This window comes from Impatiens glandulifera, chromosome 1 (genome assembly GCF_907164915.1).
Source record: "Impatiens glandulifera chromosome 1, dImpGla2.1, whole genome shotgun sequence".
NCBI classification, from domain to species: Eukaryota; Viridiplantae; Streptophyta; class Magnoliopsida; order Ericales; family Balsaminaceae; genus Impatiens; species Impatiens glandulifera.
This window is the reverse complement of record NC_061862.1, coordinates 56,888,343-56,951,134: the sequence shown is the minus strand read 5'-3', so window position 1 is coordinate 56,951,134 and position 62,792 is coordinate 56,888,343. Positions and strand designations below refer to the sequence as shown.

The 62,792-nt window shown below is 32.2% G+C and overlaps 3 protein-coding genes and 1 pseudogene across 3 annotated transcripts; 1 reads left to right on the top strand and 3 right to left on the bottom strand.

Moving 5' to 3' along the window:
* Positions 1-2,145: 2,145 nt before the first annotated feature.
* LOC124921299 lies at positions 2,146-3,096 on the bottom strand. Its single transcript, XM_047461934.1, has one exon. It carries the CDS (start codon positions 3,033-3,035, stop codon positions 2,205-2,207), a length of 831 nt encoding a protein of 276 aa, XP_047317890.1. The 5' UTR covers positions 3,036-3,096; the 3' UTR covers positions 2,146-2,204.
* Positions 3,097-23,941: 20,845 nt separating this feature from the next.
* Positions 23,942-25,208, top strand: LOC124928774 (annotated as a pseudogene).
* A 5,205-nt stretch (positions 25,209-30,413) lies between these two features.
* On the bottom strand, positions 30,414-33,155 carry LOC124945391 (iron-sulfur cluster assembly protein 1-like). The gene is made up of 3 exons (XM_047485821.1): positions 32,741-33,155; positions 31,302-31,356; positions 30,414-30,831 (listed from the first exon to the last, which is right to left on the bottom strand). Exons 1-3 carry the CDS (start codon positions 33,045-33,047, stop codon positions 30,672-30,674), a joined length of 522 nt encoding a protein of 173 aa, XP_047341777.1. The 5' UTR covers positions 33,048-33,155; the 3' UTR covers positions 30,414-30,671.
* Positions 33,156-34,502: 1,347 nt separating this feature from the next.
* Positions 34,503-38,657, bottom strand: LOC124945381 (phosphoenolpyruvate/phosphate translocator 1, chloroplastic-like). The gene is made up of 9 exons (XM_047485812.1): positions 38,127-38,657; positions 37,671-37,793; positions 37,452-37,604; positions 37,049-37,134; positions 36,805-36,889; positions 36,008-36,127; positions 35,837-35,905; positions 34,864-34,993; positions 34,503-34,780 (listed from the first exon to the last, which is right to left on the bottom strand). Exons 1-9 carry the CDS (start codon positions 38,517-38,519, stop codon positions 34,710-34,712), a joined length of 1,230 nt encoding a protein of 409 aa, XP_047341768.1. The 5' UTR covers positions 38,520-38,657; the 3' UTR covers positions 34,503-34,709.
* Between the last annotated feature and the right edge of the window lie 24,135 nt (positions 38,658-62,792).

Sequence of the window (62,792 nt, the reverse complement as noted above, 5' to 3'; positions counted from 1 at the left end):
TTTATTGATAGTGGATAGATATAACAATGAAACATGATTCAAATTAAGATGACAATGTTGGGACAACGAGGACAATGCATTATAAAATGGGCACTATTAGATTGTTTTTAAGCGACTATTTTCTAGAAATGTAATTTTTTTTAAACAAATTAAAAAATTAAATAAAGTTATATATGCTTAATAAAAATTAAAAATAAAACACAAAGTTATCAAAATAAAAAATAAAAAATAAAAAATTTACTTAAAATCATTGTAAGTTATAAACTCTTCAAATCCACGTTCACATCAACTCCTTAAAGTTTATTTAAAATAATATTATTATTATTTTATATATATATATATATAATTAAATATTTTTATACACCATTATTTTCAAATATATATATATATATATATATAATTAAGTATATATTTAATTAAAAAATAATAATAAGTAAATAATACTATAAAAAAAAATATTTCTAAAAGTAATTGTATTAATACATTTGTTTGATAAATAATAATTTTTTGAATTTATGAATATATATTTATTTAAATTTATATGATGGTATAAAATCGTAAAATCAAAATATTTTATAAATTCATAAAATCTTACAATTTTAAAATCGCAAATTTAAAATCATAAAAATTTACTTAGTTTAAGAATTTACCTAAATTAGACCAATAATCTTTCTAAAATTATGGAATTTTTGTATTTTAAAAATAATTCAAGATCTTAACAATATGAATTTAATTTCAAAACTAACCCCCCACCTCACTTCAGTTTTAAGCTATGCACCCACCTCATTGATACTCATTAGGAAACTAAATCTGTTATGGATTGATAGTTAAACAATTTTGGATTTTCATTTCTTCCCAATACAATTACAAATTACTTTTCCAAATTAATTCTAAATTAATGTTTTTAAAACTTATTTATTATTTTTATCGTGACTTCTCTATTTCCATGCATAGGGCTGGTTTGATTTTGGGTTCTTTAAAAAATAATTGTTATATAATTAGTATGAAAAAAGAATAAAGTTTTTAAGTTAAATTATTAAAATATATTTTTATATTAAATTTGTATACTATAAAATATATATTTTTTGTTTTATAATTTAAGTGCTTTAACATTTAAAAAGAAATATATGTGACTTATTGAGGAGTTCTTAAATTAATGAGTAAGAACTTATTTAATCTTGAGTTATTTTTAGAATTGTTTATAAGAAAATTAATTGATCTATTATAATACTATTATTTAATCATTTAATCGTTTAATTTATTAATGAAAATATTTTATTTTATTTTTATTAAATTTAAATATAAAAAATATTTTATCTTAAACAAATTTCTAATAATCCATCTCTCCATGCAAAGATTTTCTAGATAAAAAACAATTTGTTTGATCTTGATTTTTTTTTATGATTTTAATTTAAATTTTGTTCAAAACCCTTATTTCATAAAAAAAAAGTTATTTTAATTTTTAACTGGTTTAATTACTAAAATATTTTCTAGTATATAAAATTAAATTTAATAAAAATAAAATAAAAATATTTTAATATTTTAGTGAATAAATAAGTTATTTGATAGTTACAGTATAACAAATGTTACAATATATTTTTTTTAAAATAAGGATAAAAACAACTTATAAAATCACATCAAACAGCCTCTAAGTGATTAAAATGATTTAATGAATTTGATTAAATAAATTAAAATGAACATACAAAATTAAATATAAAATATAAAATTAAAACAATTAAGGTTATATTCTTTTAGGAGTATGCTTTGGTTCATACGAAAATTGGAATCAAATCTGAAATGTTTCTTTTGATAATTTAAACTGAAATGGAAGGTTAAATTATGATTTTTCTAAATATAATAATTAAATTATAATAATACTATATAATTCGTATAAAGTTTAATTTTTAGTTTTTAAGTATAGTAATAAAATTAATTGAAATTATAAAGCATATGAATGAAATTAAAAATTAAATAAAATTTATTTGAAATTAAATAAAATTATAATTGAAACTATGTATGTCCTAGAAAACAAAAAATACAAAAAGTTGAAAATAAAATTCAAGTAAGGAAAAACAAAAGAGAGTTTAAATGTATTCTAAAATTAAATTTCATTAAACTATATATAATATATAGAAAAATAAAATAATTAACAGAAAAAAAAGACAATCCAAATTAAAAAGAAAAAAAAAAAGAAAAAAAGAAACTCAGAAGGGATGGAGATTAGCAAACAGTCCTACTAGATCCTTCCTGTACGGAAGATATGACGCCCTCTTTTCTCCATCTTTCATCGCTTTTCTTCTCAGAATAACCGCTTTCTCCGGCGACAACACCGCCGGCGCCGCATCGCCGGCGTCCCCTTTCTTCCTTGGAGGAACAAACACCAACATATCCTTGCCGTCGCCGTCGCTGCTATTGCTCCGGTGAAGTAAGTTACGAAACTTCCACCGTTTCGACGACGATCCAACCGAGTTACTCTTCTTGCACTTTCCTTCGTCTACCTCTTCCTCTTCCTCCTCTGTCGAATTCTTCGGTTTCCACAAACAGTATATTTCCGCCGGAACTCCATCGAGTTCGTCGGCCTCAGATGAAGAGCATGACGGAGGATCTCGATCCTCTCTCAAAAGCTTCGCCAAAGGAATCCTAACTCGAGGATGAGGAGGAGGAGGAATCGGAATCGGTTTTTCAAAATCAGATCCACCATGAACAAATCCAAAACCATCGAAATACAGATTTCTATTGAAAACAGGATAAATCGGTCTGATTTGGCCGTTGCAGAAGATCTCGTCAGCGGAAATTGGCGAGTCTCTTCCAGCAACGACGAACTCAAAATCATCGTCATCATCATCATTCATCAGTTGATAATCATCATCGGCATGGTTTTGGAGCTCATTTCTCGGATAATTCGATTCACCTTCATAAGTGAATTCGAAAACGCCGTCGTGATCGGAATCGGCTGTAAGTTCTTGAACAACTCTTGCAGCGATCTCGGCTAGATTGTCAGAGGAATGGCTACTACTGAGATTGGTGGAAAGCATCGTCTCCTTCAACAACCGCACAAGAGAGAGAAAATGGTGGAAGAGGACGGGACGGGACGGGAGTGTGGGGGCGTTCGTTTGTTTGGTTTTCTGGGCCTTTTTATATTAATGGAATAAAATATATTACCTTCATTTTATGAGCTGGTCACAATGCAAATAATTATTATCATATTAATTACAATTAATATTAAAACATGCAATACTTTTATTTTATTTCTTTTTCTTCGTATCTAAATTTCTTTAATTCACTTATTCCCTTTTTTACACATTTTTTTCATACATATCTATTATATGTTTTCAATTTCTATATAAAAAAAATAAAAGAAAACTTAGAAATTTATATTTCACTTAAATGAAGATGAATTGAAATACTTATCTGATTTTCATATTACTCACTACATGAGTCAATTGAGATTTGTTCATAAATTGAAGTCTTCGTGTAAGGCGACAATAATGCATATCCGGATGTCACGTTTCAACATTAGTTGACGTTTCATCATTGATGAAACGGTTAGTTGGTAAAAGATGATTTTGTCGGCATCTCAATTCAATATAAAGATAATTGTTAATAATTGTGTTCTATTTTGCGACATTTAAATTTGGTGTAGGAATCAATCATTTTTTGTTTGAAGTAAGAATAATTACAATGTTTCTAACAAAAAAAAAATTATAATAATATAAAAAGATAAATAGTAAAAATGATACTAAACTAACTTAGAAATGCTTAAATAATGGTGTATTTTTTTAAACATGTTGGAATAATTTAATGTGGTTGAAGATATTACTTGTTTTATTTATTTATTTTGCTTATAACTTGGATTTTAATTGATTATAATTTCTATTATGAAAAAAAGAAAGAAAGAAAGAAAGAAGGGAACATAGAAAGGGACGGTTTTCTAAAGAGAAAAAGTAAAGTAGAGATGACAAAATTGGACACTTGGAGGCTTCGCGTATGCTAGTCTATTTTTATATGTTTTTTTTTCTTTCTATTTTGTCAAGTAAATTATTAAAATAGTATTCTACAATTATAAATTATTATTATTATTTTAATTTAGGTCCTACTTTAACTTAACATATTATTAATGAAAATAGAACATGTGATTATATTGTTTTAGGCACAACTAGGTAATTTTAACTAGTTTAAGTAAATTTTTAACAATTTTTTTCTCAATTTAACATTAAGTTTTCTCTAAAAACTATCCCATATGATAATTTCTAAACATTTTTTCACCTTTATCTTTAGTGGAAGAAAAATCATGTGATGTAATATGTCAGTTTTGTTTCATGAGTTTACTTTTTTCATTTTTTTAATCTTTGGGATACCTTTTTCATCTGTATTGATGGTTTTATTCCTAAATAACTTGCTTTGTTTTGGAAAATAATTGACAGTTGTTATCTATATTTTTTTCCAATTCCTATCATTTTTGAAATTAAGGCTTCTCATCTCATTTGTTACCCGGACAAAATGGTTGGTTTTAAGAAGAATGATTGGAGTTGAGAAGATATAGACTAGTTTATTTTAATGTTAAAAATTGAATAATTTTTTTTTATAAACGCAGTAAAAAGAACAAGAGAGTACGGACAAAGCGACAAATAAAAACAATAACAACCACCGCAATCTAACCCAAACAATAGACATAAGTACAAAAGTGGTAAAGAACAAACACAACAATGATATTTGTCGTTATTTCAGGGCTGGTGACAGTTGGAGTTGGAACACGACTTTTGTGTAGACTCTGGACAACGGAAACATTGATGTTTCGTTGATTGGGGTAGGACCGATGCACGGCGACAAAAGATATTTCATCCAATTTAGAGTAAATAACTTAGAAACTAGTAATAAGAGACATTTGCATCTTCTAAGTTAAGATAGAATATGGAAATCATGTGTGTTTGCTTTGTTGTAATAGCCGGTAGATGATTTTAAAGAAGGTGATTGAAATGCACAAATTGTTAGACAATCATTGTGTGGTTTTAGAGGTGGTTGACTATTAGGGGATGCATTGTCTTCTTTCTTCTTCCGTCTTAGTAGACTTGAATATTTGAGTTTTTTTAATGGGCCAACTCAATTATATATTTGTTAGGATTGTATATCGGTTATGAGTCTATATCAGATTCTATATATATTAGGATTCTATATATGTTGAGATTTTATATATGTTCGGATTCTATATCTGTTAGGGTTCCATATTTGTTGAAACTTATTTAAATGTGTAATCGAATATTTTAAAAGTTGAAGTATTGTCTTGAGATATCTCTTTTGGCCTAATTCTGTATTTGTTAAGGTTTCGGAGACCAAGTGTTACATAAACTCATGTCATAATCCTAAACTGTTATTTTATTATCTCTGTTCTGTTTTCCTCAATAATATTATCTTTTATGGGTGGACGTAACCAAGTTTTATCTTGGTGAACCACGTTAAATTTGTGTCATAACCCTAGACTATTATTGTTTACGTCATCATATTTTACAATAAGTTCTAACAACTAGTATAGAGCTTCATTTTGTCGATTGTTTGTTTTTCGATTTAGAGATGACAACAGTCAGCATTAAGATTGACAAGTTCACGGGGTTGCGGGATCTACTTAAACAACATGATTTATGAGGGTAAGTTGTCGAAATGAGCATAAATAACTGCTAAGACGGAAATTTTAGAGAATAAACACATTCAATAATTATGTTGTGTCTTCAGATGATGAATTCATCGAGGTCTCAAAGGAGGAGAAATATGTTTGGTTATGGTTGAAAACAAGTTGTTTCTGAAGGAACGTCTATTCACTCTACGAAGGTAGAAAGTAAGTCTAAAAGACATTAAGTCTGCCCTTTATTCGATGGATCTACACTATAATGCGATTATTACTATTGTAGACAGTCAAGTTTCGGGATTGTATACCAGTGGAGACAATGGGAAAAAGAAAATGAATAAGTACAACAAATAGTCTACTTCAAAGGGTCTTAAGTCGAATGATATTTATAGTTACTGCAAGGAGTTTTGTTCGTTTGAGTTTAATTAGTTCTGTAAAAATGGAGGGATTGCTCGACATCACATAATGATGAATACATCGCAACAGAATATTGTAGCTAAAATGATTAATCAAACATTACTAGAGATAGTGAGGTGAATGTTCTCTACTATAAAACTGGATAAAAGGTCATTGGCAATGGTAGTCACTACAACATGCTATTTGCTAAATAGTGGGTCTCACACCGAGATTAACTGTAAACACACCTTACGAGGTGTGGTTTGGTTATGTTGATTATTTAGGTTTGAAAATTTTGGAGGCATAATTTATTATAATGTTAAAAGATAAACTAGAGCAAAAAACAAAGAAGAGAGTATTTGTGGACTATGGAGATGGTGTCAAGGAATACATAGTATTGTTTTCATCTGAGAGAAGAATTATTCTGAGTAAAAATGCCATTTTTAATGAGAATTCTACACTTGATTCTCTAAGATGGTTCAAGAGATATAGAGTATGGTTTTCATTTGAGAGGAAAAATATTTATAAAAAGAGAAAAGTCACTATATTGAGGCTGAGCTGGAAGAGTATGAACCATTAGATTCTCAACCACTTGAAGTTTTCATCATAGTGTAGTTAAAGGTTAGATAAGAAGATTTTCATCTTGAAATTGAATAATTTATTTAGGTCATCTTGGCATTGACTAATGTATTTGGATCATTTAGGCATTGAATAATTTGTCTAACCATTTAGGCATTGACTAATGTATATGGGTCATCTCGACATTGACTAATGTATTTGGGTAATCTTAACATTGACTAATACATCTGGACCATTTTGGCATTAATTTATGCATCTTGGGAATCTAGAATTTATTAATACATCAAGACTATCTAGGCATTAACTAATGTATCTAGAACATCTAGGAGAAGAGGATAAAAAAATTAGAACTTGTTAACAATCCTACTAATATGTTCACCAAACTAATTCCTCATAGCAAGTTTCAAGCATTGTTTAGACCTGCTTAATGTTAAAAGATGATAGGTTGATCTAGGGCAACTCTTCATCACAAAGAGTAGATAGAATATTTAGGCATTGACTAATGTATCTGGGTCATCTAGATATTAACTAATGCATCCAAGCCATTTAAGCATGGACTAATGCATATGGGCAATCTCGACATTAACTAATTCAATTGGGTCATCTTAGTATTAACTATTGAGTCATCTAGACATTGACTAATGTATCTGGAATATCTCAACATTTACTAATGCATCTAGGTCATCTTGGCATTAACTAATGAATTTAGGTTATATAGGCATTGAATAATGCATCTAGGTCATTTCAGCATTGACTAATTCATTTGGGTCATCTCGGTATTGACTAATGCATATGGGCCATCTATGCATTGACTAATGTATGTGGGCCATCTAGGCATTGATTATTTAATTTAGGTCATCTAGGTATTAACTAATGAATGTGGGTCATCCAGACATTGACTAATGCATCTAGACCATCTAGGTTTTGACTAATGCATCTGGGTCATCTAGGCATTAACTAATGCATCTAGACCACATGGCATTGATTAATGAATACGGGCCATCTCAACATTGATTAATGCATCTCGACTAATGCATATGGGTCATTTCAGCATTACCTAATGCATTTAGGTCATCTCGACATTGACTAATGCATCTAGGTCATCTAGGCATTAACTAATGCATTTGAACCATCTATGCATTGACTAGTGCATCTAGACAATATCGACATTTATTAATGTATATGGATAATTTGAGCATTTACTAATATATTTGGGTTATCTCGACATTGACTAATGCATTTGAGACATTTGAAAGAATTCAAGTCAAAGTTCAAAGTGGAGATTTGTTGAGTAAACTTGAATATTTGAGTTTTCTTAATTGACCGACATAATTCTATCTTTGTTAGGATTCTATATCTGTTATGATTAAGGGTGTTTATCGATTCAATTTTCGGATTATTCGAGTTTCTCGGTTCGAGTTCTTTGAATTATTTTTTAGTCAATTCGAAAATCGAACCAAATTTGATTTTTTAATATATTATATAATAAATTATATATAGTTATTGAATTATTGTAATAAAATATATAATTAAAATAAATAATAATAAATGAATTCGGTTTTCGAGTTGAAACCCCAACTCGAAAATCAAATCAAAAGCCGTATTTGAATTTGAATTGCTGTAAAATTCTATTCAAAAAATTGAAAATGAAATTCGAATTCAGTTTATTCAAATTATGTGAATTCGAATTTAGTCGGATATTCAGTTCAGGCCAAAAATTGAACACCCGTAGTAAGAATTTTGTATGTTGAGGCTTATTTAAATATGCAACCAGGCACTTTAAAAAGTTGAAGTATTTTGTTTTAAGAATATCACTTTCGGTCTAGTTTTGTATTTATTAGGGTTTTAAAGACCGAGTGTTGTATAAACTCGTGTCATAACTAGGGTTGCAAATGAGACGAGCCAAACTCAAACCAGCTTGAGCTTGAGCTCGAGCTCGACTCGATATAGTATTTATTAGCTTGACTCGAGCTCGAATGAGTTTTTAAATTTGAAATCGAGCTTGACTCGACTATTTACCTACAAGCCCGACTTGACTCGAAAAGTTTGAACTAAAACAAAATTTTCAAACTCGAGCTCGAACTCAAGCCAAATTTATTTTTAAAATAAAAATATCAAACTTTCATACTTATTCAACATTTAAAACATATATTTCAAAATAAAAATATGAAACAATCATAACTATTCAAAATTCTAAAAATGATAGTCTAAAATATCGAACCACCATTACTAATCAAAATTCTAAAACATAAAATTTCAAAATCAAAGTATAAAACTATAAATTGTTTGAACATTCAATATATTAATCTTTTTTAACTTATGTTCTTCGATCATAGCAAATGTACAACTACATACATTCAATAATATGAAATGTTTAAGGTTAAAAATAAATAATATAAATAATACATGTTAAAACAAATAACTAAAATTTGATTTACTTATACAGATAAAAAAAAATCTTGGTATGTTTTATCTTTCTGAAAAAGTAAAAAATAAATTAAATAAGTGATAAAATTTAGAATCATAACAAATTAATAATGAAAACTTACTTTAGTCTTCTTTACTTTTATTATATATAATACATTAACATTTTTATCTCTTTCAATATTATATTATTATATATAATATACTAATTATTATATCATAATATCTATTTTTATTATATATAATATATTATCTTTTTTTTTATTACTTTCAATATTATATTTAATATACTTTTATTTTATATAATATATTAACTTTTTTTTTATCTCTTTCAATATTATATATAATATACTAATTATTATATTCTTAATATTATTCGCCTTTTTCATCATCAATCAACCCTGTTTTAATAGAAATTAAAAATATTATATATAATAGTGTTTTTATATATTCATCAACCCTATCTATATAAGTATAAGTTTCTCATAATAAATAAGAAAGCGTGAACAAAACTTACCGATGAGTAACCAACAAAAGAGTTTTTCCTTCTTTGTCGCTAGATTTCGTTAAAATAAAAAGAAATTAAAGTTATTTAAAAGCAAAAACAATAACTATAGTAGAAGTGAAAATATATTTTGATTACTTGTAAGCCTCTTTTGAATGAATGAGAGAAAAAAATTGTGAAGACTAAAGAAGAAGAAGAAGAAGAAGAGAATAAGAGTGAAAGAAATGATAAAGACTGAAAAAGAAGAGATGAAGAATCACGTAGAATATTATGATATATTAGAATTACGGTTTTAGTTTAGGACAATAAAATATAATAATATGGACATTCATATTCATATGGGTTTTGAAGAAAGAGGAAAAAAATATTGTTTTAAAATTTTATGTTAAATAAATAAATAAAAATATATTATATATTATCAGGCCCGAAAAAGCTCAAAAACCATCGAGCAAACATTATATGAGTTCGAGTTCGATTCGAATATAAACGAGTCGGCTTGAGCTCGACTCGAACTCGGTCAAAGTCAAGCTCAAGTCAAGCTTTGACCGAGCAGCTCGCGAGCGGCTCAAGAGTGATTTGGCTTATTTGTCGTCATAGTCATAAACCTAGATTGATACTTTGTTATCTTTGTTCTAATATGCTCAATAATATCATATTTTTTGGGTGGACATAACCAAAATTTATCTTGGTAGACTACATTAAATTCGTGTATTTCTTTATTTTTATGTCATCATTCGGAATCCATTCTCACAGAGAAAATTTCAAAAAAATCAAGTATTTATATATGAAACAATTGGTCACCTCAAGCAAAAATAGATTGGAATCGCGTGTTGCTTGTTACCGAACTAATTGGAGCAAGATCTGGTTGAAGAAAGATGGTGGTGATGACCAATTTTACAAATTTCAGGTCTGGAAGATTTGAAGAAGATTTGTTATCAGAAAAGAATATCCCTAAATGTTCTTTTGAATTTGTTATATGTGATTTTCTTGAATTTTTCAATTTTGAAGATAAGTATTAGGAGTGGACAAACCCATTGATCCGATCCGATCCGGTATTTTGGATTGGATATTCGTCTATATTTTTTTAAAAAAAATTGCGATTCGTTTCTGATCCGGTATCCAACCACTATTCGATCCGAAAACATCAGATTAGATCGGATCGGCCAGCCGGATACCCGTCGATCCAATTTTTTTCATATTTCTAATTTTTGTTTGATAATTAATTATTTAATAATATTTTTGTTTGTGTAAACAGAAAATTATTTTAATTTATGGATGTTGGTTGAAAATTATCAAAATACTATTTTAGACAAATAATAAAAATAAACTAATTATTGTTTAAGCCATTAGTTTTTATATTTTTAATAGATATATTATTTTATTTTTAAAATTTAAAACTCACCGGATCGGCTTCGGATATCTGAATTTTTTTTGTCCTATCCGTATCCCATCTGAAAATCCGGTAAAAATATCGGATCGGATCGATATTCGAATTCGATCCATCGGATTCAGATTTTTTTAGATTTGATCGGTCGGATCAACGGATTGAGTCTTTTGAATCGGATTTTTTGGCCACCCTTAATAAGTACGTTGAATTAGTAAGTGATGTATTTTAGAAAGATTATGATTATAATATTTGTATCATATATTTCCTTATCTCTTTTAACTATGATGAATAAACAATTTAGCTTAGTTGATTCATGAGGTAATTTACTAATAAGAAAGTAATTAAATATATATTTTTTATTACTTAAACTATTTTTTTTTATAAGCAAAAGACATATAAGTAGTAGAATGTCCTAAATAGGTGGATATCTCCAGCCTTAAGGGATCAAAATAAGTACACACAACTAAACTCCTAAATAAGGATAAGATTATAGTCATTTGTAAGAAAGTTTTAATGAGCTTAGAAAATTATGTTACTTTTTAAGAAAATTTTAAGGTTGAATTTTCGACTCATATTTTATTAGAGTTTATATATTGTAATGGACTTTAAATTTTAGTCTTTATGTCTTTTGATGTACTTATATAAATTGAGGTATTGTAACATAGGGTTACTTGACCATTAATTCATGGAAAATTGATAGAATGGACGACTCTCCGAGGATGTAGGCATTTATTGGTCAAACCTCGTTATATCTTGTGTTTTTTATTTCTATATCTTCTTTTATCGTGTTGTTTATATTAAACATTTTCTTGACAAGTGGTATTAGAGCATGTTTTGATATTATTTAACATGAACTATTTTAGAAGATATGACAGAAACCCTAGTCACCATTGAAGAAGTTGTTGCAAATTTATGTTTTTATTAAAGATTGTTGGTTGTTTGAGAAAACGACATTAACTGCGAAATTATTAGCAGTTGTGAAGATTTGACTTGAAATCTTTAGATGATAAGGGGATGTCAACGATCGTTAAAATATTGATTAGTTTGGGGTGATAATGTCTTGAAAATAAGACGATGTGTCTTTTGTTTTCTCGAATGCGCCAATAGGCATAGGTGACGGAAAGTCGTCGTGTGGACAGCGACACCGGAACAAAAAAATAGTGTTTATTCTTTTAACCTACTTAATTTGGGGCTAAGACTTTTTCTTTAAGTCTCATTTGTTTTCACAAAATGGGTTTAAGACCTATTTGATTCCAATTTTCACAAGTAAAGCCTTGTTTAATTTTTATCAAGTTTCTTAATACTTTGTTTGGCTTTGATCTTGTATTTTCTTGATATGTATTGAAGCTTGATTGACTTGAATTTCTCAAAGATGTAGATTTATGATTTATCTCATAAAAGATTCGATATTGGTCAATGTGGAGATTAAAAAATAGAGTTGAAAAAGAAGGTGGAGTGCTTATTCTATATTGTAGATTATGAAAGACAATTTATGCCACATGTAAAGGGTTTTCTAATTAAAGCGGGTGACTTTAAGGTTTGTTTGAAAGAGTGTAGTTTTGATATGTGTGTATAAGGATCGGATTTAGATTTGCATCAAAACTTGTGAGTATGTTTTGTTTAACAATCTTTGGTAAGTGTTAGTGTGAAGTTGTTAAGTGAGTGGTTATACCTTAATGGCTCTACCAAGACCAATAATTTCTAAGGTATGAGTTGAGGGTGCACTAATCATATACATGGTCTGTTAGATTATTTATATTTATGATTTGGCTAGAAGATTGTAGATAATAAACGATACATCTCCATGTTTGTAGAAAATTAGTTGGAGGTTTTTATAATTGACTGTTGTCTTGGCATACATGAGTGACATTATTTGAAGTTATCTTATTGACATACTCTCAGAGATAGTAAAAAGTAGCAAAAGTTTTTACTATGTTGAGGGTTTTGACTTGAAGAAATCCTCGGCTAAAATAAGTTTGGAGAGATTTTCTTTGGAAAAGGGTTATTGAAGAAGTTAATCAAGATGAAGATAGTGGTGAGATTATGTGATTTACACTTGACAAAAAAATGACCGAATATGGAAAGTTGCTATCAAAAAAGTGTTTACCGATGACAACATTGTCGATATGTTGACAAAACAATCCTTTGGGCCAAATTGCAAGATTGCATTGAATTGATTGAGTTGGCAGGTGATTAAAGATTGACTTAGTAAACACATAATATAAATGAAACCCCAATGAGAGTAAGACTAGTGAAAAACTCTTATAAGTTGAGGTGGAAACATTTTGAGAGAAACACTCAAACGAACCAAGAAGAAATCATTGTATTATCTTCTAATGTGAGAAGATAAATAAGACCTTTAATGAATTTTCTAGTCATGAAAAATGGGCTAGATGAGATGCTCAATCAATTAATAGGTGAATGATTTTTGCGTCCTCTTTTGGAGAAACTATAGATGATTATTTGAAGCATGGCTAAAACAATTGAAGATAGTTAATGAAACTTGAAATGATATTATTGAATTGCTAGTCGTTTTGGATTCAAAAACTAGCCGATTGCAAGCTAATTTGTTCAAGGAGAAGTATGAGGTTCAAGTTGGTTGAGTGTGCAAAGATTAAGGCAAGATGAGTGACAAATATTTTGCTAGATCTTGAGCTTGAGAAAAAAAGATGTCGAAATATACATAATTATTTGTTATGAAATAGACGATAAAAGTTTGTCTTGTGTTTTCTCGGCTTTTGATCGATATCTTATTTTGATGAAGTAGACAATGAAAGTTCATCTTGGTATCCTTGGTTTTCGATATATATCTTATTTTAAAAGAATATGATGAAAGTTTGTCTTGGGTCTCATCGTTTTTTGGTTTCAGTCAGTTGTTAGACTTGAAAAATAAAACACTCAAATTGTGGCAAACAATGATAAAAGTTATATTAATATAATAAAGAATTGTTAATTCTAGTTTCCGCATATGTCAACGAGTATGAACAAAGATTGAGAAGAGTTATTGAATATCTCTAGTCGTTGAAATATGTGTTGGAATTAAACTAATTCCATTAATTAAATGGAAATGATATTTGGGCTAATGAAATTCACACCAAATTCAAATGTGAAATTAATCCAAATGAAATTCACATGAAATTCAAATGTGAATTAAAATGAAATTAATCCAAATGAAATTCACATTAAATTCAAATCTGAATTAAAGTGAAATTAATTCAAATGAAATTCACATGAAATTCAAATGTGAATTAAGGTGGAATTTCATCCAAATGAAATTCACATCAAATTCATTGTGAATTAAATTTGTTAATTGTTACAATTAACATAAATGTCTTGAATGAGGCAATTAACAAATGGTGTTAATTGCTATTGTAACTACAAAATATTTATTGTATGATGTAACTTGCAAAGATGATGAAAAGGCAAGCAACAATAACCGTTGGATGAATGGATGAGGGATTAGTGACCGTTGGATTAAAGAATTGATTATGAGTTTAATTTTCAACTATAAATATCCCTTCACATTGTATTCCTATCCACATATGATCTTATCACTTCTCACTCTAGAATTCTAAAAATCTTTCCTTGTTCTTGTGAGTGTTCTTGTGAGTGTTCTTCGAGTTTCTTGACTCGACCATTTCTGTGCGAAACCTAGTGATTGTGATTCAGGTACTTTTGTCTAGTTCGCTGTTGTAGTGGTTTTCCCGTGCTAAATCATTGCAGGTTCCGTTGTACCCTAGGAAGTAGCCACCGACGAAACTCTCCAGCACAAACGGGAGACGGTGAAACTGTTTTAAGGGAACTATGATTTCACAGCCTCGGAGCAAACGAGAAGACATTTATTCATCTCATTACATAATCTATTTTATCTGTTCTATTATCATTTTATTGTACTCATATATTATTTATGTTACCAACAATCTTAAAACAGTCTCAAGTATTACTTATCTCAGATTCTTATGCGTTTCTGGTTTTGTTTCAGAAATGACTACCGAAACACCTACTTCTAACATGAGGATGTCGGTTCCAGCTAACCATCTGGATAAGCCAGAAAATTTTGATGGTTCAAACTTTAAGAGATGACAACATAAGATGTTCTTCTACCTCACGACCCTGAGTCTTGCGCGATTCCTCACGGAGGATCCTCCCACTCCCAAAATCGATGAGCCAAACCGTTGCTTCATCGTCGGATGCAAACGTGCATCCGAAAGTTGATGTGCAAGCGGCTTCGAACATTGATGCTTGGCACCATTCAGATTTCTTATGTAGAAATTATGTGTTGAATGGTTTGTCAGATTCATTGTACAATGTGTACAGTGAAAATAATACGACCAAAGAACTATGGAAATCTCTTGAATGTAAGTACAAAACAGAAGATGCGGGCACAAAAAAGTTTATGATAGGTCGATTTTTGGACTACAAAATGGTAGATTCAAGACCGGTCATTAAACAAGTTCAAGAGATCCAAGTTATTTTGCACGAAATTCATGCTGAGGGCATGAATTTGGGAGAAACTTTCCAAGTGGCTGCTATTATTGAGAACTTGTCACCGTCTTGGAATGATTTCAAGAACTACCTTAAGCACAAGCGAAAGGAGATGAACGTAGAAGAATTGGTGATTCGTCTACGCATTGAAGAAGAAAATAAAAGCGCCTCAAAGAAATACTTTAGTCAACATGTGGCTAAAGCAAATGTGGTTGAGCATGGTAAAGACAAGAAGAAACGCAATTCTTTTGTCAAAAAACCGGAGCCTTAATCCTAAAGGAGGAATCTCTAAGAAGTTCACGGGCAAGTGTTTCAATTGCAATGACATGGGCCATAGATCTTCCGATTGCAAGAAGCCGAGAAGAGTTCGAGAGGCTAACTTGACTCAAGGATTATCGGACATGGATCTATGTGCGATGATATCTGAGGTTAACTTGGTGAGGTCTAATCCACGAGAGTGGTGGGTTGACACAGGAGCTACAAGACATGTTTTCTCTAACAAAGAAGTATTTTCAAGCCTCGAAGAATGGAAGAATGGTGAAAACCTGTTCATGGGGAATTCTGCCACTTCTGACATACAAGGTGAAGGAAAAGTGGTGATAAGGTTGTCTTTAGGGAAAGATTTTAACATTGACTAATGTGTTGTATGTTCCAGAGATTCAGAAAAATTTGATATTCAGATCTCTTCTAAGTAAGCATGGTTTTAGAATTGTAATTGAGTCGGATAAAATTATTTTATCCAAAGGTGGAATGTTTGTAGGTAGAGGTTATGCTACTAATGGGATTTTTAAGCTAAATGTAATGGCAGTTAAGCCAAGTATGAATTAAAAGAATAAGTCTTCTATTTATTTATTGGAGTCTTCCATTTTATGGCATGGTAGACTAGGTCATATTAATTATGATTCGATGCATCGATTAATAAAACTGAATAGTATACCTACATTCGAAATTAATAAGAAACACAAGTGTGAAATTTGTGTTGAAGCGAAATTGACGATATCATCCTTTCGAAACGTTGAAAGAAGTAATAGACCGCTTGATTTAATTCATACAGATGTGTGATTTAAAAGGAACACCAACACGTGGTGGAGGAAAACACTTCATTACTTTTATTGATGATAACACAAAATATTGTTATGTGTATATTCTTAAAAGTAAAGATGAAGTCATAGAGAAATTCACTCTCTATAAAAATGAGGTTGAAACAAACTTGGTAAAAAGATCAAAGTGTTAAGAAGTGATAGAGAAGGTGAATATGAATCACCTTTTGCCGAGCTATGTGCTCAACATGGTATAATCCATGAGAGGACAGCACCTTATTCTCCTCAGCAAAACGGTACGGCTGAGAGAAAAAATAGAACATTAAAAGAAATGATGAATTCACTTCTATTAAGTTCTAGTCTACCACAAAACATGTGGGGAGAAGCTATTTTGATGGCTAATTACCTTTTAAATAAGGTTCCACGTAAGAAGCTAGATAAGAGTCCATTTGAGTTGTGGCATGAAAGAAAACCATCATATGAATACTTACGAATGTGGGGGTGTCTAGTTAAGGTAGCCATACCATTACCTAAAAAGGTAAAAGTTGGACCAAAAACAGTTGATTGTATATTTATTGGATATGCACATAATAGTAGTGCTTATCGTTTTCTTGTGTTTAAATCGGACATTCCGGATATTCATAAGAATACGATAATGGAATCGAGAAATGCATCGTTCTTTGAGCATATATTTCCATATAAGTCTAATGAAGAACAACATTCTCCAAAAAGATTTCTTGAACTAGATGAACAAGAAAAGGAGAATGAAATTGAGGTTGAACTTAGACGAAGTAAACGAGCTAGAACTGAAAAATCATTTGGTCCAGATTTTATTACTTTCATGATGGAAAGTGAACCTCAAACGTATAATGAAGCAATTACCTCATCTGAAGGGCCTCAATGGAAAGAGGTAATTAATAGTGAGATATAATCTATCTTACAAAACCATACATGGGAACTAGTGGATCTGCCTCCGGGAAATAAACCACTAAGTTGCCGATGGATTTTCAAAAGGAAAATGAAAGTTGATGGATCAATTGATAAATATAAGGAAAGACTGGTGGTAAAAGGATATCGCCAACGAGAAGTTTTGATTATTTTGATACATATTCTCCAGTTACGAGAATAACTTCTATTAGATTGATTATTGCGATTGCTTCTTTGCGCAATCTAGAAGTTCATCAAATGGACGTAAAAACAGCCTTCTTAAATGGAGACTTGGAAGAAGAAATTTATATAGATCAACCTCAAGGGTTTTCTTCTCAAGGGCAAGAAAATAAAGTTTGTAAATTGGTTAAGTCATTGTATGGCTTAAAACAAACTTCAAAACAATGGCATGAGAAATTTGATCATGCTATGATCTCAAGTGGATTTAAGATCAATGAATGTGATAAATGTATTTATATTAAAGACACAACAAATGGTTACGTCATTTTATGTATTTATGTAGATGACATACTTATCATTGGAAGTAATGATAAAATGGTTAAATCCACTAAAGATATGTTAAATTCAAAATTTGACCTGAAAGATATGGGATTGGTTGATGTGATTCTTGGAATCAAAGTGATTAGAACATCGGAAGGGATAGTTCTAAGTCAATTATATTATGTGGATAAGATCCTTGAAAAATTTAACAAGGATGATTCTGCATTGGCTAAGACTCCGATAGATACGAGTCAATATTTATCTAAAAATCGCGGAGAGAGTGTTTCTCAATTAGAATATTCTCGAATAATTGGGAGTCTAATGTGCTTAATGAGTTGTACAAGACCAGATATAGCCTATGCAGTAAGCAAACTAAGTAGATTCACGAGTAATCCGGGTAATAATCATTGGAAAGCCATTGTACGATTACTTAGGTATTTAAGAAATACTCGTGATTATGGCCTGCACTACACGAGACATCCTGCTGTTATCGAAGGGTACACTGATGCTAATTGGATTTCAGATATGAAAGACTCTAAGTCAACAAGTGGATATGTATTTACACTTGGAGGTGCAACTATATCTTGGAAATCTTCTAAACAAACTATTATTGCTAGATCCACGATGGAATCTGAATTTATAACTCTTGACAAATGTGGTGAAGAAGCTGAATGGCTACGTCTATTCTTAGAAGATATTCCAATATGGTCTAAGCCCGTAACCGTAATTTCTATTCATTGTGATAGTCAATCTTCGATTGGACGAGCTAAAGAGTCATATGTATAATGGTAAGTCTAGACATATACGTCGTAGACATAATAGCATAAGACAATTACTCTCTACTGGAATTATCTCAATTGATTACGTAAAATCAAAAGATAATATTGCGGATCCGCTAACCAAAGGGTTAAACAGAGAGTTGGTGTTAAAGTCCTCACAAGGAATGTGAGTTAAGCCTATAATAAGTTAGTATGAATGGAAACCTAACCTATGATGACTGGAGATCCCAAGAACTAGGTTCAATAGGACAACCTAATTGTACTAAACTTGGTAGATTGCTATGGGTAAAAAATCCTACGATAAAATAGCAATTCGGGAAAGGATAAGCACACAGGATTTTAATGATTCTTTATGAATAAAGAGATCACATATGGGAGAGAGAAGTGGGGCCGCTTCGAAAGAATTGCACGGCTCAATTCTAGACCCTCTCATTGAACCAGGCGAGTGTTCATGGCCAAAACGAACACAATCATGAGAACTAACATGTATTAGGAAGAATTCTATGTGAAAGTGTGTAATCGTTTACACAAAAGGCAGAATAGTTCAAGGACATCGAGTCTACTAATCGGCTAGTAAAGTTATATACTTTTATAAGAGAAGGTTCAAAGGGTTACACCTAACTATCCTATGTAGAATTTAACTGTTAAACCTTTCACCATGTTAATCTTTCAATTTCCATTAATGTGGGGGTTGTTGGAATTAAACTAATTCCATTAATTAAATGGAAATGATATTTTGGATAATGAAATTCACACCAAATTCTAATGTGAATTAAGTGTGAAATTAATCCAAATGAAATTCACATGAAACTCAAATGTGAATTAAAGTGAAATTAATCCAAATGAAATTCACATGAAATTCAAATGTGAATTAAAGTGAAATTAATCCAAATGAAATTCACATGAAATTCAAATGTGAATTAAGGTGAAATTTCATCCAAATGAAATTCACATCAAATTCATTGTGAATTAAATTTGTTAATTGTTACAATTAACATAAATGTCTTGAATGAGGCAATTAAGAAATGGTGTTAATTGCTATTGTAACTACAAAATATTTATTGTATGATGTAACTTGCAAAGATGATGAAAGGCAAGCAACGATAACCGTTGGATGAATGGATGATGGATTAGTGACCATTGGATTAAAGAATTGATTATGAGTTTAATTTTCAACTATAAATATCCATTCACATTGTATTCCTCTCCACATATGATCTTATCACTTCTCACTCTAGAATTCTAAAAATATTTCCTTGTTCTTGTGAGTACTTTTTGTGAGTGTTCTTGTTAGTGTTCTTCGAGTTTCTTGACTCGACCATTTCTGTGCGAAACCCGGTGATTGTGATTCAGGTACTTTTGTCTAGTTCGCTGTTGTAGTAGTTTTTCTGTGCTAAATCATTGCAGGGTCCGTTGTACCCTGGGAAGAAGCCACCGACGAAACTCTCTAGCATAAACGGGAGACGGTGAAACTATTTTAAGGGAACTGTGATTTCACAAGCCTCGGAGCAAACGAGAAGACATTTCTTCATCTCATTACATAATCTATTGTATCTGTTCTATTATCATTTTATTGTATTCATATATTATTTACGTGTAATTTTTTACGAGATAAGATTACCAACAATATGGTGGTTGCCCAAATTTACTTGGTGTTATAAACTCTAGAATTTTATCTTCAAAGAGTTTTTGAGCGAAAGTGAAGGTATAATGATTTATCTCATAAATGGCTCGAGTAGTGAAGATTGATATATGACTCATCACTTTTTGATGGCACGGTATACATGATGATAGAGCTTATTATTCTTCTAAGGGATCTTAAGTGAAAGTGGAGGTATGGAAGTTATCTCATTAATGACTCGAGCAAATGTGAAGATTGAAGTATCGAACCCACTTATTTCTTGATGGCTTGAGTTTTGTCAAGGTTGAGATTAATGGGTACGACTCATGTATTTCCTAAGGGACGTGAAATAAGGTGGAGATTGTTAAAATTTTAACTTATTATCACATCTCATTATGCGCGGTATTCACCCAAGGTGTAGATTGTTGAGTTTTGAACTCATGTTTTATTAGAGTTTATATATTGTAATGAGTTTTAAATATCTAATTGGTTTAAGAGTAGTAGTTTAATTTTTATGGCTTTTGAAATACTTCTATAAATAGAGATATTGTAACATATGGTTACTTTGACCATTATTTCATAGAAAAATTATAAAATTGACGACTCCATGAGGATGTAGGCATTTGTTGACCAAACATCGTTATATTTTATGTTTTTTATTATTGTTTACCATTATAATTATTCCGTAAAGAGCTTAGCAAATTATGTTACTTATTTAGTTCATTTAATCCATCTTAGACCTCTTTAGCTATATCAAATCTCTCTTGCTTCTACTAGTTATCTTATTTTATTTTATTTTATAGTGGATTTCATAAATAAACAACTCTTATATTTCCGTCTTAATCTTTGTTTGACCCAAAAATGAGAAAGTTAGGAATTCTATTTAAAAGTTAAGAGGCAAATTACAATTTTAAATATAATGGCAGTAAATGTAGAAATTCGGGAGAGTTGGTCTACCTAAATTAGGCAGTAATTGAACATTTTATATATACTTAATGATTTGTTTGGAGTCAAACGGCCCAAACTTCATAACATCTCTTGACCTACACAGAATTAAAACTGGAATGAAATTAAACTAAAATTTCAATTCCTAACATTTTAAGAATTATAATGGAATATATTTAAAATTCCATTTCTCAAAACATACTTAGAATTTGAGATAAAAGAAAATATATAAGTTCGAATTTCAATTTTAATATAGAGTAGTCATCTATAAAAAAAAATTAAGCATAATCTTAAGCAAATTGAATTTGAAACTGTGGTTATAATTTCAAAATTGAACAATAGTCAAGAGTAACTAAATTCGATAGAGCAAATACTCCAGATAAATCAGAAACATAATCATTTTCTCTTTTAACAAAGCTTACTATATTCATTCCAAGAAAATTATTTAATCAAAACGATAAAAAAAAATTAATAGAAGAACAAAATGAGCATAAAAAATGAAAACAAACCAAGCAAGGCAGGGAACAAGAGAAAACAAAAGACAAAAGTGTACAGGTAATTGTAGGGTTTATGTATAAAAATTGAATATTGAGTCTATAATTTTAAAGTGTACAGGTAATTGTAGGGTTTATGTACAAAAGTTAAGGTCGTGTTCTATTTGGGTTTTTTAAAAAACTCAATAAAAATTAATTTTTCAATTAATCACCTCTCAATAATCAAATCACTCATTTCATTAACCAAAATACTACAATACCCTTTATTTTAAATTATTATTATTTATTTTATTCATATATATCAATACCCTTTAAATTTTTTTACTAAAAATAATCATCACCTCCTCAAAATCATCACCAATCATTATTTTTTTTCTTCTAAATTTTAAAAAAAAAATCCAAACAAGATCTACGTGTACATTGTACCTAAGAGCATCCCCATCGGTGGGTGGAAATCTGATGTGGAGACAAATTGTACTTGGGTACATAATGAAAGTATGGGTATAATTGTGGAGAGAGAAATGAGAGGAGATATTTACTACCGGTACAAATGAAGAAAAACAAGCCAAAAAGTGGTCCCCGCCTGACATGTTGTTTACTTTTTGATTAATTATGTAAAATTGTTGTTTTTTAATTTTTGTTAATTGACCGTTTTATTACAGTTTTTTTATACATATGATCATGTATTTTTTTATTTAGATAAAATCTATAAATAGATGCTCACACACTATCTAATTTCATCTCATATTCTCTTCAAAATTGTATCTACTTGAAATCTGAAAAAAAAAATAGAAAATAATTCTTCTCAAGATTCATAAATCCGTTCCCAAATTTTCACTTCCTCTCCTCAAAATTCCAATGTTCGACCCTAAAATCCAAACATTCATGCCCACAATTTATTATTTCATCCGAGCCATCAAATGAGTCCTCATATATTCACCCCTCCTTACATGTATTCTGCCGAAATGTATCAACATCCATATATGCCATCTCCGATCTATGGAATGAGTCCTCCTAGAGCACCTGGGATAACTTCCAAATCGTCCAGAAAAACTAGTATTGGTGGAACTAGCACAAACAAAGAGTGTGAAACATCATCTTCTAGTCAAAATTCTCCATTTCATCCATATCCGTCTCCACCGGGTATTGATGCAATTAATTTAGACGCGAGTGAAGATACTGATGATGGAGAAAATGTGTCGGGCCCAAAGAGTCGTACTTATGATGCAAGGTACACAGGTCTAGAAAATGAGATCCTTGCACAAAGTTGGGTGAATGTCAGCAAAGATGCAGAAATCGGTAATGCTTAGAGATTGGATGCCATGTGGAAGAGGATTGCCAATGATTATAATAAAAATCGACCTGCAAACTGTCTAGTGAGACGTTGGGACCTTTTAAAAACGCATTTTTACACGCTGCAAAGGTTTGTGAGTGCATTTAACGGATTGTACAATCAGATGAAGAGGGATTGGGGAAGTGGGCAAAGTGATGTTGATATACTCATTCATGCAATGAAAGAGTGGGCACAAAGGCACAACAACAATGCGTTTACTCACTTGAGCATGTGGAATATACTTAAGGAAAGTCCTAAATAGATTAACCAGCAAGAACATGATCATTGCGGCAGGAAGAAGACATAAACATCTTCTCAAGGAGGATACATGTCTTCTTCTAATCCGGAAGATGCCAATGAAGAACGCGTACGTCCGATCGGTCAGAAAGCAGCGAAGAGGAAGGGTAAGATGAATCATCCCTCGAAGGATATCATGTACGAGGAGATGAAACAAAGCATCGACAAAAACATGGAGGAATACAAAACGATAGCAAATGAGAAATTGAAGGAACAAATAAAATACAACAAAAAATGGGAGTATGATGTTATCATGAAGGATACCACGGGGATGTCGCCAATGCAATTAGCAGTACATCTCAAACTTTGTGACGAAATTGTAAAGAATTGGAGTGTTTGAAATTCTGTTGTAGTATTTGAAATTTTCTTGTAGGGTTTGAAATTATGTTGTAGTATTTGAAATTTCGTTGTAGTGAAATTTCGTTACAAACTAGCCGTTATAAACTAGCCATTTGAAACTAGCTGTTGTAAACTAGGCGTTGATGTATCATTATATATTAGAGTAGTTATCTCACATTTCTTCACAATACTTAAATCAATCTTCTTATACCATTTTTTCCTCATAGTAAAGACCACCCCAAACACAATGACTTCAAATCCCAACCACAATGCCAACACGAATGTTGATAGTGATGAAGAGTTGTGGAATGAAGACTCAGATGATGATTTTCAAAATTCTTCAACAACAACAAATGCTTCTTCAGCACATAGGGAGCTCTTCCAGTGCAACAACAAGAAGAAAAAGAAGAGTCGTAGAGCGTGATCGTGAAGGAGGCCATAGTCGTCTTGTTGCTGACTATTTCTCCGAAAATCCAACATATCCGAGTGATATTTTCCGTCGTCGTTTTCGAATGAGAAGAGGCCTTTTCACACGCATAGTCGATGCCTTATCTTGTGATGACTATTTTAAATGGAGAGTCGACGCAACTGGAATGCAAAGTTTCTCACCACTTCAAAAATGCACTATTGCCATCCGCCAATTGGCGTACGGAGGACCCGAAGATCAATTCGATGAGTACCTACGTATTGCTGAAACTATCGCCATTGAATCATTGTTTAATTTTTGTCGTTGTGTAATCGTCATTTTCGGCGAAAGATACTTGAGAAAGCCAACTACTGCTGATTGCGAACGTTTGCTCCTTATGCATGAGCATAGGCACGGCTTCCCCGGAATGTTGGGTAGTCTCGATTGTATGCATTGAGAATGGAAGAACTGTATAGTCGCAAGGAAAGGACAGTTTACTAGAGGTGATCATGGAACACCAATAATAATGCTTGAAGCGGTAGCATCTGCCGATTTATGGATATGGCATGCCTTTTTTGAAGTCGTGGGGTCCAACAATGACATCAATGTGCTTAATCAAAGCCCCCTCTTCGGCGATGTTTTAAAAGGAAAGAGCCTAGAGATCGACTTTGAAGTGAATGATAGACAATATACTAGAGGGTACTATCTTACAAATGGAATCTATCCTGAATAAGCTACTTTCGTCAAGAGTTTTCAGTGCCCTCGTGATCCCAAGAAAGCATTGTTTAAGGAAATGCAAGAAAGGATTTCGAGCGGGCATTTGGTGTCTTACAAGCTCGTTGGGCGATGATTAGAGGATCCCGAGGCGTTTTTGGTACCAGAGTAACTTGAAGGATATCATGTATAAATGTATTATTTTGCATAACATGATAATTGAGGATGAAGGGAATACAACATTCAACTGGTCGGAGGAACCCGATGACAACAATACAATTCCAGAGATATTTTAAGGTCCCGTCGAAGCATTTAATGAGTATAGCAAGAGACGGGCTGCACTACATGACAAGTAAATGCGTCAACAACTTCGATCGGACTTGATTGAGCATGTTTGGGTGCGTTACCAGAATTAGTAACAAAATATGATTTAGTAGTGTATTTTTTTCATGTATTATTGTGATTTAGTTTAACATTGTACTCGTTTTTTATTTCTTCATTAAAATTTTTTATTTTTTAAAATTTTGTAAACAAATTATTGACAATTTAATGTCCTAAATTATTTTTTAAAATTGTTGATTTTTTAAATTTTTAACATAATTTATAAATATTAGTTTTATTTATTTAAACAAATTAATATAATTAAAAATGAAATAAGATTTACTTGAATTATTGAATTAAAAAATATTATATGAATTAGATGATGTGGATGGTGGGCTTCTGAAATAATAACAATTGTACCTGATATGATTGGGAGAATAGAGGTATAAATTGATAGGTATAATTTACTTTTGATGTGGTAGCTGATATGACACATATTTATACCTATGTATGGGTATAGGGATGGGGATGCTCTAAATAAGTCTCGAGATACAATTCCTTGTGTACCAGATTTTAAACAATTTTTTTTTATAATACTCACAATTTTATTCACATTCTCTCTAAACTTATTAATAATGTACTAATTACTCTTTTCTATCTAAGCCTATTAATTATCCAATTCTATTTTTAAAATCATTAATTACTTTATTTTATAAATATAAAATATTTATAATTAAAATTAAAATTAATTAAATAATTAAAATAAAATAAATTTAAATATTATATATTAAAATAAAATAAAATATATTAAAATAATACACATAATTTATTTTTACTTAATTTTATAAATATTATATATATAATTAAAACTAATAATATTAAATTAAATCATTCAAATATATATAATAAATTAAAATAAAATATTATACACTAAAATAAAAAAAAAAATACATTACATTCAAATAAAATATATTACTAATATATATAATAAATAATAAATAAAACATATACAAATTAAAACAAAATATATTATATAAAAAATAATTTATTTTATAGAAATTTGTATTCTTAAAAAATTAAAGTACATATAATTTTTCACATTTTACATATTGTGATAGTTTATTTGACATTCTACCTAAATTAAAAACATATATTGAATCATGCTATAAATTTGGAAGAGAAATAATAGGGAGAAAGAATTTGAAAGATGGAATTAGAAGGAATGACTAAGCATTCTAAGTGAGTAGTCGAAAAACAATTTTTTATCTTTTTACTCTTCATTTTTTTTTATCTTTTTTCAGCCAATTATGTGTTATACATAATTCCATACTCATTCTCTCTCCCAATTTTTTTCCTATCATTTCTCAATTTGAAAATACGAGTTTAACTCAATTCTTAATAAACATATTGAGCGTTTCAACTCATAAATAAGGAAATGTATGGTGTTTTTATTGTTGATAAAGACATGAAGAAGAAAAAAAACTCATAAATAATTAGGAAATGTATGGTGTTTTTATCGGTGATAAAGACATGAAGAAAAAAAAACATGGTGAAATGAGTTAAAGTTTGAGTATTTGAATTGAATTGGACAACACTCAAAAAGTAAGAGTTCGTAGACAAGGACATACAACTTATAAGGACATACAACTTATGAGACGGAGTTTGTACATATATAATTATTATATATTTTATTTTTTATATAATGTATTTTTATTTTAATGTTTATGTATTTTTATTTGTGTATATTATTTTATTTTAGTTTATAATATTTATTTGAATAATTTAATTTAGTATGTTTAATTTTAATTATATATATTATGGTAGCGTTTGTTACTACAAATTATATATGGTATAAGCTATATAAAAGTATAAATTGTAACGATGTATAAATAATGTTATAGAAGTATAAATTTTAACTATGTATAAATAATATAGGGTAGTATAAGTTGTATAAGTTATTAATGTTTGGTATGTATTATAAGAAATTGTAGAAGTTATATATAATTTATAATTTTGTGTTTGGTATATAGTATAATATTATTATAAGTTGTATAAATATTAATATTATTATTATTATTTTATATTTTTATTTATACTATAAATAATATTGTTTATTATTATAAGTTATTGCAGTTGTTATTATTTAATAATTAATGTAATTTTAATTAAAATAAAAAATTAATTATAATATAAACGATAAATTATGTTTATTTAATTTAAATATTATTAATAATTGTAATAAAATAAAATAAACTAAAATAAAAATATTATTTATACTATAAATAAATATATAAAATAATAATTAATAAAATAAAAATAAATAAATATTTTTAATTAAAATATTGAACTATTTAAAATATATATATTAAAATTAATTATATATAATATAATAATAAATTATATATAGTATTAATAAAGAGTATAATAAGAAATTAAAAATTAAATGATATAAGAATAGTGTTTTATTTAAGGAGATTAGTTATTATTTTAAACCAAATATGAGGTATATATTATATAAGGGTATAAATTTATATTAATAGTAAAAGTGTAAAAAATATCTTATTAAAACATTATTGGTATAGTTTACTAATAGTGGAATAACCTTTTGTACCACTTACCAAACATATATAAATTAAGTAAGTACGTGTATTATTTTAATATTTATATAATATATTTTATTTTAATATATAATATTTTTATTTTATTTTATTTTAATTATTTAATTAAGTATTATTAATTTTAATTATATATATTTTATATCTATAAAATAAATTAATTAATAAGTTTAAAGAGACATAATTAATAAGTTTATAGAGAAAACGTAATTAGGGAGATTATTAATAAGTTTAAAAAGAAAATATAGGTATTTTAGGAAAATAAATATAAAATTGGATATTATGGGAAAAAATGTTTAAAACATGGTAGATAAGGAATTGCCCCTTGATTTTAGGGTGGAAGAGATTGTTGTATTTTTTACCTTAAAATTTGTACATTATAAAAAGTAAATAGACACGATCTCAAATTTATCCCTCCAGAAAAGAAAGAGGTTTATTCCAAACCCTAACTATGAGTCTAAATCGGTACCTTCAAATAAGATATACAATGATCCACATTTTATCCCCAAGGGGAGACAATGCAAATTTATATTTTGTGGCATATAAAATTAAAATAAATTTAATAATGATACATTTTATAAAAAAAAAATTAAATATATAACAATATTAACTAATATAAAAAAAATATTTTTAAATATATATATCAAAAATATTAATATAATAAGTTGTAAACCATAATAATTTATCAATTAACTAGTATTCCAATTCAACAAAAATACTCTTTCTTACATTTTTTAGGCAAAATTTTTAATTAAATCATTATACTCTAACTGTCTAAACATTCTTTTTCAGTTAATATCATAGCTAATTCATGATATATTGTGTATGATGATCCTATAATGAAATAAAAATATGATAAGATATTTTAAAATGAGAAGAAATTATGAAGATAAACATAAGAATAAGAACAAATAAAAAAAATTAATTAAAGAGCATTAAAATGTAATCTAAAAGACTATTTTCACAATTATGATTGGATTTATGATAAAAAAAAATTAAATTATTAAAGATGGAAAGCTGCTAAAATATAAACAATATAGTTAAAGTTAGTGATATAAAAGGGCTACAATAAGAATAAATAAAATGGCTAATATTAAAGATAAAAAATAATAAAATCGTTTACTAGAAAAAAAAATTAATATATTATTATATTAGATATAAGAGGAGTAACAGGGGACAGAATTTGAAGGAGGAATGAGAGAGGGAATGACTTGGCATCATCTCAGGGAAAAGTTGAAGGAAATAAAGAAAAAAGAGAAATTATTTGATTTTTTCAGCCAATTATTGTGACACGGCATTCTCTCTTATTCACTTACCCAAATTTTCTCTACAATCATTTCTTTAGATATAATATGGAGAGAGAGAAATATTATATTATTATATTATATATATTATTATATAACATGGAGAGATATAAAAGGAATAAATAAATATAAAAGAAATAATATAGAGAGAAAAATTAACGTATTATAAGTATTATAAGAAAATAAATATAAAAGTAATAAATGAATATAAAATAATATGATATTATACAATAAAATATCTAAAAAATGGTGCCTTATACAAATGTATTAGTTGCATTGCCTTTAAAGTCAGGTCCAGGTCAGATTATAGACCGAATATATCATCATCCTAGATTGATCATTATGTTACTAATGGTAACTAAGCAGTAATGGGACCACGTTTATTTTATTTGTATGTTGGTTTGCTATTTTTCTATTTTGTATTCGAGTTTATTTCCCTTTGAACGAGGTTTGTAATCAATTATGGTGGGAATATAAATGTTTAAGGTTAGATTCCCGACATGGAGTGTTATTAAATCAGTTAAACGATTATACTCAACTTAAATCTTATTTCATCCCATTGACTTATTTTTGACAAAAATTGGAAAATATTGACCTATTAGTCTTTGCAATATATCATATTATACCTTTTTTAAACACCTAGTCAACATTATGAAATATGTAATAAGTCGAAGAGAAAAACATGACTATTTGCTTCAAACTAAATATCTCTAAAGCATTTGATCGCTTTGATTGGTTCTTTCTAAAACATTCCATGAGAGCCATGTGTTTCAATGAAGAATTTGTTCACCTAATTCATGTCTTTATCTGATCTCAATCCTTTTGTTTGTTATTAATGGAGCACCTTTGACATGAACTACAAAGAAGTGACTTGTTGTCATCATACATACTCTTCATTGATGTGGAATCCTTAGGTTATAAGACATGTATCTAATGTTGAACAAGAAAGAAACATTATACATAAATATAGAATCTTTAGGTACATATCTCTAATGTTGAACAAGTAAGAAACATTGAGAATATTTCCATTACTAAAAAGTGGAGACTTTTGACAAAATCATTACTAGTCAGACATACATGTTTTTTTAAGTTGGGATGAGATTTGACTTATACTTAACCAAAAAGCTTAAGTTAGAATGTTGGTACACTCATATTTATTGTTGTGGACCAACTGGAAACATTTTATGGAGCAGGAACATCTAAATGAAATACTGTCATAAAATTAAATGCAGGCATTTGCCCTTCAAATCAGATCCAACTAAAGTGTTTAAAAAATAATCACTTTTATAGTTGAAATGAAGTGCAGGTAGATCTATTAACTAAAAGACTCCTTTGAAGAAAGCAAAATATATAACACCAAAAAAGATGATTCCAACAACATGACAAAAGATGAACTACAAATCATCAGGTCCAAGATTATTTTAAGATGTCATAGGCATCCACAACAATTAAAAGTTACATTGATAAAAGAGTAATAGTCTATTTTGCAGCACTAGTGGCACCAACAGCCATGTCCCGACTTTAAAGCAACCATAAAAAATTCAAACATAGAACGAAATCACCAAAAGATCAAAGCCACCATGTTATTATGTATGTACATACAATCATCAATCCCCTCACAGAACTTCATATAATCTTATCAAGCAGTTGTCGCCTTTTCTGGAGCAACTCTTCCATCGCTCAAGCCTGATTTTGCACGCTTAGATTCATAATCTTTAACAGCAGCTTTTATGGCATCCTCTGCAAGCATACTGCAGTGTAGTTTCACTGGCGGTAGGGAAAGATGCTTCGCTATTTCACTGTAATTTAAAACCCACCATATTAACTGTTACAGTTTATTCATGTCTTGTCAACTCAACAATGATACCATATCAATATTCATACTTCTTCATTAAAAATTAAAATTATCCATTAACAAAAACACTAAGTGGTTGTTTGATTTGGAAAATAAATCCAGATTATGAATTAAAAAGCTTGTTTGATGAAAAAGTGGAATGTCCGGGTTCAATTAATAAAATATCATTTTGTATTTAATACTTATTGATAATTTGAATAATTTTATCAATGAAGTGGCTGACGATGGAATAAGGGGTTATTTAGGGAAAAAGCTAAATCACCTCACATCAAACAAGCTCTAAAAGGAAGATAGAAAATTTTCATAATCTTAATAGAAGTAAAAGCTGCACATCCATAAATCTGAAACATATTCTTTAAAGGGAACTAATCAATACATATGTGCTAGAGGCAGAAGACAAGACGAAAGACTTACGTATTCTTGATAGTCAAAACTTCATCCATTTGCTTTCCCTTCACCCATTCAGTAGCTGCAGGAACAGAAGATCAATTGTCATAACAACATTCTTGCTAAAACTTATTTCTTCCAAACAATGTACACAGCTACTGACTTCCTACACTCCTCAATCCTCATTAACAAAAGGAACCCCATTTGGAAACACTTATTGTTCATGAACACGTCGTTTGGAAAGAAATTTAGTCCGAGACAGATTCAAAATTTTATTTTTGTTTCTGTATCTGAAAACGGATCCAGATACAGAAAATGGGATATATTTTGCTAAAATCGTACTCAGAGAACAAATAGGGACAGACATACAAGGAACAAGTAAACCATTGAAGAAATATACAAACTATTTTGCATTCGCCCTGTATCTGGGATCCTCTGGCCCAATTTCAAAGCCCTGTTTGTTTGTGAATCCAGAGAGTCAACCAAATAATACAATTTGTGAAATATATAAATTAATAAACTATTGTATGCATATTATAAAAGTTAATGTAAGAAATATTCAATGAATCTTCTAAATAATTGTCAAACTACATTATGAAGTGTTTCATAATAATTCAACAAGGTAGGTAAATTTGGAAGTGTATTTGTGTACTGTTTCCTTATAGATAGTTCAATTTCACAAGCAGCTCACGTGACAAACAGATTTATAACCTGAAGAAGCTTTTGATAGAGAAGCAGCTTCTAATCAGGCCATTACTGTCTTATGCAGGAAATCGAATGATCTGATAACCAAACTACATGAAGCAGTCAACAATATGATATGCTTAAACATCTGTCATTCAGAACATAATCGAGATGATTGTTGAGAGGACCAGTCAATTAATAGGAAGATCAAGGATAAGCTTCTTCTTTTAAAAGAGAACAAATAATACAGATTAGTTCATATCCCAGCATGTCACCAAGTCTACAAGTTTACTTTTTCAAATAAAACAGGAATATGAGCAACCTATTGGTGCAAATCCAGACATGAAGTATTTCTTTCAATTAACTGTCCCTTGGTTGGGTAAGATTTGAACCATATATCTTGGCCATTTACCCCTGTAAGCACTTGTCATTCAAAACCTTTCATGAAAAGAACACAACAAGCACCCATTGATTCATATATAAGGAGCAGGAATGCAGATTCTCTTGCACCCGATTTAGGGTTTTCAATCATAGACTATATAATCCGGGTATTTCATAAGGAAATAAATCAAACAAACTAATGAGCAAAGGATAACAACACCAACCATTCTCTCAACTCAAAACTAAACCCAAACTGAACATAACAATTGACGGAAAATCCAGACAAGGAAGTTTTTTTCTCAACCTACCCTCCTCCTTACTTAGGCTGTTCATCTAGAAAATTCATGGAATTGACATAAAATTGAACATAGTTGAAGATAGAGGCAGAAGAGGAAACAAACCTACGGAAGAGGAAGCAATAGCTGAGCCGCAACCGAATGTCTTAAAGCACGCATCGACAATCTTTCCAGTCTTTTCATCGACCTTGATCTGTAGCTTCATAACATCGCCACAAGCTGGAGCACCAACGAGCCCCGTTCCGACATCTGGGTCGGTCTTATCAAAAGATCCAACATTGCGGGGGTTATCGTAATGGTCGACGACCCTTTCATGGTAAAGCCGCGCCGGAAGAATCCGAGCGGCAACAGAGGGAGATTGCACTTGCTTGAAACCTAATCCTAGAATCTTCTTCATCGTGTGATTCATCATTCTTACGGACGGCTCTTTCAAATATCAAAAGAACGAACCCTTAACGAGTTGCGAGGATGATATGTATACCGCCGACCTGCTGAGACGGTTTCGAGAGGATAGGGAATGGAACTGCCACGAGACACCCTTATTATTATTATTGGACCAATCTTTTGTAATAAAGATAAGAAAAAATATCTTAACCTAATTTTAATATAAATAAAGATATCATAAACCCATACCATTTCGGATTATATTTTAAAATTTTTAATTATTATCCAAAAATAACATTATATTAAATAAAATATTTTTTTAATTTATTGATTTTTCAATTATGTCATCATTTTTATTCTTCTTCTAAAAATGGTAAAATACAAATTACTTCAAACATAAATATTTGATAAGAGAAATTTGAAAGAGATGTCTTATTTGATTTTTTTTACCGGCGCATAAAATTAAATGCGTTGTCGACACCTTTTATTTTTTGGACAAAAATGTCCCCGTTGCGAGACGCAACTGAGTGCATTGTGAAAAGTCTACAACCCGAGACGCAACCGGCATTCGCGAGACAAAAACAAAAAATATTAAAAAAAATATCGTCTCGCAACCAGGATTGCGTCTCGCGATTGTGGACTTTTCACATGACATCCGGTTGCGTCTCACAACGGGGCGAGACGTTCAAAAAAATAAAAAGTGTCAACAGCGCATTAAAATTTATGTGCGATCTTTAAGGTCATTAAGTCAAATTTCCCTCTTATAAACTAGTATGTTTTTCTTTTATTTAAATCTTTAGTTATAATATTAAATTTATGAAAAAAATAATTATTTTTTTAATTTTAACATTAAAATATTATATATCTATATATTATTTTAAAAAATTATTAAAACTAAGTTAACAAAAATAAAAATGGGATAAGTTACAAAAAAAAAAATATTCCTTAAATTACACCCAAAACATGCAATCAAACAAAGTGTATTTAACCTTTTTTTTTTTTGAACAATAAAAAAAAATTAAAAATCCAAACATAATAAAATTGTTATGACCACCAAACTAATTTGATTACCACCAATAAGAACAATAATCCATAAGAAACTGGTTAGAGGAAAAATCAAATCACCCTTGTCCCCACAAAACCGAAGAAATAAAAACCAATTACTAAAACATCGATAAAAAATGGTTTGTATGTCAAAAATTGTTTGTCATCGTGCCCAATGCCTTAGAGAGAAACTGAATTAAAGCACAATTGCAAATAGCACCAACAAAACCTAATCACTCAACCAATGATGCCAAAAACAAATGCTCATGACCAACGCCTATTAGCTTCCACAAGCCAGAACTCCACACAATTTAGAATCTACTATTAGAAAGAATCTTAATTTTGAAATTTGAAAATACTTTATTTAACAAACAAACTTCAGCATTCAAATATAAACTAAATCCAATTTAAATATCAACTATTCTTCCAAAGCCAGATTAGAGATCTAATAGGATTAAAATGATCAATTATGATCTTAATAGAAATTGTTGTTTAATAAGACCTCAACCAACAAAACAGTCACTTAAATTTTTTTGCAACATACAAGAGAAAAAAGATAAATTTCAAATTCCCAGATCCTTTTTTTTCTTCAAAAAACCGACAAAACCTTTAACTGCCCGGGCCGGGCAGTATTACAGGATCAATCTTAAGCAGTCTTGGGCTTAATACGCTTCACCCTTGAGTAGAGGAAAACTCCAGCCAAAGCTATTCCTGTGCCTGTTGTTGTACAAACAAACATACATACATTTTAAATACCAAACCAAAACAAACTCATCATTATTCTTAAGTCACAAACATACCAAGAGAGTTGATAGGCGAAACGGGTGTTCTGAAGACAAACACAGAGGACACAATCACAACCACCCTCTTCACACAATTGCCCACTGAATGGGTAACAGGGGATACCCTCTGCAGAATCATGTATGAAACCTGCACCAAACAAATAAAAGAAACACAAAATTAATGCTTCTGAAAGTGAACAACGTAGACTTTACATGTGATAATATTAGAAACTTAAATGGGGTAGGAGATGAAGATCAAGGTGAAACATGCTTAGTAATGAGAATTCTCAAGTTGTTTCAGAATTAGAGATGTATAGAACAATGAGATGTGATGATGGTTGATTAGGAAATGCTTTTTGATTCTTTGTAATCTGAGTGCTTATTGACTATAACCTGATGACAAGACTTTCCTAGTCCCAATTCCTCTTTATTTTACTTTTCCTTGTTGTTGTATTGAAAGGCTTCACTACAAGTATTTTAATAGACTTGATTTTTCAGAAGAAGAAAAAAAGAGTCTAGTCCCTTGTTTGATCTGTGGTTATTTGAATAAACAAGTGATTCCAAGTAACCTTGTTTAATGTAGCTTATAATAAAAACCAAGTTATTTTAGGGTTTATTTTAGTAAAAAAACATGAGGGGTATAAATAGATATAATGAATCATTTTTAAAAAGAAATAGAGGTATTTAATATTTTGGTTGATGAATTGAATGATTGATTTATGAATAGATTGTTGATTTGGGCTATTTGAAAATAATCCAAATAACCCACATCAAACCAAACAACCCTCAAGTAAAAATTCAATTCAGGAACAAAAGGAATTAAAGAACTTCACCAGTGATGCCTAATCCATCGAAAAACACGAAGATCCTAGTTCAGACATCATTAGGATATTTTTAATATACAATTTGAACCATCATGCAGCTCATACAAAGAGAATTTGACCAATAAATTATTAATTTAATGAATAGAATTGAAGATACAAATCCAAACCTGCTGATAGGCATGGAAGCAAAGTGCGGCAATGAATGACCTAATGTACAACTGTTTCACATTTAACCCCTGGGAAGAAAGAAGCACAATCATTAGGTATGATCAATGAGACATGACCTTTAACTAGTTAACGATGTAACTAAAATTAGTATTCAATTTAAAATTACTTACAGCGGATTGCATATATGCAGGAGTGACCTTAACACCCTCCGTAAAAAAGGTAACCGGAGCCAACAAGATGAAGGACATGATTGTAATGATAGAGAATAGAGTTATGTTGTCCAATGATTCCTGTTTAAAACAAATATAAGTATAACAATCTTCATCCCTTGAGGTTATGGAGATGTAGAATGACGAAAACATATCAAAGAATGGGATAGGTAGGACTATTTTCCTATTTATGTTAAAAATGGTTTCTCTGATATTCAGCTCACTTGGATTCTGCCAAAATTGAATTGTGCAAAATTGAATCCAGATGAGCAGTCACAAGAAAAATAAATTGTGTTACAGCTTCATGGAGAACCAAACAAGGTGAAATGGCCCCATTTATACACACTTATTTTTTTTGTTTTTGGACAAGTCTTCAAATACAAAAAAAACATTTGGAAACTAACTTTAGTCGGAGACAGACTGATACACAATTTTATTTTTGTTTATATATCTAGAAACGGTTTCAAATACAGAAACAAAAACAACAAGAGTTTGTTTGATGTGGGGTTGTATATAAATAATTTGAATTATATGGAAATAATCTGGGTTGTTTGATAGAAAAGTATATTATTTGGGTAAATGACTAAAATATCATTTGTATTTAACATTTTAAATGTTATAAAAAATAAAGGCGGGTATTTTAGTACTGTAGTCCATGATTTGCTAAAAATGGGATTGATGATGGAAAACCCCATTCATCAAACAAGGCCTAAGTGTTTCCAATGGGAAAATAATTGAGTATGCCCCTTATGCACTACCTCTTTTTTCACCATGAACTTTTTGCTAAGAACATTACGAGATTGATTGGTCACGTTAGAGGCCATCGCACTCCAAAATCCTGCCCTGTAACAAATAAATAGCAGAGAATTCCAAGTGACAACGTAAGATAACATAATGATCATCAATACATGACATGCTTAAATTCCCAATAACTTTTCCCTTCTTAGGTTGGAGTGTTAATAATTAATATAATGATCGAAGCAAATATAGTCTTCCCCTTACCAATTAAAAGAGGCTTCTGTCATTGATGCCAATGCAACTCCTCCAACAATAGGTAAAAGTGAAGCAACAATCCAAGGGGAAGGCATCTGAATGACCAGTTCAAGAAAGAGATGTTACTATTAGCAAAAAGAAGGAAAAGAAAAAAGAAAGAAATTGTTACAGAAACTCTTACACCCAGTATTATCATCCCACATTACATATGGTATATTATCATCAACAATCGAAACAGGAAATTCTTTTTACCAAGGACATAGAGGCTTACAGCAAAAAAAATGACATAGAGACTTACAGAAAAAAAAAAGACTTAGAGACAGAGAGTCATAGATTCAACTGAATACTACATCTAACTCAAAATGTCTGAAGGGATTCAATCAAATGCTGGAATTCAGGTTTCGAAACATACCTCCCCCAGGAACATAGCAGAAAGGATAACTGAGAAAAATGGCTCCATTGCTTTAATGGTATGAGTGAAAGAAACAGCTACTTTTCCAAGGCTCATATTTGTAAAAAGGTTGCCCAAGGTGTGAACAATTGCCAGTGGCAAAATAGCTACAAGCTGTCAATTATAAGTTCAGAACATCAGACCTTACGAAACATGAATTATAGAAAATTAACACAGTACCTGTGCCCCGCTAATCTTTGGCCTTTTGTAGAGGTTCAAGGTCCACATTAAGATAACAAGTACAGATCCAACAGCAAACTGAACCGTGGTGACAGTTATTGGAAATGGAAACACTTTGAGAACCTGTAAACAAGTAAGAAATGCTCAAGTGAAAATTAATTAATAAAGTTTTGCTATTACAATCTAGTATGACAGCAGAACCTTTGACACAGTAAATATAGGAAAGATCTAAATCTGATACATTGGTATTCAAGCATTGAAGTTGTCTTGTATGATACAATAGGCATGCAAGGCTAGAAACACGGAACAAGAAAAAGTAAATGCATTATATGAAACAGAAACAAGCATTCTTACATGAACCCAGTAACATGCGTGCTCAAAACATTGAAACACACATATCAGGACAAATTATCATTCTTAATGGTGGATAATAGCAGAGAAGAACCGAACCGTTACCTGCTTGTTATATATGTTGAAGTATATATTGAACAGGTACCACATTCCAAACAGAGCTCCAAGCTGCAAAGTGCTGGCTATACTGTCCGACTTCTCAGTCTCACCCACGCTTTCAGACGCCGACGCCGCAGTAACCTGGAGAGTGTCATGTTCCCGCTCCGGAAGAGGCGGAGGAGTCGATATCCAGGCATTCAGTCGCGAGGAGGAGGAGCAACGGATCGACGGTATACGTCGAGGCAAGGAGGTAAGGGAGGCATAGCTTGAGGTGAAAGATAGAGATCTGGGAGACGGAGATACCGAGATAGGATCAAATGTGTGGTGAGTAGTGGTATGTGAAGAAATTCTTCTCGATTTTGGAACTGATATGGAGGGAGAGAAGGCACAGCTCTGCATTTTGGTTTAGATCCGGATCAGAGAAGAGAGAGAGAGAGAGGGTTTGCTTTGCTTTGCTTTGCTTAGGAGAGTCCGCCAAGAAGGAAGCAGCAGAAGAAGAAGAAGGAGGTAGGTGAAGGTGGCTACAGCAAGAAATTGAAAGACAAATGAAACGTGATTTGGGGAAAATGCCGTCAAAGGATATTCTTGGAATTTCTCCTCTTTTGTGTCAATTTCTCCGCGCAACTTTTGTCATATAACCTTGAATATTCCTAATTTTTCTTTTTCAAAACAAATATTTATATGGGAGCTACTTTGCGACTCTCGCACGTGGCCGCCACCGTGGAAAATAAATAAATAAGGTTTTTGAAAATCGAAGCGCCCCGTTAAGCTTCTTCGTATTCTTTCTATTATCCCAAAACCTACAAAACAATTGCGTGCTTATCGTTCGGAGATTCAAACCCTAGTCATCGCGCGTCTATCGTCCAGAGATTCAAACCCTAGCCCCCTTCTCGACGCCTGTGATTTCCGTTTTCAATCTCTGTTTGATGTTCTACGTTCTGTTCTACATCAAGTTTCGTTCTTCAATCTCGAAATGGTAAAAAATATCAATTGTTCTAAACTACTTTAGTATAGTTGTGTGTTTAACTTGTGATCTTCTGTAATGTTTATGATTCAGATAAACAAATTGTGATATTGGATGCATCGAAGAATAACGAAGCAAAGAAGAGTAAGAACAAATCAAGGAAGACTTAGAACGAAGCAACGGAGAATTATAACGAAGCAAGGAAAAAGTCGGAACGAAACGAACGAAGTTAAAAAGAGGATGTTCTCTGACATTGTTGAAATGTATGTGAGTCTAAGCATTGATTGTCAGGAAATTAAAAGTTTGTTGATCTTTATTGTCTTTTATTCAATTAGGGCTTATTTAATTATTAATGAGATTTGGTCTATGTATAAGTAATTTAAGGTTTCTAGTATGATTACTCATGTATAAGGATTGTTTGTAAAGATTAATACATAACACTTAAGACTTTTAAGACTTTTTCTCTTTAACAAACATTATTGTCCTTCTCTATTTTCCAGAATTTTATTTCTTCATAATTGTTGTCAAAATGTTTGATAGTGAGAGCCAACATTTCGTATTAAAGCCTATCTGAAGAAGATGTCATCGACAAAATCAACCAAAGATGTGGCGACAATAAGGATCGGAAGTGAAAAGAACGTGAGACTCTCCTATCCGTTACTCAAGAAGAGTAACTACTCGGTGTGGGCGTTGAAGAAGCAGGTAAATTTACCAGCACAAAGAGTGTGGGAAGTCGTGATGTTCGACGAACGGGAGGATAAAATGGCTCTTGTCGCCATCTATTAAGCGCTCCCCGAAAATATCCTTCTCATGGTGGCCAAGAAGGATTCTGCCAAGCTAGCGTGAGAGACGTTAAAGACAATGCATGTTGGAGTGGAGAGAGTCAATGATGCAAAAATGCAAACATTGAAGACACAATTCAAGGCGATTCGCATGAAGAATGGGGAATCGGTGGATGATTTCTCCATGAAATTGACATCCATCGTGACTAATATATGCTCATTGGGAGAGGAGGTGGAGGAAATCTCCGTCGTCAAGAAGTTCCTTAGAGTCGTACCATGAATATACATTCAGATCGTTACAGCGATCGAGCAATTTGGTGACCTCAATAATATGACCGTCGAGGAGATCGTCGGTCACCTCAAAGTCCATAAGGAGAGACTTTACGGCTACGGAGACCAAGAGGAAGAGAACCTAATGCTCAATCATGATGAATGGATGTCACAAATGAAGAAAAACGAAGAAGCCGATTTTTCTTTTGGATCGTCGAGTCACAATGGCAACGGTGGAGATAACCAAGGTCGTGGAAAAAAACTCACCTCGACAAGAAGACACCAAGCCCTGAAAAGACAAGACCATAGCGAAATGTTACGCTTGTCAAAAGTACGGGCACTACGCGTCTTAGTGTCTTAACAAAAGGTCTGACGATGAGGCAAACTTCACTAGCTTTTATGACGAGGAGCCAACATTAATGTTTGCTGAGGTAGTGACGAATACTTTGCCCGAAGACGATGAGGAAAACCTCACTACCTTCTATGACGATGAGCTAGTATGAATGTTTACTGAGGGAGTGACAAATGTTTTTCCCGGAGACAAGGAGAAAAACCTTCAAGAGTTCGTTCAAGGACCGTCCAAGGAGGAACCAGAGGTGGTGTTACTCAATGAAGAGAAAGTCATAAAGAAACTCCTCACAAGTGGTGATGAGTGTAATCACACCGATGTATGGTACCTTAACAATGGAGCAAGCAACCATATGATGGGTCATCGAGAGAAGTTTAATGAGCTCGACGAAAAAATTACCGGAAATGTGAAGTTCGAAGATGGAAGCAAGGCACACGAGTTTCTTGATCCAACTTGTGGGAAAATCTGTGTGAGTAGAGATATTGTGTTCGAGCAGGAGAAGAAGTGAGAGTGGTGCAACGATGACAATAAGCTCGTACAAAATTCCGTGGAGTTTGAAATCCTACGAGATGTCTATACAGAGGCACCACTAGTAGAGATGGATCGTGATGAATTGTTGTTGCTCACCACCGACGAGCCAACAACATATCTCGAGGGGCAGTCAAAAAGTAGTGGTATAAGGCCATAAAGAAAGAGCTCGAGAGTCCATCAGGAAGAACACGACATGGGATCTCACCGACTTACCATCCAATCACAAGATCATCGAGTTAAAGTGGGTTTTCAAGTTGAAAAGAGACAGCGAATACAAGATTTTCAAGCACAAAGCAGATTGTTAGAAAAAGGCTATGTGTAGAATCAAGACTTTGACTTTGAAGAGACCTTTACACCGGTGGCGAAACTTGACACAGTCAAGCTAATTCTTTCCATCGCAGCTCACCATGGATGGGAGATTCACCACTTGGATGTCAAATCAGCATTTCTCAATGGTGACATCAAAGAAGAAGTCTATGTCGCTCAACCTGAAGCCTTCATCATCAAGAATAATGAGCACAAAATGTACAAGTTATATAAGGCTCTCTACGGACTATGTCAAGCACCAAAGGCATGGAACACCCGCCTCAACAAGAGAATGTTGAGTCTCAACTTCGTGAAATGTTCTCAATAGTAGGTTGTGTAATAAGAAACCATGGAGAAGAAGTACTCATTGTTGGCGTATACGTCGACGACTTGATCGTGACTAGATCAAGCATTAAGAGTGTTGAGGAGTTCAAAAAACAGATGATGAAGGAGTTCGAGATGAGTGATCTCGGGCTACTCTTGTACTATCTCGGTATCGAGGTGGACTAGAAGAAAGATATAATCGAGGTGAAGCAGACAACTTATGCGAAGAATGTTGAATTAGTTTGCAATGGAGGATTGCAACTCGAGCAAGTATCTGATGGAAAAAAAGTTGCAGCTTGGAAAGGAAGTGGAAAGGAAGCTTAATGGATCCGAATGATTATAGGCGTATCATCGGGTGTCTTAGGTACTTAATGCACATCTGACCAAATATCTCTTATGCAGTTGGCATAGTGACTCGATACATGGAGGAGCTTACCACTCTACGCCAACAAATAGTAAAACACATTCTTCGTTACGTTAATGGAACGACGAACTATGGAATTCAGTTAAGAAGAGTACGAGAAGCTAAAGAACTCTTTAGTTTTACTGACAGCGACCTAACTAGTGACATAGGCGTAAAAAAAGTACAAAAAAGATGGTGTTTTATCTCAACAGGAATCTGATCACCTGGCAATCACAAAAGTAGCGAACTATTGCTTTATCTTCATGTGAGACAAAGTTTATGATAACTATTGTAGCATTTTGTCAAGGACTTTGGCTGAGAAACTTATTGAGCTATGTGCTCGGATGCGAGTCGATGTAGGTAACCATCTATATCGACAACAAGTCCACAATAACATTAATGAAGAGCCCGATGTTTCATGGACGCAACAAACACATTACAGTTTAGTTTAAAATGCATTACAATTCAGTTTTAAAAATATTACAATTCAGTTTAAAACACATTAGATTTTAGTTTTAAATACATTGCATTTGATTAAATCTTTTTTTTACAATTTGAAGGTATATAAGAGGAAGCTTTCTTCAACCCCTCGCTTTTCCATTCCCGCCTCTTCCAAAATTGAAAGGTAACCATCGTCATCTTCTCAAAATTTAATTGTCATCCTCTTAAAACTAGATTGTCATCTTCTCAAAACTAGATTGTCATCATCTTTCTTTTACCAAGTCAATGTATCTAAGAGGAAACTTTCTTCACCCCCCCCCCCACTTCTTCCATTCACGCAAGGTAACTATTGTCATCTTCTCAAAACTTGATTGTAATGTTCTCAAAACTAGACTATCATTTCTTTCTTTTATAAAGTCAATGTATCTAAGAGGAAACTTTCTTCACCCCCGCTTCTTTCATTCCCGCCTCTTCCATTTGTGAAAGGTAACAATTTTCATCTTCTTAAAACTTGATTGCAATGTTCTCAAAACTAGATTGACATCTTCTTTCTTTTACAAAGTCAAGGTATCTAAGAAGAACTTTTATTCACCCCATCCCACCGCTTCTTCCATTCCCTCTTCTTCCATTCGTGCAAGGAAACCACATATTTTAAACACCCAAACTTCTCCAAATGGCCTTTACAAACTCGTTCGACAACTCTTGAACATTCAGAAAGAGGATGTCAATGTCATTGGTTTTGGCTCCCTCATGTCCTTGGGTATCTCAAAATGCCCTTACGAACTATGACGTCACCTCTTGAGCAAGTTAGATTCTAGAAGAAGTGCTCTAATGTTGAGTAACAGGGAGATGCTAAAAATCGACGAAAAAGACATTTAGTGCGTATTAAACCTCCTAGAGGTGATGTCAAAATAACATAATCTGAACGACATAAATTTAATGGAGTCAAGTACTTTCAAATGATGAGGATTTGGAGGAGAAGATGGATGGGGAATGATAATGGAGGAGCTCCTATAACTCTATTGATCATAACAGAGATAATAATAGCAAACATTGATGCAGATGACGACTTCAAACGTGACTTTGTTGTATATGTCATTTCCAACTTTTTGTGGACAACACAAAATGCACAGTGTAGGTAAACAAGGACTCTTAAACTGAACTGATCTGTAATATTTTTATAATTGAACTGGAATGTATTTTAAACTGAACTGTAATATTTTTATAATTGAACTGGAATGTATTTTAAACTGAACTGTAATGTGTTTTAAACTAAAATGTAATGTGTTTTAAACTCAACTGTAATATGTTTTAAACTTAAATATAATGTTAATTAAACTAAACTATAATATTTTTTAAAACTAAACTGTAACATTTTTTAAAACTGAATTGTAATGTCTTATAAACTAAAATGTAAAATTTTATAAACTGAAATGTAATATCTTATAAACCGAAATGTAATGTCTTAAAAATTGAAATGTAACGTCTTATAAATTGAAATGTTTTTTTTTTCATTTTTCATTTGTGAATTGTTAATGAACCCACTTTATTCGCCGATTCTAATGTATTGTCTTATAAATTGAATTGTAATGTTATATAAACTTAATTGTAATGTTTTTTTAAGACTGAATTATAATGAATTATCATGTTTTTAACACTACATGTTTAAAATCCTCAAATCATGAATGAATGTTGATATAATAAAAGATCTGAATTGATGAAAGTTCACATTAAATGAAGTTGTTGAAAGTGTTAAAAAATGGCAAACAAACAAAGCCTCATATTACCACGGACCACTCACATTCTTATTAGTAACTGATTTATTTATGCAAATATCATAACATTCCTCATTAGTTGACACTTAACATTTTTTTAGTTATGCTACATGGATAGGTAACAGATTATACCGTGAAACAGAAATACAAGAGATAGTTTCTCATCTTGCCATGTTGGGATGAAAAAATGGTATATGAGAGAAGACGGATGGAAGAGGGACTGAGAGGGTTTGACCTATGGAGAGTGGTTTATAGGATTTCACTTCTGGCTCTAGAGATTCTACTCCCAACTGTGGAGAATGAGGTTTAGCCTAAGTCTTTAAATTCGAGTAGTGTTGGTGCTGCATGGAAGAAAATGACAGATATAACAGTGCAATTGTTAAGGATTGGAGAAGAGGTGACAAATGTATCGCAAAACTTAATGAAGAACTCAATAGTGTACGAGGCACACAACATTACTTGATTTTTTGAATCGTGTGTCCATCCCTTCATCGACACATTCTTACGGAGTGACATGTTAAAAATAATTTTGCTAGAGAGGCTTCATAAAACAACCGATGACAGTGTTGACGACCATGGTGACATTCTAAAGCCTCAACCGTCCACACCAATTGAGGATCAACAAACTCCTTCAATCGACTAGCGACTTCTGTAGCCTCAACAGTTGACTCCTCTTTTGTTCATTTTTTCTTTCCGACGACTAGCGACTTCCTTCTTCGCTGAACATTATAAACCTATTTTTGGTTTAGATTCGAAACCCTATTTTTGTTCATGTACATGACATTGTCAAAACATAGACAAGTTCTTTTAAAAAAATAACATTAACTTGTGTAGAAAAAATGAAAGTTTTGTAAACTGAAAAGTTAAAAGAACATGGTCATGTTATTTTAAAAAGGAACATGGCCATGCTATTTTAAAAAAGAACATGGCCATGCTATTTTAAAAAAGAACATGGCCATGTTATTTTAAAAAAAGCATGAAATTGTGTAAAAAAATAAATTAAACAATTTTTTTGTTTGAAAAAAATCTAAGTTTTTTAACTGAAAATGATAAGAACATAAAGTTCATTGGCGTTAAACTGCAGGTAAACATGCAGTTCATTGCCGCTGAATATTAATTTTTTTATGAAAAAAATCTAAGATTTTTAATATAAAAATAACAAGAACATGAAGTTTATTGGCACGGAACATGATATACATTTTGAAGAAAAAAGACAAATAAAAAAAGTTAGTTAAATTGTTTTTTGAAAAAAATAAGTAAAAACAAATTTAGTTAAAAAACTTTTTGAACTTAGGTAAAAAATAATTTAATTGAATTTATTTTTTTACAAAAATTAAGTGTTTTTAACTGTAAAATGACAAAAAAATTGAGTTTAATGGCGTTGAACATGAAGTTCATTGGCACTGAACATGAAGTTTAATGACGTTGAAAAAAAAAATTTAACTGATGACAAGAAGATGGAGTTTAATGGCGCTGAATATGAAGTTCATTGGCGCTGAACATGCACTTCATTAACGTTAAACATTATTTTTATTAAAAAAAATTAACTGAAAAATTACAAGATATATAATTCATTAACGCTGAACATGCGTTTCAATGACACTAAACATACAGTTCATTGACGCTGAACAGATAAACTTTTTGAAAAAAAAAATAAGCGAAAAAAACTTTGTTAAAATTTTATTTTATTTTCTACCAAGTTCATGTTCTTTGAAAAAAAATTGGTTTCTACGACTATAAGGCTTATAGTCCACGTTCTTTTAAATTTTCAGTTTAAAAAACTTTTTATTTTTTATACACAAGTTATGTTATTTTTGTAAAAGAACATGGTCATGTTTTTACCAGACCATGTTCTTTTCGCAACCGAAAAGTAAGTCGTCGCGCCGTAGAAAGAAATCGCCAAAGAAAAAAGTTGTCACTCACCGGATAGAAAAATAAACAAAAGATATAAGGCTTACTGGTTTCAAATATTTGCTTATATAAGAGAAAATAACTTGCCTATTAAGGTATAAGGCTTATTATCATAAGCAGTGTGTTACCTATCACTATTCTATTTTAAACATATGTTGTCTAATGAATGTGTTCAACAGGCAAGTTTTTTTAGAACAACAAAGATTGGAGGTTGATGTTGATGTTGATGTTGATGTTGATAACTTTTATGCAACCTCGACTTATCATGTTGCTTGAGTTAGTTCGACATATTATGAGTATAAGGAAAAGAGCCTTGAATTTGCAGGTTTGAGGAATTTGAATTCTTTTATCATGTTTAAGTTAATTGTATTTAATTTATGTGCTAATTACTAAATTACAATAAGTAACAAGTTTATTAAATTTGAATATTATCTTATAATGTTTTAGTTTAAAGTATTTGTATTTTCACTTTCACTCATTATATTACAAGTGGAACAACTAAAAATATTATTGAACAATTTATTTTCTTAACAATTCATTTGTTTTAAATCATGTTTTGTTTCAATTTTATCTATGAAAAAAAACAATATTTCCTGTAGTTACTTTTTAAAAGTTAAACATTCTAATATCTCACAATCAAATAAATTTAATTATTAATAAATTTGATTAAGAATAATAGAAGTAATTAATAATATTTTTTTTATATGTTAGATAGAGGTACAAAAGTAATTAATAATATATTTTATTTATTTAGACAGATGTTATCATAATGTAATAAAAATATTTTAATTTCAATTTTGTAAATATTTTAATAAAGTGAAGAATTGTAGATGACAATGTAAGAAATAAATTTTAAGTATACTTCTCTTCTAAAAAGTTCCGTCCACATTAATTTTTTGTCAAATAATATATTGGATGAGATAGTCAATTCATACTATTCTAATTTTAAACTTATTTTCTTTCATTCTATATCTTGTAATAATTTTTTAGCAAAATATATTTTTTTTTATATATCAAAATATATATATATATATATATATATATATATATATTATTTTGAAACTATCATTAATTCTAACTTCAATTATTTTCAAATAAATTTAGGATAAACAACCTAAAGTAAGATATAAGATTGTCTCAAAAATTATATTTAAACATAAGTTAATATAATTAATTATAAAAAAAAAACTTAAGATGTTTATTGTTTTAAACCGAAAAAAAAATCGCTATTATCGTTTTGCAACGAAGTTCATCACCCTAACAATAATAGAGATCATATATAAAACGAGTTAATAAATGTAAGTTTTTATCATTTTTATAAGAATTAAATAAACAAATAATGAATTAAATTAAAAAAATATATATATAAGATAATTTCACATTTTTACCGTAATATAAAAAATAGTTCGGGTGGGAATCGGGAATCCTACATAAATTCGGGTGAGTTCGAATAACTGAATTTTAGGAATTTTCAAAATTCTAAGTACATAAACTGAAAATTTCTTTATATTAGGTGGTTTATCAAAATATATTTCTAATAAGTAATATCACCAGCAAACTTAAAATCTTCAAATTCATAAAATTCTTGGAATATCAACACAATTAAATATTATATTAAATAAAACAATTCAAAACACTCAAAATATTTGTTATTCTGAAATTAAAATTAACAACATAAAAACGTATTATTGTCATACCTTGAGAATAAGAACGTTTGAGGATTGCTTACTAATTTAAAAACATTAACATATTTATTACTTTAAGAGAATGATAAATTACATTTGAATATTTAATATATTTGTCAGTATAAACAAAAAAGTCTTTTTCTATTTCCAAGATATAGAACCATAAAGTTTTCCATAATTAAATTTTAGAAACTCAAACTTATATCGATGATAAAATACTACAGCAATAGCTAACAATATATATTTAACTCACACAAATATTTATTGAACCTAACAAAGATTTAACCATCCATTTACTTCGTATATAAATCCTGACGTGATAAATTTAAAAAAAAAATACTAATACGCAGTTGGATAACAAGATTCAATAAAAGTCCAAAGTTGGATCACGAAAAATTTCAATAAATTTATATATTTTTTTAATTCTCTCAGTTTTGTTAGATGTACAATTTTGAAAATTAAAATATTCAGCTAAAGATGACAAAAATAATACGATAATAAAGAGCACTAGAAAACATCCTATAACTAAATTTTCATCTAGTAGAAACATCTTACACGGTTATCCTAATGCTCTTTCAATATCTTTTGTACTCATTTTCATACATTTTTTTAATATGACCGAGTAAATTACATTTGTCATCCTAACATTAGCTTAATATTTAGTATCGTCTTCGTCTTTTAATTGACTATTAAACAACTTTTGCTTTATTATTAAGCTGAGAAGATGGCGTGACCCATGACTTATTTAATTGAATCATCTGTCCAATTATCAAGATCAATTAAATTGTTATTTTCTTCGATTCTTTTCATAATAGCGACACTGCGAAAGAAGAAGTGAGGGATAGTGAGTCAAAGGAGGACGACGGCTGAATGTTGGAACACGAAGGATGATAAAAGATGGAAAACACAAATGACAAGACCCTCAAAATTATGGATAGATTGACTAATATATTTTGAGTCATTTCAAGTTGATCCAATTTTAACCTAAAACAAATAGACCCAGTTTTGACTTGAACCCAAAAATATATGTGTTGAATTTGATATTTTCGTATTTGGTTCGAGTCTTGTTTTCTTATCGGGTTAGAAAACAATTAATACCGGGAAATTTGATGAAATGGCCCCCATAACAGGGGAAATTCCAAAAAGGGCCCCCGCCTACTAAAGTTGGCAAAAAGGGCCCTTTTGCCCCGCGAAATGTCGGAAATACCCCTTCGGCGCCATTTCTTACGCTCAAAGACGCGAATTATCAATCACGCGATTTAATCTAAATCGCGTGAGTTCATCACCGCGATTTAGATGAAACGCGTGATTCGTAATTCGCGTTTTTTAATGTACGCGATTTACCATGCACGCGATTTAATCTAAATCGCGGTGATGAACTCACGCGATTCAGATTAAATCGCGTCCATGGTAAATCGCGTCTTTAGTCGTATATATAATTTTTCGGCCCTAATTTAAAACAAAACCACCCCGATTCTCCCTCCCACTCCGACTTCCAAAACCACGTCTTCTCAACTGCCGACTTCCTTCAACATCGATCAAGATCATCGTTCCTCAACATCGTTCCTCGTCCAACATCTTCGACTTTCCACCGTCTATTCGACATCATCGTCTTTCCACCGTCTTTTTGACATATTCCGGTGAGTTTAGGGCTTAAGAGTTAGGGTTAGGTTTTGATGTGTATTATTCCGTTTATATTGATTTATATTGATGTATTTAGGGTTTAGGGTTTGGTTCTGGTTTCGTTTATGTGTGTAAATACTTTTAGGGTATATGACGAGTATTGTATCAGTGTTCTTATTCTGCATGCATGCATTTCACGCTTATTCATTCATTTCTCGTTTAAGAAATGACATTTCCGTGTTTGTTATGTTCTTGTGAAGAAATGGTATTTCTGTGTTTTCTTTGACTGTGTAGGCTTAGGGTTTATCTGTTTTGTTGCTTTACTGCTTCATTTTCGTCTGTTCTTATTCTGCTTTACTGCTTTACGTTTAATAGAATGCCAATGAGACAGGATGAGTTGTTGATCTAAGAAATGACACATCATATGCTTAATGTCTTTAGAACTGTCCATTACTGCACCTTAATGTATTACTGCACCTTTACTGCACCTTAATCTATTAAGAAATTTGCAAGCATTTCTCAATGGTTAATTCGATTTGCTTATTCCCATCTTCTTCCTTGTTTTGTAGATGGAGTCCACTACAATACCCGAGTTTGCTGGGAGGGTATCCTGGAAAACCAATATGGGAAATATTGCTGCCAAGTTTGCCAAGATGAATCTAACTGAAAGGGTAGAGGAAACACAATTCAGATTCTTATTCAAAGGGCACCCGTTACTGCGTTTCTCAGGAATGATTATACACCACATGCTCCTCAGGAAGTCCAGCTCAAATTCTATGGAGATGAAGTTCCTTGTGAATGGAGAAGAGCTGTGCTTCGGGATGAGGGAGTTTGCATTGGTTACAGGTCTCAATTTTGGGAGATTCCCTACTGAGCAAACAATTTTCAACCAGGTTGAAGAATCTCCAACTTTGGTTCTTAAATATTTTAAACGTATTCCACTTATTAGAATAGGAGACCTTCATTCAAAATTCCTGTCCTGCTCTGATAGGGAAGATGCATGGAAATTGGGGCTGGTATACCTTGTTTCCCATTATCTCTTTGCCCTTGACCCGAGGAGGATAATAAATATGAAACTCTTCAGCATGGTCGATGACATCGACACCTTCCTCAATTTTCCATGGGGAAAGGTGGCCTTTAGAGCAACCATGAAGGGTTTGACCAGAGACCTTGATCGCTACAGGAAGCTGTATCTGCAGAAGAAGGATGCCGCCTCGGGGAAGAAGAACAAAGACAAAGACAAAGATGTCGATGTTTCTTATACCGTATATGGGTTCGCACTAGCCTTACAAGTGTGGACTTATGAGGTGATCCAAACTTTTGTCCCCAATCTTGCAATTAAAACGACGCTTCAAACTGAAGAGCCTGTCTGCCCAAGAATAATACAGTACAAATCAAAGAGGAAGAGCACTGCCTCTGATCTTCAAACTGCCCTGCAAGGCACGATTGTTAAGCAAATGGAATTGTCTGAAGAAGAGAAGATCTTATATGCTGGGGATGACTTTGAAGATATGGGAGGTAATGTTTATGATGTCTTTTTTGATTTTGACTGCAGAAAGAGGAAATTTGGAGATATTGACGATGGAGTTCCTCATAAAAAAACTGTCATGAGGAAGAAAAGACAAATTACTCCAGCCAAAGCCAAACCTTCCACAAGAAGAAGAACCCGCAACCCTACCCCCAGCACCAGCACCAGCACCAGCAGCTCTTATTCTGTCAAGAGCGCCACGAGTAGAAAAGACGAAGAAGAAGAAGAAGACGAAGACGAAGAATCCTCTCCCCCAACTCCAACAGCAACAACTCCCCACGATAGATGTAGATTGGATCAACTTTCGAAGGAGCTAAATGAATTCAAAACTGTAATGAGAAACGAAATGACTCTCTTCAAAACTGAAATGAGAAATGAAATAAGTCTCATCAAAACCGAAATGAGAGATGACATAATTCTCATTAAACGGATGTTAAAGCAACTACAGCAAGGGGAGAAAAAGGAGAATGAAGAAGAAAAGGACGAGGGGGATTTTGAGGTGAACACTGAGGACAATGATGTGGTGATTTTGGAGAAAGACAATGCTGTGCTTGTGGAGGAGAATGAAGTTGAGGTATGTATTTCTTGTATTTCCTTGAATTTGGATAATTGGTGCATTTCTTGCATTTCGACTAATTGAAGGCTTTTCTGTTTATTGTAGGATGGACAAGAGGAAGACAATGATGTGCTGATTTTGGAGAAAGACAATGTTGGGCTTGTGGAGGATAATGAAGTTGAGGTATGTATTTCTTGCATTTACTTGCATTTGTATAATTGGTGCATTTCTTGCATTTCGACTTATTGAAGGCTTTTCTGTTTATTGTAGGATGGAAAGGAGGAAGACAATGTTGGGCTTGTGGAGAAAAATAATGTTGAGGAGGACAATGAAAATGAAGAGAAGACAGTTGAAGATGGTGTTAAAAATACTTAGGTATGCATTTCTTGCATTTGGTGCAATTCGCGCACTTTTCCTAATTCTTGCATTTGGACTAATTGAAGGGCTTTTCTGTTTATTGTAGGATGGACAGGAAAAAGACATTGTTGGTCTCTTGGAGAAAACCACTGTTGGGGAGGGGGAGGACAATGGAAATGAAGAGCAGACAGTTGAAGATGGTGAAAAAAATTTCGAGGTATGCATTTCTTGCATTTGGTGCAATTCGCGCACTTTTCCTAATTCTTGCATTTGGACTAATTGAAGCGTTTTTCATGTTTTTGTAGGATGGGCCGTTGTTGGAGATGGAGAATGTTGGGAATTTGGAGGAGAAGACAGTTGAAGATGGGCAAAAAAATTTCGAGGTATGCATTTCTTGCATTTGGTGCAATTCGCGCACTTTTCCTATTTCTTGCTTTTGGACTAATTGAAGTGCTTTTCTGGTTTTTGTAGGATGGGCTTTTGTTGGAAATGGAGAAGACAGTTCAAGATGGGGAACACAATACTGAGGTATGCATTTCATGCATTTGGTGCAATTCGCGCACTTTGCCTATTTCTTGCTTTTGGACTAATTGAAGGGCTTTTCTGGTTTTTGTAGGAAATGGAGAATGTTGGGAATTTGGAAATGGAGAAGACAGTTCAAGATGGGGAACACAATACTGAGGTATGCATTTCATGCATTTGGTGCAATTCGCGCACTTTGCCTATTTCTTGCTTTTGGACTAATTGAAGGGCTTTTCTGGTTTTTGTAGGAAATGGAGAATGTTGGGAATTTGGAAATGGAGAAGACAGTTCAAGATGGGGAACACAATACTGAGGTATGCATTTCATGCATTTGGTGCAATTCGCGCACTTTGCCTATTTCTTGCCTTTGGACTAATTGAAGGGCTTTTCTGGTTTTTGTAGGATGGGCTTTTGTTGGAAATGGAGAAGACAGTTCAAGATGGGGAACACAATACTGAGGTATGCATTTCATGCATTTGGTGCAATTCGCGCACTTTGCCTATTTCTTGCCTTTGGACTAATTGAAGGGCTTTTCTGGTTTTTGTAGGAAATGGAGAATGTTGGGAATTTGGAGGAGAAGGTGGAGGAGCAGGTGGAGGAGCAGGTGGAGGAGCAGGTGGAGGAGCAGGTGGAGAAGCAGGTGGAGAAGCAGGTGGAAGATAATGAAGATGATGTTGAAGAGAAGGTTGAAGAGAAGGTGGAAGAGGAGGTGGAAGAGGATTTCGTTGTGCAGAGGGGTAGGAAGGGGGTGCAGAGGGGTAGGAGGGTGGTGCAGAGGGTGGAGGATAATGAAGATGAGGTATGCAATTCTTGCATTTGGACTAATTGAAGACTTTTGTTGCCTAATTCAATGATTTCTTTGTAGGTGGACGATGATTTCGTTGTGAAGAGGGGTAGGAAGGGGGTGCAGAGGGGTAGGAAGGGGGTGCAGAGGGGTAGGAAGGGGGTGCAGAGGGGTAGGAGGGTGGTGCAGAAGAAGGTGGACGATCATTTCGTTGTGCAGAAGAAGGAAGAGAAGAAGGAGGACAAGCGGATAGATGAGGATGTGGTGGTACTGGAAGATGCATCCCACATCCTATTTAAGAGAAAGAGGACGGCGTCGAAAGCTGTACTTAGTCCCTACGTCGTCCCTCGGCCAAGAAAGAAGACGATTGTTGTCGATCCTATGTCGACTTGTAATGAGCAACTGAGGAAAGAGTTCAGGAAAGAATTTGCGAAAGGGGCTAAATTTAAAGATGTTCAACTCCCTGATGGTGCTGGAGACCTTAAGTTCTTCACTACAATTCTGAGGTTAAATAAGTGGCTAACTGATGTGGAGATGAATGCAGCAATTTGTCTGTTAAGAGCAAGAGCAGTCGCCTACCCTAAGTCGTACCCGGAGGATTTCACCATCTTAGATTGCCAGTTTGGCCCTTTGGTTACTTCATACTATGACGATTTTGTTGCTGACTCGGTTGATCCAGAAAAACCAGAAGGCCATACTTTCTCTGACGTCTTTTACCACTACCACTGGGGTAGAGAAGATAAACATATGCCCGGTTGGAGCAGTGTTGATGTTATTTACTTCCCCCTCAACCTCAACAACCTACACTGGGTACTGTGTGTTATTCGATTGCAAGAATGGAGAATTGATGTTTATGATTGCGATCAGACAATTTTCAATGATGAAGAATTAGGAAAATACATGAAAGCCATTTGTGAGATGTTGCCGCCCTTCCTTCATAAAGCAATGTCTGAAGTTGAAATGGCCAGGTATCCTAACATGATAAATGAAACTTTTAGATTTCATAGAATCCCACACCCTGAAGTACCAAAAGCAGAATGGAGTGGGGACTGTGGCGTTTTTGTATTAATGTATTTAGAGTACCTGACTGCTAAACTTGGTCTAGAAAATTGCATATCAAAGAATATGCAAGTATATAGAGAAAAGTGGGCAGTCAGGTTGTACCACCAGATTTTAGAGCCATGAAGTTGTAAACACTGAATTATTGTTGTATATTGTTTTGTAAACACTGAATTATTGTTGTAACATGTTTTGTAAACACTGAATTATTGTTGTATATTGTTTTGTAAACACTGAATTATTTCACGTGTATTGTAATATAATTCACGTGGTAATAGGTATCATAAAATTCACGTGTTTATATATTTAACGTGGTTGTAATAGGTATCATAAAATTCACGTGTATTGTAATATAATTCACGTGAATTATATAAACACGTGTATTACGTGTATTGTGTTCTGGAATATCCCAATATAATTCACGTGGTTGTAATATAATTCACGTGACTTATATAAACACGTGTATTATGTGTATTATGTTCTGGAATATCCCAATATAATTCACGTGGTTGTAATATAATTCACGTGTATTGTAATACGCGTGATTCATAACTCACGTGTATTACAATATGACTCACGCGTATTGTAATATTACAATACACGTGAATTACATTACAATACACGTGAATTATACACGTGAATTACATTACAATACACGTGAATTAGCATTGTGCAATATATATGCGTGAGTCACTCACTGTATGGCCAACCTGTATGGAAATATCTGTATACAAATTTCAATCACCATACAATATTCGAAAACCAACAACAATCAATCAACATACAATATTCGAAAACCAACAACAATAATCAGTATACAATATTCAAAATTGCACAGACAATATTCAAAATTGCACAGACAATATTCATGTTTGTGGCTGAGATGATGGCGGCTGAGATGATGATGCTCTTGCAGCTCTTGCAGTAGAGGATGCAGGCATTACTGATTTGCATGTTGCCCTGTTGTGACCCTGACCACCACATGAGCTACATCTTCTCGGCACCTTACGAATTTCACCTTGGGATGACCTACGCTTTGTTTGAGGACGCCCTTTCTTAACCTTAACAGGTGGTTTAAGGCACACTCGTTGCTTGATATGTTCTGGAATATCCCAATACTCTTCATGACAAACTGGATATATTGTTTCCGCGTAAGCATTGACCCACATTTCACTTGAGTAATACCTGAAACATAACAATTGAACATGTGAGAAATAAAATTAGTTAGATAAATTCAATAGCAAATAATCTAAAGTAAACCTTGAGCAGAACTCATAGGCATCCAATCTATGGGTACGTGAAGCAGCCAGGGCATGAGTGCAAGGAAGACCAGATACATCAAATACCCTACAACTACAACTCATTCCTCTCAAGTCAACTTTATAATCAGATTCACCGTCATGGACATAAAACTCGAAACGGTTAAGTGGATGAACGTTATATAATCTGGCCTTCTCAGCTTGATCACGTAAGAACTTTTCATAATAAAAAGATAAACGTTCATTGTGATTGGAAGCTTTTTCTCTTCGACTGTTAAACCAATCTTGTAATGTGAATCTTAAATAATCAGCTAAGATTGATATGGGATACTTTCTAGCTTCCCTACTTTGACTATTGAAGCTCTCAGCGTAATTACTTGTCATTTGATTGTATCGTTTACCCGGAAAAAATGCACGACTCCATCTCTCAAACCCAATATCTGCCAAATACATAGCAATACGAGGGTCCTTAGCATTGATCTTGTCAAAATGCTGATTAAACTTCAAGATTGTGTATGCTTGAGAAGCCAAACCAAACTCGGCGTGGCAGTGATCGGTTTTGAATTTGGCCATAATATTCATCTTGATATGATATGTGCACGCACCGTGGTCAGCTTCTGGAAAAACAGCACACAAGGCATTGGCGATGCTTGGGTGTCTATCAGATACAAACACGAGATCATCAACCAATCCAATTGCATCTCTAAGTTTTTGCATGAAATAAGTCCAGGAGTTGTTATTTTCAGAATCAACAACGCCGAATGCAACAGGATAGAGTTGTTCATTCGCATCTAATGCTATCGCCACCAATAGCTGACCTCCAACCTTGTGCTTAAGAAAACTGGCATCGACGCACAATACTGGACGACAACAGTTTTTGAAACCCCTAATTGAGCAGCCTAAGGACATGAACATATACCTGAAATGACCGTGCTCATCCGTCTGGATGTTTGTTATGGTACCCGGATTGCTCTTCTCCAACATGTACAGGTATGATGGCAATTTACCGTAAGAATCTTCTACAGTTCCTCGCACCGCCATTAGGGCCTTTTCTCTAGACCGCCAAGCCTTATTATAAGACAACTTTATTCCATAAGTAGTCTATATGTCTTCCATTATTTTCTTGGGCATGTGGTCATGGTGATGGTCCATGTACTTGCTCTTCATGCATTCCCCAAACACCCATGCTGGTGCTGGCCTTTGATTCTCTTGCCTCGTCACAATTGAACAGGTATGATCTTTTACGAATTTACGAATCTCAAACATTTCCGAGGAATTTACTCTGACAGCACGCAGTCTCCACTTGCAATTCTTATCCAAACATTTCACAACCCAAAGTTCTTTTTTTGACTTCAACACTTTGAATTCAAAATGATTAGTCATGGCATATTTATATAACCTCAGCTGAAGTTCTTTTTTATTCTCAAACAAAGAACCGACTTCCAATCCGATTCCGGTACTTACTGCCTCATGTAAAGGATTTTCACTACTTGGTATGCTACTAGCAACCCATTCACTGCAGCTTGGTTGAGTACGAACAACAACATTGTTTTGTTGTGTACTAGGAACCCAAGAACCGCTTGGATTTGGATTGGTACTAGGAACCCAATCAGAACTACTAGGTTGGGTAATAGGAACCCAATCATCATCAGCATCATCCCCCACATTCAGACGCAAATGTTCATCTTCAATGTCATTTTCAAAGAAAACCTCACGCTGCATCGGGAAGACGTCGGGGTCATCAATTTCTGGAACAGCTACACTTTCTTGAGTTGGTAGTGACTTCTCTACTAAGGATACACACAATGGAGTGCGGTTGTGGACTGAAATTGCTTCATGTAAAAAGAACTCCACATCCACATCTTTTTTTATATCAGTTATATAAGAAAATTTGGCAATCATGCCAGGAGCATTATACTTGGCTTGAAGCAATAAATCATATCTAGATTTGTCAACATCGGTAGCAGAATAAATTTGATCAACTAATTGGGCATAAGTAGAATTTTGGGGAACAATCATACCGCTGTTTGACTTTGCAGAAAAATGAGTAAGATCGTCCGTAGTTTTCCACTCTCCATCAAAGTAAAGAAGTACAGGTACTTGAGCTGCAATTGAAAACAGTTCAACAACATCACAAGAATTGAAAACAGTTCAACAACATTACCATAACCGAGGAGAGTTTGCTCGTAGAGTTTCAGGAAATCCAATGCCGCAACTTTTTACCATAAGTTTGCTTCAATGAATCTAATGGGATAAGAGCTCCCTATCCAATAGGTCCATTGAAGCAAACTTGTGGTTAATTCTTGGAACATTGTATCTCCACGAAACATACCAGTAAACTCTACCTCAATACTAGAATAACAAGATAGTATTGAGTGAAATCAGCTACACTATACCAGCATGCAAACCCTAAACCTTAATACTAGAATAACAAGATAACTCAAGAACTGTGGAACTTAAACAAAAAGGTCTTGTAACTATAAGAACTGTGGAACTTAAACAACGTACTGATAAACAAATTCCAAGACAATAACTCAATAAGACTTTCTATGCACTAAAACAAAGCTAATACCCAAATCAAGGCCTCGTTTGAGGAAGGGTTATTTAGATTTAATCAAATCATTTCAATCATCCACAAATTACCCTTACTTTATTTGAATAGCATTTTAAATATTAAATAAACATACCCATTTTGAGAACGAAGAGTAGTGGGTAAGCTGCTGCTGCTCGTGGTCGAGTTCTTCAGGGTATCGTGGTGTCGTCGTAGTCGTCCGCTGCTGCTGCTCGTGGTCGAGTTCTTCAGGGGAGGGTCGAGTCGGAGTGGCGAAAGCGAGAGAAGAGAGAAGGGGAAATTAAGGATTCGTGGTTTTGTTATAAATTAGGGCACAAAATTAATATATACGATGAAAGACGTGAATTGTTATTCACGTGTTTCATCTAAAACACGTGAATATACTCACGCGTTTTAATGTGAAATGCATTCACGTGTTTCATCTAAAACACGTGAATAAACTCACGCGTTTTAATGTGAAATGCATTCACGCGTTTCATCTAAAACGCGTGAGTTTATTCACGCGTTTTAGATGAAACACGTGAATAGCAACATTGTTCCTTGTTCCTTGTTGTTTGAGTTATGTGGCGAATATGCGTGAATAACAACATTGTTCCTTGTTGTTTGAGTTATGTGGCGAATTACAACATTGTTCCTTGTTGTTTGATTATACACAATACGCGTGAGTTATGAGGATAAGTTATGATATTGTTAACATAAGTAATAAAGCATAAACAGAAGAATATTCAGTAATATAAACCACCATAAATCATAAATATCCAAATTAAGTATTGTTATAAACCATAAATATCATAAATATCATAAATAAGCCATAAATAGAAGAAGAACAGTAAGTCTAAACAACTCCAAATTAAGTAAGCAAATGCTGCAAATCACAAGCAGCAACAGATTGAAGCAACTTTGTATGAGGAACAACATGTTCATCCAATATGCTTGACAAAGCAGCCGCTGTCTCAAAAAGCCAATTGTCGGGGAGAACATCAAAATCCTTTTCAATTGATCGATACCTGCTGTCTATCTCGAAGTATACTATTATAGTTTTCGCATCCCTTGGCTCAGCAAATGGATAATCTGGATTATCCGATTCTTTAATACTACCACCTCCAGCAACTATTAACTCAATGAGATCCTGTTTGTAAAGTGTGTTGAAATTCCCTACAAATATAAAAATGTAACCGTCGAACAGTTTCGAACGCTGAAAAACCAACAAAGAAGATAATTTCAGTTATCATGCAAAATAAGAAAAAGTACAGATAGGAGGAATAATACCAAACTCACATTATTCAACAACAGAAGTCTGCCTTTTCTAGGACCACCTTGGGCTCCATGATTATCATGTTTAACCTCATAAGGTTCCTCATCAACACAGTTTTCGGTTTTCAATGATGATTTTATCCCTAAACAAATGTGTATGAAAATAATTTTTAAACTAATTTAACAGACATATGTATGAAAATAATCGTGTTAAGAGAGACTCACAATCAATAGTAAGGACCCATTTCCCGTTCAGAATTGCCTTCAATACTTTTTGAGTTCGGCCGCATGCACCATTGGGATCAGTGTAAGCAATAACATGAGTTACATCTTCTCTCCACTTCGGAGACACCCTTGCACCAAAAGTGCGAGCAAATTCAACTATCAACAACTGTGTAAAACAATAATATAATGGTTATTACATACAAAACTAGTTAATATGGACATAGTAGAGAGAATAGAACATACATTATTTTCAGGTGATAATTGATTGGGACATAAGGTCATAACAGTGTTTGTTGCCTGCATATTATAAAAAAAAAAGAGTTGAACGAACTGAGAAAACAATTTTATTAACAACCATTTTAATACATACCATTTTGTTGAACGAACTGAGAAAACCACAACGGCAGCTCCTGATCTAAATACTACAATATCCATCATTATAAACAGCAGAATATACATCAATAGCTAACCATACAATATTCATGTAATTGAAAATCAACAATCAATCAGTATATATAGGAAAACCAAACCTTAAACCCTAAATACAACAATATCCATGAATATAAATGGCAGAATATACATCGAAACCTAACCCTAAACATAAATACTATAATATCTATCAATATAAATGGCAAAATATACATCAAAACCTAACCCTAAACCTAAATACATCAATATCCATTATAAACAGCATAATATACATCAAAACCAAACCCTAAACCTAAATACATCCATATAAATGGCAGAATATACATCGAAACCTAACCCTAAACCCAAATACTTCGATATACATAGGAAAAGGCATAATATACATCAAAACCAAACCTTTACCCCTAAATACACCAATATCCATGAATATAAACGGTAAATATACATCAAAACCTAACCCTAAACCTAAATACTTCGATATACATAGGAAACGGCATAATATACATCAAAACCAATCCTTTAACCCTAAATACATCCATATCCATGAATATAAACGGTAAATATACATCAAAACCTAAGTCTAAACCCTAAGCCCTAAACTGACCTGATGATGTTGAAGAACGATGATGTTGGAAGGATCTCGATGATGTTGAGGAACGATGATGTTGAGGAACAATGATGTTGAGGAACGCTGATGTTGAGGAACGATGATCTTGATGGATGTGGGAATGGAAAGTCGGCCGCAGTCGGAGTGGGAGGGAGAATCGGGGAGGTTTTGTTTTAAATTAGGGCAGAAAAGTAATATATAAGACTAAAGACGCGATTTACCATGGACGCGATTTAATCTAAATCGCGTGAGTTCATCACCGCGATTTAGATTAAATCGCGTGCATGGTAAATCGCGTACATTTAAAAACGCGAATTACGAATCACGCGTTTCATCTAAATCGCGGTGATGAACTCACGCGATTTAGATTAAATCGCGTGATTCGTAATTCGCGTCTTTGAGCGTAAGAAATGGCGCCGAAGGGGTATTTCAGACATTTCGCGGGGCAAAAGGGCCCTTTTTGCCAACTTTAGTAGGCGGGGGCCCTTTTTGGAATTTCCCCTGTTATGGGGGCCATTTCATCAAATTTCCCTTAATACCTACCATTAACAATAGTTTAGTTATTGGTCAACAACTATTGAACCAAAATAAATTAAAATTTTGAATTAAAAAAATGGAAAAGTACAAAGTTATGGTTCAATTTATATAGCTAAAGTTCAATGGTGACAATAGTTGTACCCATTCTTAAATCTAGTTAGTTGTTGCTATTTCTCCTTAACTCTCTATCCCTAGTTAATTTTCATCATTATTTTTCTTTTTATATTAATTAATACCACAATAAATAGACCTTTTATTATTGGTTTCGATTCATAACTACATGATAAGTATTGTGGCTAAGGAAGTGGTTGTGAAAATAAATTACCTCCCCATGTATTACAATTTTTTATTTATTTTTGTTAGATTCTTTTATAAAAGTTATTGAGAAAGGAAATTAAAGGAATGATAGTGAGAAAAAATATTTTCCGTAACTATTGGACTAGCCCATGGGCTCGTCTAGAGTCTGCGATTCTGTATCTTTTAAAGCAAACTTCAAGATGTCAAAAAAATATCAAAATCTTAATTTTTAGGGCCAGTTAGGGATGTCGTTGAAACATGAAAATAGAGGTTCATAGTTAGAAGTTCATAAAAAAGTAACATTTAAGGGCGGTAAAAACCGCCGTTATTGCATAATTTACCGCTGTTAAAAGATAATTACGGCGATAAAATTACCGTAGTCAACCGCCGTTAATAGTTCCGTCGTTAAAGAGATTTTGACAATTAAGGGCGGTAAATTTACCGCAGATACTAGCCTTTAACTGCGGTTTATAAAACCGTAGTTAATAGTCTCTAACTACGGTTTATAAGACCGCAGTTAATAGTCTCTAACTGTGGTTCCTAAAACCGTAGTAAATTGTTTACTTATAAAGACGGGATTTTCACCGCAAATAATAGTTTCTAATAACGGTTTAAAAACCGCAATTAATAGTGGTTATAAAGGCGGTAAAAAAACCGTAGTTAATAATTAGTTAGTTATATATAAATGCGATATTTTTACCGTAAGTAATAGTCTTTAACTTCTGTGTTAATAGTTAGTTGACTATATATAAAAACAATATTTTTACCGTAAATAATTGTCTCTAATTATATGGGTAGTTAATAGTCAATTGACAACAATAAAAATCATTCAAAATATTATTATATAATTAACGCTCCATTTTTATATTATAATATTATCTAAAAATATAATTACATCAAAATATAATTATATAGTATTCATATAAAATAAAAATTATTATATCAATAAAAATTATCAAATCTCAAAATTTTAAACAACTTCTCTTCCTTTTTTCCTTCTCCCTGAACCTATAAAACATTCAAATAAAAATTTATCAATTAGTAACAAATTACACTTTTTTACTCTCTTCTAATAAATAAAAACTAAGTAAAATATTTCCTATATTAAATAAATGGATATAAATTACATATGATAAATTCATTGGAGAGAATTCGCACATGCAAATTTCCCTCAAAGAAATTTTATTGTTCCATCTCTTTGTCCTTGTCTTAAATTGGACGTCAAAAGAGATCACTGAAATAAAATCATGGAGAAAAATGAGGAAATGAATTTAGCTCTTGAACATTCATTAGTTCTTTCAAATTTATATCAATGACAACCA

What these genes read in the sequence shown, in the direction of transcription:
- LOC124945391 (XM_047485821.1), bottom strand. Translation starts at nt 33,047, where the DNA reads ATGATGAATCACACGATGAAGAAGATTCTAGGATTAGGTTTCAAGCAA. An exon ending in TATTGCTTCCTCTTCCGTAG is followed by an intron (nt 31,357 to 32,740) that starts GTTTGTTTCCTC and finishes CTGTTCCTGCAG; the next exon opens with CTACTGAATGGGTGAAGGGA. An exon ending in GTTTTGACTATCAAGAATAC is followed by an intron (nt 30,832 to 31,301) that starts GTAAGTCTTTCG and finishes TTTAAATTACAG; the next exon opens with TGAAATAGCGAAGCATCTTT.
- LOC124945381 (XM_047485812.1), bottom strand. Translation starts at nt 38,519, where the DNA reads ATGCAGAGCTGTGCCTTCTCTCCCTCCATATCAGTTCCAAAATCGAGA. An exon ending in CTGCTATGTTCCTGGGGGAG is followed by an intron (nt 37,135 to 37,451) that starts GTATGTTTCGAA and finishes CTGGTCATTCAG; the next exon opens with ATGCCTTCCCCTTGGATTGT. An exon ending in GCTTCCATGCCTATCAGCAG is followed by an intron (nt 34,994 to 35,836) that starts GTTTGGATTTGT and finishes TGTTTGGTGCAG; the next exon opens with GTTTCATACATGATTCTGCA.
- LOC124921299 (XM_047461934.1), bottom strand. Translation starts at nt 3,035, where the DNA reads ATGCTTTCCACCAATCTCAGTAGTAGCCATTCCTCTGACAATCTAGCC.